General features: G+C 39.5%; 2 protein-coding genes across 5 annotated transcripts; both read left to right on the top strand.

Moving 5' to 3' along the window:
* The first annotated feature begins 3871 nt into the window (after nt 1-3871).
* Nucleotides 3872-32186, top strand: ube3c (ubiquitin protein ligase E3C). Its single transcript, XM_008280781.1, has 24 exons — nt 3872-3986; nt 4602-4712; nt 4906-4959; nt 5097-5171; nt 6262-6408; nt 6542-6657; nt 6782-6939; nt 7724-7877; nt 9389-9609; nt 9741-9892; nt 10975-11162; nt 14151-14237; nt 14390-14547; nt 14825-15051; nt 17606-17710; nt 18335-18422; nt 20105-20202; nt 20780-20912; nt 23785-24032; nt 26608-26820; nt 28659-28847; nt 28935-29001; nt 29195-29325; nt 30981-32186. Exons 2-24 carry the CDS (start codon nt 4647-4649, stop codon nt 31149-31151), a joined length of 3246 nt encoding a protein of 1081 aa, XP_008279003.1. The 5' UTR covers nt 3872-3986; nt 4602-4646; the 3' UTR covers nt 31152-32186.
* A 5217-nt stretch (nt 32187-37403) lies between these two features.
* dnajb6b (DnaJ heat shock protein family (Hsp40) member B6b) lies at nt 37404-63258 on the top strand. 4 transcript variants are annotated; one of them, XM_008280778.1, is made up of 10 exons: nt 37404-37523; nt 45365-45493; nt 47115-47224; nt 49041-49106; nt 49355-49456; nt 53301-53438; nt 53552-53711; nt 53819-53889; nt 59516-59668; nt 62207-63258. In XM_008280778.1, exons 2-10 carry the CDS (start codon nt 45429-45431, stop codon nt 62314-62316), a joined length of 975 nt encoding a protein of 324 aa, XP_008279000.1. In that variant the 5' UTR covers nt 37404-37523; nt 45365-45428; the 3' UTR covers nt 62317-63258. The 4 variants fall into 4 exon arrangements, with proteins under 4 accessions (XP_008279000.1, XP_008278999.1, XP_008279002.1 ...); XM_008280777.1 differs by having other exon boundaries at nt 49352-49456; XM_008280780.1 differs by lacking the exons at nt 59516-59668; nt 62207-63258 and having other exon boundaries at nt 53819-54753.
* Nucleotides 63259-72089: the final 8831 nt, after the last annotated feature.

Below are 72089 nucleotides of genomic sequence, written 5' to 3'. Positions count from 1 at the left end.
ATTTGTATTTATTTATTTATTTTTACAAAAAAAGAGAGAGACTAAGTATTGGAGTATGTTATGTGCTATATAGTCATGTAAACACAAATGTGATTTATTTAATAGTACAGATGTGAACTCCTTCATTTCTATCACTTTTCACATCATTGGAAGATGCACTCTTCTGAAAGTTAAACATTTCACATTTTTAAGTCCCTGCATGCAACCTTGCATTTGCATTTTCGTTCCACAGAAGCCAATGCCTCCCAGTAGAAACACCAGGCAGTGATTAACTTGGACACCTGATACATAGACTGGGGAGGTTTCTGCTCGTCGCTCTGTACAACAGGAATCAGGTCACTTATAATATAGTGTTACAATGATGATCATAAAAGCTGGAGTGTACTGAAGCTTATTGTTTTCACTTTCTGTCAATTAGAAAGTTATGAATTCATAATAGTCTAGTACAGGACTGGAGTGCCTTTTTTTTTTTCTTTTTTCAAAGACCCTTCATATAAGAAGGTTAATAATGTAATTATTATTAATGTTAGGCTTTCTCTAGGCTAAGGCTGTTGTATTTGATTACATTTTACCAGACTGTGCATGTCAATATAGTTTGAATACACTGTAAAACTAAAATAAATAAAAATAATGAAAGTCCTTTTAAAACTGTGGTCATCTGGCTGCAAGCGTATCAGAAAAAATAGGTTAAAAAACTGGGACATACTATAATATTTAAAAACCATAGAAACTGTGCAAAAAGAAGCAAAAATCTATAAAATAGAGATATTCTAAGCTGAATTAAACTGTGTAATTTTACAGTCACTAATTTAGAATAACAAATGACTATTTGTAGAAAATACTGATTTCTGGGTGTGGACATAATGTACAGTTCTGGACTGTTTGCTTTGTTTGTTTACAGTCAACATTAAATTCATACTTTTTTTTCCAGTGATATTACTAGTGACTATCTGTAATTCAAGAAAACAGACAAAATCTGTATGTTAACAGTAAACTGTTCAAAAAATTAGAGCAAAACCTTTTCAGAAACATTTTTTTCTTTTTGGGTAAGGATGTTTACAAAGGTAACAATAGAAGACGTGAGAGGTCAAGCAGGTACAATATGAACAGCAAGAGGAATAGAAATACATCTGTCATTTATTATCATCTTCATGTGTGAAATATTTGTGTCCGTTTTCCAAACAAAAAATACATGCTTCAAAATAAAGACAGATGAATGATTTTATGATAATATTGTTGTTATAATTTTCTGTTTGCACAAAACATAACAGAAACAAACCGGACAAGGTAAATCAATCCATCAAGCATAAAAATTGGAACTAACAGGGTTTTTAAAAAAGCATTTCACAACTCTCCTGGACTAAAACCCAAAACTGTACATGATCAGCGATGCACTAGCAGCAGATAGCTTGCTCTCTTTATATAAGAGGTAGAATATAATTGGTCCAGAGAATAAACCTTGAGGTACACCACATGTAGTGGGCATTTTTTACAGCCGACATTTTGACACGTGCAATCACAGAAAAATACAAATTAATAAGGATCCACTCAGTGAATCCAGCTCCAGGGACTTGGCTCATTGGGAACTGAGTCATTATTATGTAAATGTGCTTCTCCTGTGACAAGCTGAGGAGACGAACATATCCACATACATCATGGATTATCCTGTTCAATTTATAAATGTATGTTTCTGTTTAAATTAAATTAAAACCAATTTATTGCAATTCCCAGGATACAGATATCACACTAATATTCAGGAAAGCTAAAGCTAAAACCTGCATGAATTAATATTTGCGTGAGGTCACCAGAGGCCTTTTGGACTAATAATGAAATGTGGTATATCAAAACTTTTACCCTGTGATTGATATCCAGCTTTCTCCATCCAGCACTGCTAAGTATGCTGGATGTTTACTAATATAACAATACATTATCATACAGTATGGCTGTTCACAAAGTCAAGATTAAACGATGACTCTCAGCTTTGAATTGAATGTAAATGAGAAGTCATTAAAGTTCTCAGAAAAATGATCATTTGGATTTCTGCAGTTCTTTGACAACCACTAAATGATTTCAATAAAAGCTCATTTTTAAACGGTGTCACCTTCCAAAACGATCACTAATAAACTGACAAGTTATTGTATATTCCTTTGATTGTAACCCCACATACACTTGCTTCAAGCACACTTTGAGAAGAATAGAATGTTTTTGCACATATAGAATAGAATAGAACTTTATTGATCCCTGTGGTGGAAACCTCAGGGAAATTGCTGAATGTAGTATTTGATATGTAGTATATACATATGTAGTATTTGAAAAATTACTTCTACTACACCAGTAACCCAACAAGCATATATGAATACATATACATATACAGACTACTAATTAATATAAGCAGCAATGTTCCAGTGATGTCAAAGCAACATAACCACTCAAAAACAGTTTGATTCTTCTTGCCAAAAAGCTTTTTGTGTGTTTGCTTTGCATAACACACACACGCACACACACAAACAATTTGCAATTCAGTTTGCTTTACTGGCATGAATCAGAATAACAATATTGTGAAAGCATCAAGTAGGGCGAAATTCCAAAAAAGATATTAAAAAAGAATTTTAAAAAACCCACACAATTTACTAAGTGAAATATAGGAATTAATTAAGATGACAAAAAAGATCAAGAGAATGGCCAAAAGATGCCTAACAGTAAATATATGTTGTACGTGTGCCATGTGTATTGTAGGTTTTTGTTAAGATGATTGTCATATTCTGTCATTTTCAAATCTGCGTCTCTCAATTTCCGACATGGAGTCACATATTGTGCAGGTGAGTATGTTGCCTGTTCCTCTCCTAACAGAATCTGTTGCTTGTTGTTGTCATCTAGTTCTGTGAAGTGTGGGATTGATGAGTTAAAGTTTTTAAAGAAATCCTGTCATAACGTTGTATGCCACATTTCTGTCTCTACCTCACCTGTTAAACAGTGACATGAACATTCTTCTGTTAGTAGCCACAACTTTAAATAGACTTCTGTAATATTCAGTGGCCTAATTCTGCCTTGTATGCATTGGTTGGTGTTTTTCTTTGGATGTTTAATATGGATCTGCAGAATTCTATTGCATGCTTGTCTTATCAAGTGTAGTCCTCGTGACTGATGGGACTCTTCAACAAAAAAAAATGAATAATGCAACAGTTTGCATCAAGTTTTTGAAGTAACTTCTAATTAAACTATGTTTAACCAACATACTACAGTGAGTTTAGAAAATTAATTATTCCTCTACAATCAGATGTATTTTAAATTACCAGTATTGACCATTTTAAAATTGTCTAGGCATGCTCAGATAAGGGAGGGGGCTAGAAACCCTGAATTCACAGTGAAGAAATATTAAGTTATTAAGCCAATTTTACTCAAACTTGGATTTAGTTTGAAATTAACTAATGCAGGACTTTGATCTATATTGCACACAATAATGAGTTGATGCAATTACCAATATTACTTTGTACAAAATAATGCTTGCAACTTGAAATGTTGATCTAAATTAGATTTTTTTTATTTTTTATTAGTTTTTATTCTGCATCAATGCACTTAATTGGTGGAATTAGGTCCCTTGAACCCTACTTTTCAGAGTGTAGAAGACAATTGATTGGATTATACTGCCACATATTGTAGTTAGTTCAAATTCTTTCTGGTATGTCTGTTTTGTAAAGATGTTCTTCTAATTGCATAAAATGCTCTACATACTTTCCTACATACACACTGATCAGATACCCTTCTCAATGGATCTAATGGAGAGGCGGGCTCAAGCTGTGATTGACATGAATTCTGTCCAATCAGCTGCGCGGCTTTCCAGGACCCGGATGTAGTTCAGTTGCCTGTTCTCTGTGTTGTGTTGATTTCTAGAAAGAGGAGGAAAAGAAGACTTGACGTTTGGAATAACCTAAGCAGCCTTCTCAGTCATATTGTGTCTGTTTCAGCCCTTAATTCAAAAGTGAAAGGTAAACGGTTGTTGATATATGTTTCTCAGATGTGTGTCCTGTATAAAAACGATGTCAAAAAGGACATGCGGATAGGAAGACACCCCCCGTAAAGTTAGCCTGTCTGAGTGCTTAGCTGCACTGCTAGTTAGCTGCAGTGCTAACGTCAACATAACCATGCTATTTACACATATATGAATCTGTGCTGCGACATATCATCAATACATGATTTGTAGTTTAGTGTCTACATTGCTGCTTGGTGTCGGATTTCGAAAACAGCCTTGTTTAGCCCTTGACAGCTGCTGAGTCATTAGCTAGCTAAGTTAACCGGCTAGCTAACTATTGTTGCCACCCAACTGAAACTATCAGCCAGGTACAGAGCTGAAGTTAACCTCCTGACTAGTCGTTGAATAGTTGTCCACGCTGGTGTTCAAAACTGTTTTATCTGGCCACCTAGTTTAAAATTGCGCAACGTAGCAATGTGCTATAATGTCAGAGAAGCTGTTAGCTGAAGTTAGCTCTTCATAAGTTACAGCCAAGTCACGAATCGTCAGGAGGTTTTGGTTTCAGTTCGTCATTGCTGTTAGCTATTATTGTAGAACTCGGGGTTCATTTTCGTTTCATTTTCTCTTTTAGAAATCGGTGGCAACGTCTGAATCAGTCAATGGGAAAAATCTAACAATGTTTAGCTTTGAGGGAGATTTCAAGACAAGACCCAAGGTATCTCTTGGAGGAGCCAGCAAGAAGGTGAGTGTCATTTGACTGTCAGCAGGTAACATGGAAGGAACTGAATCAGTAACAAGGCAATGGAAACACGTCTGCTATTTTTAACAACGATAAATAGTTCATTTTTTTCCACATATGTAGGTACAGTAGGAATCCTAAAGCTTGCTGTTGTTCGATGTGTTTTCATGATATGTTTGTCTCTGTTGCGTTTCAGGAGGAGAAAGCATCTCTGCTGCACCGCACTCAAGAGGAAAGACGGAAAAGAGAGGTAATGTGTCTTTATATGTGTGTTTATATTTCTCTATAATCGTCTACAGTTAACTGTCAGTTATTAAGTGAAAAGACTGGTCACTGTTGTCATGAATTTACCAGTTGCTTAAATCTGTGCTTTCGTTTGTCACTTAGGATGAAAGAAAAAGACTGAAGAATGCCATCATCATTCAGTCCTACATACGTGGCTACCAGGACTTGAAACAACAAGTATGTTTGCAGTTGTTGTTCATTATTTTTTTTGGTTCATTGCCTTCAGAATTACCGGTATGACTGTATAGTGAGTGTCCTGTTGTTGAGTCAAACAGCAGCTTATAAAATGGGGACAAGAAATAATACAGTCTGAAAGGTTTGTGTTGGTAACTGCTTTAATTTAAGAGTGTTGGTTGTTGGACACTGAATGTTGTTTCATAACTTCACATAGCATATGTGAGATATGAGCCCATATGTAACTCCTGTGGCATTGTGTGTCAGCATACATGAATCCCTGTGACATGAACGTGGCTTTTGGATGGAGCAGGCTGTTTGATGGTCGAGCAAGTGTTGTGTTTTTGGTGTCTTTTCTTGCAGTTCCAGTCAATGGAATGGACGTATTTAGCTTCAGAAGTCTGAGCTTCAGCTTTTGTTTCAGCGCACATTTATGATTTTGGCACAGGGTGCATAGACATCATATTAGAAAGTCGGTTGATAGATATTTCTCTCTTGTGGGGCTGATTTTTGGTTTGTTTGTTTTGCTGTCTTCCAGCAATGTTACAACAATGATTTTCCAAATGCATGGGGCTACTTTATTAAACAGTCATGCTGTTTTTTACTTGTGATATTAGTCTTTTTGCTTCTCTGGAATTCTCGGGAGACTTAAACTTCTCTCTGTAGTACTTTTTTCACGTTGGTTCTACAGACACACATTCAGTGATACTAAGAAAATCCAAACCACAGCCTGTGTGTTGGCAAAGTAGATAAGTAACAACACATCTGAACACTGACTATTTTCTTGACCTGATGTATAAAAATTGATTAAGACTTTGTCATGTTTCATAATCTCATTTTAGAGCCTATTTTTTGTTATTTGGAAAACATATTGCTGTGTGGTAGTGTCACCTCTGAGGAGATGGTACTATTTTCATACTAGTTAAGCTAATAAAAATATAAACTTGGCCCAAGTAGCCCAGTGAGGAAACCCCCACATGCTGAGCCAGTTGTTTACGCACATGTGATTTTACTGTACATCTGTTTATAGTACTATTCAAACACGCCAAACAAAGTATCTGCAGTATGTGACCTTTAGTCCTTTCTTCCCCAGTATGCCATTCAGAGGGCTAAGTTTGACGAGTGTGTCAGTCAGACACAGGCAGGGGGAGCTCAACATGTCTTGGATGGTGCTGGTCTCTGCCTCTTATCAAGAAGACTCATATTTTTCTACAGACAGAGTGTGGATGCACATAGATTGGTAAGAAAGGAAACTGTCATTGATGCTTTTCAGTTACAAATCTATCTATTGTTTCACAAAATCTTTCATAACCAGTAACTGTTATGTGACAGAGCCTAGTGTATTTCCCAAAGCTGTGTTTGTGTGTTTTTAGATATGGCTGTGCCAGAACCTGGTGAAACACAACAGTCAGTTTGTAAAGCTGTTGGTGGGCCCACAGAAGCAGACATGTATGTTTCAGATCAAGAGGATCTTAGGCTTCTGCTGCAGGTACAGTACTTAGGAAAATATGAATATTAGCTGGTACATGCAATAAACACACAATAAGCTTGTCAGATTTTTGAAGAAGCTGAAGTTGCCATTGTCTCACTCGTTGCTGTCTGTTGTCTCGCAGGATCCTTCAGAACTGCATGGACGACAGTTTAAATGTTGCAGTTCCCATGCGCATGCTAGAAATCTTTTCTTCAGAGAGAACCTATCTTCCCGTTATTCCAGATGCTAACTATGTAGCTTCATTACTCGAGCAGATTTTGCACTATATGGTACAGAAAGGTAAGTACTGATTTATTACACATTGATTAACATTTTGTATTAAGAAGCATTGATATATATATACAGTATGTTGTTCTTTTGAGAAATTAACATTTAGCATCACTTATTTATTGTTTATTGTTGTATTTGCTGTGAGTTTTTTAGACTGAGACTAATTTCTGAATTGCAAATTGTAATCATCAGTTTACTGCAGCGCAGATGCAAATAAACCTTTTGAGGACAACTTGTCAAAGAGTTATGGTTGTTCAGAGATAATGAATAATGTGTGTCAATATCAACTTGTCTGAAGTGTTTGAGTATATTTTATCTGTACTCGGCTGTTCCTTCTGTGACTGGTACCTGAGTGTATACAGTGTTGTGCACAGGTCAAGTGCATCTCATAGCATTTACATTTTCCCACAAGTATGACTCATTTCAATGGCACTGTTGACATTTTTCCTGCTTGTCAACACAAAGCGTCTTGTTTCGTTTTAGGCATGTTGTGACGCCTAAATAATCAGGAAAAGTGGGCAGCGCTACATTCACAAGTGTTTAAGCTTAGGTAGAGTACTGGGTTTCATTTGATGTTGGGTATTATCATTGCTTGTCTTTCTATGCTGTTAGAACATTATTTAACAATCACTACTATTTTAAAGGGTATTTGCTGCAACATTGAGAAATATTCAAATGGGGACTGTTGACATCCTTCAGTTTTTACACCAGAGATGCTTTGTAAAATGAACTGGTGCCTTAAATGACTTTTTGAATCTTAATTTCTCTCTCTCTTTATGTCTCATCTCATCAGGATACTACAGGTCGCTGTATATTCTTGTAAATCACAGGCTCCCTTCCAGTCTGGAGTACAATGATGCTCCCTCTATCCCTCTGGCAAGCACACTGTTGGAGCACATCCTCAAACCTCTGCACTTTACCTACTCCTCCTGCACAACGGGCGCAAGGTACAGCAAGAGAGTAGATCACTGCAGATCGATGCTTTGACACAAACAGCCACAGGAAAATGCTGCTTACAAATCAGTAAAAATCAGCACTAAAAGTTTACCTGTAATATGAATTTTCCACCCAAAATATTACTCTGAATATATATTGTAGTATGAATTTGCAAGTCTGACAGACTGTGTTTGTGGAGACAATTGTACTTAATGTTTTAAAGACCAAACACTGTGCTTGTGGTATTCTTGCATGGGTCCCCTTATAGAGTTCTCAACCAAAAATAAATATTGTTTATATTATAGTCCTGGGCTTTTTGGAAAAAAATTCTGCGTGGGAAAGCACCCAGAATCAAGCACTAGTGGTAATAACTTTAAAGGCCAAAATGAAATCCCCTAGGCTCTCTGTGTCAGAGGTGCCTGGTAGAAGTTACCAACACTTTTACTTTTGCTTTATCAAAACTGTAAATTGAAATAGTTTAAAGCAGCAAGTCAGTTGCTTTGATACTATTTAACCTAAAAATTCTCAACTGCAACTCCAGCAAATAAGAAATGAAGCAACAAATGCTCCACCCATTTTAATCATATTTCTACTAGAAGCACCTTACTGTGTTTTGTTTAATATGCTACACTCAGCAACCTTCTCCAAATGGCAACAAGTCTTACTTTAATAACAGACATGGCACGGTGCTGGTACAGGAATCTCCAGAGTGGAGAAAGGTTAGAAGATGCATTAAAAAAAATACATTAAATACTAGCATTGTTACATGTCGTTGTGCAGTAGAACGTTGTTTAGTGATGTGCAGCTGATCTTGTGTAACATTTATCTGTCGAAGCAGCTTCTGAATCTCCACTAATGACAAAAATACTAATACTATACGGCAGTTTAAATATATATGATAAAAATTCACAGCGGACTTGTCTAAGAAGTTATGCATGTCAGCAGACCTCCTGGTAATAGAGCAAACAGATAACGGCATAATAGCAGCAACGGAAGGGCTTTGTCTCCCATGAGTTCTTTTAAAATCATCCATTAAACTGATCAGACTAAATACAGCAGTTTTTTGTCCTCTCCAGTCAGTGGTGAAGCTGTAATTGCTTCACAGACCAATTTACAACAAGCCATAAAAGTCCCCCAGACTCGCTCACTTGCTGGAGTGCAGAATATCAGGGTGTTTGCCCTCGCTTTGAGACATTCTTAATAACAAACGACAAGAGGACTTCTTTTCTTCTTTGAAGAAAAGCAAGGCGGGAGTGAGAGAAACTTGTGTACACACTGACTCTAACAGCTAATTATCTGACTTGGCCCACCAGATGTGTGTGACTGGGCCACACAAAGCAGCTCTGTTTGGAGAGACAATATTGGAGAACTCACGCAGCAGAAAGAGCAGGGTGATGTTAAAACAACCCACCCTCTTAGCTAATTTCTCTATGAACAAACAGTTTGTGATTCAGTTTTGAAAAATATCATCCTACCCTTTTCGTGCAGCGCATTAATGTCTGATTTGTCCGTTGTCTTACAGGCAGTTTGTATTTGCGGCTTTTACCGAGGAGTTCATTTCTGCGCCGTTTACCGAGCAGATCTTTCACTTCTTCATCCCGGCACTGTCGGACTTCCGTCACTCATTCCCATTCGAGGCCTTTCTGAGCTCCCTCCAGGCCACGATTGACTCTTCTTCAGCAGCACAGAGCCAGGCACCGTGGCTGTTTTATTTTGTCCTCTCTGCAGGAGAGAACTGCTTAGGTGAGTGCCAAAGTTTCAAGCGTTGCACACAGGCCGGTTTGTCTGTCCAGCACGTGCCCTGTTTCTACTGTGTGGTAATGAGAGTGATTTATAGATTAATGTGAATCGTACTGATGAGTGTGTGTTGACAGGCTCACTATCAGAGGAGGGTCTCCTGCTGTACCTCCGGGCTCTGCAGACGCTGCTGCCACTGCTGCCAGTGTCAGAAAGCAGCAGCAGGCCAGAAGTGAGCAGCGACTCAGAGGATGATGATGATGCTGGCATCCATCCCCTACCCATGCAGGTACAATCACCATATACATGGACACATCCTCTATTAAAACATAACCTGGTCATGGGATTATACCAGGTTTAGAGCAAAGCTTGTATCAGTGATTTATCAGGTTCATATCAGAGGTTTATTCAACATCTGATGTTGATACATAAGAGATGTCAGTGCCGATGAGGCTAAGGAGGCGTCTTTCTCCTTAAACTCAAATGTAGCAAGAACTGCTTCTTACATCATAAATATGACAACAGGAGCACAAATTAGGCAAATTTTCACTTTTATTTCTATGCTTAAATCCAAGCAAAATTACTTTTGCTGTGACTGCAGATTATCTAGACATAAAAACCTGCAGCATTACAAGCATTGGCAAAGCTTAGATCCTATTCATCTTAGTTTTTATTAAAGCTATGACACAGTTGTGTGATGTTTGTCCATTTTCTTTGAAATAGCACAACCCATATGGGTAACTATAGCAAATGAATAGTCACTCATAGTCGAGACAGTTTACATAAAAGCTCAACTTAGATGCCCCACAGAAGATGCTGTCTGTGTGTAATAACAAATGACAGGCATTATAATGAGAAATGCTGATCTGAAGCCATAATGTCGATGAACTGAAATAAAAATGTGCTCTTTGGGCCTGCAGCATAGTACTATATTGATATTATGCCTTTTCATATTGACTTACAAGTACAATATTGCAACTCTGCTAGTGCCAAATACACAAGTACATGTAATGTCACTGATCTGCACCTGGTTGGGCATCCTTGGTTTAAAAGACTGACCTTGTAATCAAAACCTTTACTGGCTGCCATTCCTCGTCTCACTTGCTCTGTCTCCTGTCTGTGGCCAGAAATACATTTAAAAGAGATTTCGACTGAGTGGACAAGTTGTCATGTTTTTAGTAACAGAGTGAGACATAGTGTGGAATGTCAATAAGCCCAAATTAAACTGGTTCTTCATAATATAATTGCTAACAAAGGCTAAAATAATCACTAATCATGCCTTTATGATAAACTAAAATAAATAGATTTTTTGTCTTATGCACATTTGTTCATTCCAGGCTTTAAATCAACATCTGTTTCCTTCTCTGTTAGGATGACACTCGGATTTCTGTGCAGCTGATAACAGAGGAGTGTGTCCACAAGCTGGACACCAAGCAGCAGACTAACGCCCTGCTGAACCTGGTGTGGCGGGATTCAGCCAGTGAGGAGGTTTTCACCATGATGGCATCCATCTGTCACACACTCATGGTGCAGCATCGCCTCATGGTGCCAAAAGTCAGGTACGAAGAGACGAACCAGATGAGACCAGCTTCTTTAGGAAGAACCCAAAACACATTACAGAACAACACGCCATTATAGCTTATAATTTAGTAGCACTACATAATTCCAACCATTTGTTTTTGGTAGTAAAATCCGCTAACTGTAACCAAGATGAACCTCACAGTGAAGCAAGCGTCTCTGAATCAACACATAACATTAAAATAAATTTAAAGCCTTTTCATTTTTTTATTTGATGTCATAACATTTTACACGTCTCGTCGAAGTCAGCCTTGCATTCAAAGAGCTTGTTTACACACCTACCTGATTGAGAGGAAAACTGTGTCTTTATGTGTTTCCGCGCTGTAAGCAGTAATGTAAATAACGGTGAAGTGAGGCAGGCAGGCAGTTATCAGTGGTCCGCACCCACTGGCATTTACAACCGGCAGAGGAAGCAGGGATGTCAGGGAAGCTGTCAGTTCTGGATGAGGGCAATTACCCCTTCTCAGGTTGATTACATTAGGGCCAGGATGTCAGAGGTAGTGTGGGGGGCTGGATGGTGCATTGACTGGCAGGAGGTGATCTAGACTGAGCTTCATGGATGGTCAACCTGCTCTAGTTAATTATCATGGGAAGCCAGTAGCTGTCATGTGATTTGTATGTGAGGGTGGGGATGTGGATTTCTAACGATTCATATCACATTAGCAACTGTACTCTATTACATATCATTTTTGTTATTACTACTTCTAAAGCCCTAGCTTACCACAAGTGATGCATATCAGGAAAATCGTTAAGTAGTTTCCCTCGTTGTAAATACTGTGCAGTTTCAGTCCACTTCTCAACTAGCAATTTTACGCCATTGCTCTCAAATGAGAATTTAGAAGAATTTCGGTTTATATCTCCACATTCCTCTTATTTTTTTACGGCTTCCTCCTTCTCTCCGCTTTTACCATAAATCCTGTCCTTCGTCTTCCATCATTATTGGATATCTGTACAAAATAATTAGCTCACTGAGAAAGATTAATCACTGCAGGAGTGGACGGGATAGCTTTACAAGAGGCTAAGGGGAGCAAATTGCATCCCGGCCTTGATTTACTGCTCTTACAGCAAAAAAAAAAAAAAAAAAAGAGAGGCCGGCCAGTCGTCCAGCCAGCCCAGCACGCTGTCTTTTTAATAAATATGTAAAATGTCTCATGAAGCTGCACTCTGCTTGCTCTTTTTTTCATTAGAAAAAAAGCCGAACGGTTAACTGAGACCAAAATGGAAGTTGGATTGATTTGCTAATTACACTTATCCCAGGTTTGTTCTGGAGAGTATGCTGTAATTTCACTTTAATTGTGAGGGTTGGATATTTGGTGTAATTCCGCTTTGATCGTTTGGTCGCACCCAGTGTAGCACCCCGTCGCTAACGGGGTCACTCTGATGAAAGTGACCTTCATTTGCTTTTGAAAGGTTGCTGTGATTTTTGTGTTGTCATGATATAATGATGTTAATACAGAAGTCTGCAAAACCAATTTGTATTTAGGTGGAAGCTCGTTCAGGCTTCGTGGTATCACATCTGACCCGAGCTCGGCTGTTATTTTTTTCTGCTGAATAGAGATTCTTTCATTACCACAAAATGAAATGATCCGGGCATTATTCATCAAGCAGCTTTTCACGCACACACACATGTGCTCTCAACCTCTTTTGATGTCTTGACTTTGTTTATTAGTGGTTCATTCCATGATTGAAATGGGGGTTTGGGTTCTCTCAGGCTGTAAATCAGCATGTCAGCTGGCATTTAGTGCTTTGTTTCCCATTTCAATCAAACACCCGCATCACTTGTTATGAGCCCACAGCACCGCTCCTCGCTTCTCTCCTGAGCCTTGTTGTACTGACAGATGGTCTGTGCTCGGCACAAACCATCTTTCAGGCCATATTGAGGTTTGTCTGACACTCTGCTCCCAATGTTCATTTCCATTTTAGGATTTTTGAATGGGTTTTGGTAGATTGGATGATGGAACTAGAATTTGAACCTTGACACTGAGATGAGAATATTTGGCAAATATAGGATTTTCCCTTTTCCCGCTCGTTCTTTGCTCTTTTTCTCTGTTGACCTCTAGTCCTCTCCGTGGCTGTGAATACATGACGCAGCCCTATTAAAGGCAGGCATCCTTATAGGTGTCAGGGCTGTCACTCTTAGACAAGGGCCTATTATATGCAGGGGCACTTTATTTTGCTTTTTAGCTTACTTACCACATTATTGTCACCTGTACTTACCCTCTGTGTGAAAAGCCATGCAATTTAGGAGTACACACACACACACACAGACACACACACACACACACACACACACACACACACACNACACACACACACACACACACACACACACACACACTTGAACAAAGAGCACCTTCACACCTTGGTGCCATCGCCCGTTGAGTGCAGACCGACTATAGCAAGGTATGTGGGCCCTCCTCAGTGTTATCATGTAATTCACTGTGAGTGTGGAAGCATGCTGGTGCTGCGGGGTCACAGCGAGGACCAGGTTTCCCCTCCTCCTACGTCCTCCATTGTCTAGCTCCCTTGGCCATTAAGTTAAATGGGGCTCCAGCAGGAAGCCAGAGGGCTGTTTATGACCCAAGCTGGGCACCCTCGCCAGCAACTAGTTTACTAATGGAAGGTGCCTCGCCTAAATAAAGCTTAATGGCTCATTTAATCTCCTTTTGGCCCTCACAAGGTATAAAAGGAGAGAAAGGCCAAGAAAATTCTATGAGGGAGATGTTGGTTAACAGTGTCATTTATTTTTTCCCTCCATTTTCTTCGTGTCCTCTGGTTAACAGGGCAAAGTTAACAGTCTCCGCATCACAGACAGATCGGCGGAGAGTAATTTTATTGTTCTTCACACTGATTGTGTCATTTGATTGAAACACCTCTCAAACTCATGTCATGTCCGTTCTTCTTCTTGAGAGCTGTAATCATAATAAATGTTTGAGTTTTATGTGTCCCTCTGCTTTTGTTCTCTGCAGACTTTTGTACAGTTTAGCTTTCAATGCACGTTTCCTGAGGCATCTCTGGCACCTGATAACTTCCATGACAACTAAAATGATCACTGGGTGAGCTACTTTAGTATTGATTATCAGCATATGTGTTTCTGTCTTTATGTGCACACTTATATACACATATTCATCCTTGTATACAGCATTTTCCTGCTACATACACAATGTTCCTTACGGTTGGTTTCTACTGTCTGTATCTGCCTTCTTAGCTCTATGGTGCCGCTGCTACAGCTGATCTCACGAGGGTCTCCCATGTCATTCGAGGACTCCAACCGCATCATCCCCCTCTTCTATCTCTTCAGCTCTCTCTTCAGTCACTCTCTTATCTCCGTGCATGACAGCGAGTTTTTTGGGCATGAAATGGAAGGTATTCAACAAATCCAGCTACTTAAAAAATATATGATTTAGCTGTCATTAGTTTGACTACCTAATGCATTTGTTTGAGAGTAGAATAAATTCTACAGAGGTTGCTGGAGATTATATATTCCTGATTGCTACTTTCATCTGTAGTCTTCCATGTCCCATATTTGGTGCTTGTAGCCAAATAATATATTTACATGTTTTATGGTTTTTATTGTTGCTGCCATGTAAATATGGAGATCAATATCTGTTAAAGACAGTGAATATGTTCTCCCTCTCAACAGGTCAGACACAGTCCTCCATGATGCCCTTCACACTGTCAGAGCTGGTGACTTTGTCTCGCTGTCTGAGAGATGCATGCCTGGGTATCATCAAGTTGGCCTACCCGGAGACCAAAACAGAGCACAGAGAGGAGTACATGGCTGCCTTCCGCAGCGTGGGCGTCAAGACCAACACCGCGGTTCAGCAGCGTATCCAGGCTGAGCAGAAGCGCTGGGTACAGCTCTTCAAGGTAAGATCTATAGCGGTGTCTAAACATTGCAGATGAGTGTGTGTCATTTTTTCCTTTATATTTGTCTATTTTGTAAGTGCACCTATCTTCTTATTTTCACCTTATAAAAACTTACTTCATCATGTGGAAATATGAGAAACTTGTGTCAGCATTCAGTTAGTAAATAGCACGTTTCTTCAAGAAGTCTTTGGGAAAATTGTTGCAAATTTGGTGCTTATGGCAACTTTATACACTGACGCTACAATTAACTAAATAATGATGGATGCTTGTATAGATGTGTGTAGTGTTAATCAAGCTGGCACTATTTAAAAAAATAAAAAATACTATCCAAATAAAAGTATTATCCGTCACTATATAAAACTTTCAAACTTTTTCATTTCTACTGTTTGTCTCTCAAAATGAAAGTTGGAAGTTCTGAGTAGTAAGATGGCAGAAAAAGTCCTTCTCATTCATTGGCTTTATTCTTTTTGCCTGCGCTCTGCTTACAAATGTGTTTACCACTCGATCACAAGGCAGCACTTCTCAAGCACAGGAACTAAGTTTACGCTCTTGAGAGATATTTAAAGCATTTGAACATTAAGTAGCACGACAAAATGGGAAGAAAAGAATATTAAAATAGAAAATAAAGTCTGAAAATGTGATTGTATGTCGTGGAGCGTAGTCATTTCTGCATCACATTCTGTCAAAAAAATTTGAAAAATATTTGCACTGACATCCTTGTATCAGACCCACTTAGAATAATGCTGAATGTTTTTTATTCTTTTCCATTGATATCTAATGTTGTAAACCATGATACGCAACACAGGAGCTTGTTGTATAGTCTCCCTGTGCGCTGAGGCAGAGTGGTCTAATGCTTGTCTGTGTTAGGGGAAGTGAAGCATGTATGCATGAACAGGCAAAGACAAGACGGAGCGCCACGGAGGTCATCCATTGGTTATTTACCCAGAGCTAATGAGGCAGAAAACAGCATTAACTTAATTCTCCTCTCATTCCGTGTCTCCCCTTTCATTTCTCCTCTTTCCTCTCCTCCTTTCACTATCAGGGAAACGGTACTTAAGCGACTTTGCTCTTGGCTGTGATTTGAAAGTGAACACTGGTGTTCTGTGAAAGGTGGCAAATACGCGAAGAGCACGTCTAGAATTTTCATAAAAGATCTGCTCAAAGGCCTCTTGTCAGCTAAAACGACCCATTAAAGAAGTGGGGAGCAGGGGAAATGCATTTTCCAAATTGAACGGTGGGATTTACAGTCGGTTTAACGTCGCTGACCCCTAACACGCTAATGTTTGGTTCGTGTCATCAGCCGTCCCTCCCCATCTTTTATCACCTCCATTGTCGAGCTATCTATTTAATTGAAAGAAGTTAATTGAATGAAAATGATCAACTAAGCTTGTATTAATATTGCTAATGGAACTTTCTTCTTGGCCATGTTTGGAGAACGATGTCACGCTGGAGTTTGGGAAAGGCCCATTAAGGTTTGCACTTAACCCGATGGGCTAATTAAGGAATGCTTATTCATTCCCAGAGTCAGGGGGTAGGTCTGCTCCAAACCCATCGCCACGGGCCTTTTACAGCATTTTGCACTTGCCATTATTGCGGACTCTGGTTGCCTCCCGGTGATTGGCCGAGATTGATTGTCGCTCTATGAAAATGACGTGCTTTAGAAAAGAACATTTCGATTGAAATAATCTAGCCGGGGTATTATATGGAAATTGACTGGCTGTAGCCATTATGGTGGACATGTCACATGTTCATGCAATGACATGCGTGAGATTATTCAGTAGCTGTCTGGAACCTGCCATAGCAACAGGGGAGCCTCTTATGAACAGTTGAAAGCTGCTGAAATGTTTCCCGAGGAAGCCTGTTACTCTCAGGACATTAGTCCCAATGTGTCACTTTGATTGATATTCTGATAAAGACGCAGTTTATGAATACAAAAGCTATTCCCTTTTTTTTTTTTTTTAATGCAGCATTTTAATTGATACTTTCTCACATCAGGTTTTTTGTTTTGCCTTTTAGAGTGTCATGCAAGCGTACAAAGGTTCAGAAAAACCACAGCTAACCACTTCAGAGCCAAGATGTGTCTCTGTTCAGGTTACAAAGTGACAACATTACATCAGAGTTAAATATAATTGTAACCATTAGCCTTCTGCAGGCCAGCGAAAGCCACGCTCGTACTTGCAGCACGGTGAACCGACGCTGCTCTGCCTTTTGCATTCTCTGCCCGATGGCTGATGTCAGCAGACCTCGCTAGTAATTAACAGGGCTGGACATTGAGGGACGGCGCAGGTCGTTTTTCTTTTATACTCCCCATAAATGGCGCACTAATGGCTAAATTCTCAAATTGCTTTTTTTTCCCCTCTCAGAGAAGGCACCTCATCCTGTTGAACAGCCTAATCACGAAAAAACTCTCTTAATCAGTCTTTTGTTCTCCGCTATGAGACGTACTTGAAATGTGCTTTTTGTGAATTTTGCGAGGATACAGTTGCCAGAGTTAAAGATGTTAATGTGATGGCTGCATGCGTGTTTCTGTCCGTGTATTTGATCTACAACCCAGGTCATCACTAACTTGGTGAAGATGGTGAAAGCTCGCGACATCAGACGACCCTTCTGTCCAGCAGGTCACTGGCTCTCTGAGGAGGTCAACATCAGAGCTGATAAGGTATTCAACTGTCAACACAGCTGCTTAGTTTTTACCTTACTGTTAATTGTTGCATGCGATATTATGTCAAATTTAAGCATTACGGGGAAACAAAATGTCCATGAATAAAATGCCTAATAATACAGAGCTGTATACTCAAAGCTGTGGCTAAAGTCTGTGAAAAAACAGAACTAAAAATAAATGAAAAAGCTATTTATAGTGTTTTTCAGATATGGGAGGTGAGCATGTGCTTTGAGATAGGGAGAGGTCTTTGATGTAAAAGTGGAAGCAGGAGGGACACACATCCTATTAGCTCTGTTATTTCATAAAGCAGTGATCAAATTATAGCCGTTTATACAGAAAGTTACAAAGTGCTTTGCAGAAATTAAACCCTGAACAGTTAATGTAATTTATTATACATTGCAGAACTGCCACTACAAGAAAAAAATACCACATCAATACAAGGAGGCACAGTTACTAAAGCAACACTAACCCACTGGAAAAACCATGACAGGATATTTTTTTTATGCTAGGAGGATGCTCAGAGCTTTGGGATTCTAAAGTACTCCTCATTTTAAGTCTAGACCCAAAGACACTGGCAGAAGGAGCTTCATATTTTTCATTACCTGCCTCTTTTCCCTCCAGGTCACCCAGCTGTACGTCCCATCTGCGAGACATGTGTGGAGAGCACGAAGGATGGGCCGCATCGGGCCACTTCAGTCAACACTTGACGGTAACAGAATCTGTGTTTCCCTTCCTTCAATTGAAAAACAAAAAAAACAAAAACAAAACATCAGAGCCAGATGTAGTGCTTTGCAAAGATGTAATATCCAAAGTTGATTGTTAAATATTTTTATGCTAACTGTGTTTAAATTAACAAACCGTCTTAAGCTCATGTTACTCCCTGCTCACTCTTTTAGTGTCAAAATGAAGTCCTTGTAGTTTTTATTTTATTCTAAAATGCCTGCAAAACATTTCAATCCATTAGACTAATTGACCTTCGCATTTAAAAAACTAGAGCCTAGTTATCTCCTAGTTATGGTTTAGAACTGCCCATTGTGCATTTGTAATCAGCTAAAGCTACTGAGCTTTATACCCACTGTACTGTATTTAATGTACACCACAGTGCTACTCCATTGGCATTTGGCAGTGGATGAAAATTTAGAATCATATAATGCTTGTGTCAGCTTGATACATAGCCCACAAAATCACAGTAATTGCTGTCCAAAGTCACCTTCGCTGTGTTTGTTTTTCATGTTCTATAGAGCTACACATTGATATTATATCCCATAGGAAAGGCCAGGAGTCATCTCACTAGTTTCTGTCTGTAGTTGATGAAGGGAAAAAGTTTGAGCTGTGAACGGTGATAGAAAATAGATTCTTCCCAAATAAGTGACTGTTAATTCGTTAAGATTGAATCAAATTCTTCATAACAGCACTTCACAGGGAGTAGCTCAGAAAAGTCATTAACCTTCGCCATTCCACCAAGATAAATTAACCACATTTTCTCTTCATTGACTCAATTAGGCACTCAGAGGAAAATAGACTGACGCAGGCAGGGCTTCATCAGGTTCACTTTGAGCCACCCCAGGTTTCTGTGAAGTATGGTGTGAAAACAAGCTGATAACAATGTGTGTATGATCTACCTAATGCCACTCAGAGGCTGTATGGGATAAATTCAATTAGTGTGAAAGTACCTGATGAACTCAGCCACATCTGGTCCATGTGTTTGTCTGGCCTTTTCTCATTTCCTTAAATGGACAGGCCCGTGGCTGATGAACGAGCAACGTATTGACCACTCCGAGGCCATATTTCTCCTCAAAGATGGAAACCTGATGGGAAAATGCAGATCAGATTGACTAATTGAGCAGAATAATTGAGCTGCAGTGGACACAACTGAGGAGGGTGAAGAGCGGTTTAGCTATTGTGGCAGTTTTTTTTGTGGGCTAAACAGTCCAAACCCTGAGTTTAATACAAAGCAAACATCAGCCTAATGGATAAAGCCCTGCAGGTGGACAGGCAGCTCACAGTTGGGTTAATTAAAAGGGTGTAATTAAAAGGTTGTAGGATGGAAATGTCTTTAATGGCTGGCCTGTAAACAGTGGACAGAGTCTTAATCACAGTGCTTAGCAGTGAGGAGTGACAATGTTAGATGAGTGTTACTCACAGAAGACACATGATGTCGCAAAGTATTTAACCAGCTAAAAATTCACCAGGCGAGGTTGTGAAACAGATTTAGCTCTGTTTGCCTGTAGTTGACTCAGGCCTTTGACACTCGGTGAAAGAGAAAACAGACGGCTTAATTAAAACATCGTATAAACACGATGAATATGAAGTGTTTCTTGACCCAAGTTAAAAGCATGACAATCTGTCAATCAAGTGACTGAATGTCATACACTGTGTCTGTGTCTGCAGTTGGTTCAGAGCCTCCACAGCTGTCCGTGTCCGAAGAGAGACATCTGGCTATCCTCACAGAGCTCCCTTTTGTAGTTCCCTTCGAGGAGCGGGTGAAGGTACTGTATCACTGTCTCACACACACACACCTGCAACATAACTGTATTTTGCAAGAGTCTCCCTGGTATAAAAATTCAATCAGTGACAGATGTAAAATGTTTTTTATACACAGTATGATAAAGGTGCATGCTAGTATGCATTTAGCACTATTTTGGAAGTGGAATCGTGCTGTAGTTGAGTGAAAAGGCTGCTGGGCTGTTGTTCTATTATGTATTCTATTACACTAACACTGCTGGTGACAACGTGATATACAGCAATGTGTTGCTTTGCACAGTCTTCATTTTAAATCCAATGTGTGACTGAATTTTGAGTTGTATTATTGATAGAAAGTATGCAGTCACACGTCATAAATTATTACTATTTTTATTATTTATTGCTTGTGGCCGAGAACAGTAATAATCAATTCATTTTGAATTAATCACAGGATTTTTTGGCTTGGAACCCAGTGCCCCTGTTGCTACCTTCACTCTCAGCGTACAACATACATACTGCAAAACCTATGGTCAGAATAAAACATTTTTATAACTTAAAGGATTTGCCGCTGACCCTGCCACCGGGTTTACATCTGCCTTGTAGATCTTCCAGAGGTTAATCTATGCTGACAAACGGGACGTGCAAGGGGACGGGCCATTCCCTGATGGCATCAATGTCACCATCAGACGCAACTACATCTATGAAGACGCCTACGATAAACTCTCTCCAGAAAACGGTACGGCTTGCACTGCAATTCCAATAAAAGGCCCGTTAGATGTGTGCATTATTTGTTGGCTTGAACACGTGAAGCCGAAAACACTTTATATCATGTTGTCAGGAGAATGTGCTGTACCAGCTGTGTTGTTTCCTGCTTTTATTTCAAGATGACGAACGCAAGAGGAAAGGAAGCATGTTGACGCTGTCACTGAATCTCTTGTTATGCTCTATAAAATCTTAATATTGAGAATCAAGGCTCCGGTTAGCATTAAAGATGAAGGTTAGCCCTCTCCTTGTGCAGAGTATTGAATTTCAGTAAACCATAATTGTGGTTCCGATTATTATAATGGATCACATAAAAAGCAGAATCAATTATTTTAAGTCACCTCTTTTGTGTTTGAATTTGAAAGGGTACTTCAGTGGGGGCAATCTGATTAAAAAGAGTAGTAGGAGACCTGGGCTGAAGACATGATCTATATCATTTATGTGTCTATAAGTTATAGCTGCCTTGATTTATCACTGTACATTAATTATTCTGAAAGATGACCTCTTATAGAATTTGATTTGAATATTCTGCAGGTCAAGCTTTCTTGCAAAATATGTCTGTTGGGTAAAAACAACACAACACGCTACACCTACAATTCATTTCTTTATATTTTTAAGCACTTTTTTCTGTTGGCATGGGTTCCCAAAACTTTTCACGCCAAAGAAAAAGTTCCAAACTCTGATAAAGAACACAACCATGAATTAAAAATGTATAGTAAATGTATTCTGTCTAAAGGTACATCAAAGCTATAATTACCTTTGCTTAGAGTGATGTTAAGTCTCACACCACCCAATAATGAACTTGTACGTTGAACTTGCACTGAGAAACGGTAGAGGAGGCAAACACGCTCACAGAATTAGCCCACCGTGGAAACTGACACACAGACACACCTAACTACTGCCAAAATAACACGCATTATTGACTCTTCCACTGCAGAACAATATTGAAATGTAGTTTTCTTAAACAGAGGGCACTTTGTACACAATATCAAAGCTGAACAGACCAGTGAAGAAAAAAAAGATTTTCTGTTTTAATTGGGAAAATTATTGAAAGCATCATAACCTTGTTTTGCATTTACTTGTAACAAAGAACCTCCGGAATTTAAAAATGAAAAATAGTCAAGCTAAAAGTCAACATTCACATGTGGCTTCACACAGGATTCACACCCGGCTGTTCTGAGTAAAAGTTTGTCCCAATGCAGCTCGTTCCACCCACTTTGCTGCCGACTTTGTTGCTAGGCGCTAGATTTTTTAAAGCCTGAAAGCAGAGTCAAGAGAGGTACAGAAATCTACTTTACTGTGTGACCACTTGAATTACAATATGTTGAAAAGGCTAGTATGGCATTTGTTCCTGAAAAAAATACTGACAACCCCAGCTTTGATATAGTGGTGAAACTAATAATAGGTTACACCAATGCTATTTAAGTTATTAATTAGTTGATTAATCAATAAAGTCATTCAACTTGATAACATTGTGGCAGTGTTGGTGAAAAGAAAACTGACATATTAGATAATATATAAAATTACTCAGAAAGGCAGATACCCAGTGACTCATTTGGAAAACAGTGAGTTTTGTTTATTGTCCTTTCAGCTGAACTTCTCTTTGAGGCTTTTTTAACTGTCAGATGAATTCAACCACAGAAAAAAGACATTACAATCACAGACAGACATTTAACAATAAAGTGTTGAATTCATCACCAACAGCCGAGACAACATAATGCAAGTGACATGTCTCATATCACCAAGATATGTTTAACAGTTGTACTGGAGGGTATGAAAGGGTAAGAAGTCCACAGCTGCGCTACCTTCTATATAAATGCCAACCTCTACTAGTGTCAGTTTGTCAAAGTGGGCTAAAAAGTTTGAAAATGTAGGTTTTTGTTAAAGATCCAGCATTGCTTTATTGTATTTTTTAAGTGTGTGTTTTACATTTTATTGTTGTATTATGCACAGTGGTTTATAAGTCTCACTTTCAACATAGCTTCTTAAAAGCGAGTGGATATCCTGCTATGATAGAAATAATTCAAAATAAAAGACAAAAAATGAGATGTATAAAATCATGAGCATTTGCGGCTACGCAGGCAAAGCATGTTCGTGAAATGTTGTCGGTGTGCATTCATTACCAAAGTAAAACACATGCAAAGTGACCAGCTAAGTATGTTTGAAAGGAAAAAACTGGCAATTGATCATTTTTACCTCAAATACTCCAGTAGTAATTTTATACGATTAGAAACTTGGAATCCCTGCCTTGCACTTAGAAGGTAAAAGTAGCACGTTGTAAATAACTGATCCAGAGGATTTAGAGATTCAGCGTCCTGATTTGGAAGAGGAAACAAGGTCAAACGGCAGTTTTACATAATCTGAAAAATGTGCGATTCTATAACTGATGTCATTCTATTAATATAATATCTAAATAATTTATTCCCTGCTGTCTTTTTATAAAAACCATTAGCCAAATGTATTTTTTTTACTCATTATAAATAGAAAATACTTTAATGAGACAAAAACAGCTGCTTTGTTGTTAAAAGTAATACTTGCCTCAGTTTATGTGCAATTCTTTCCAATTCATAGAAGAAAATAGGTTTATAACCATAATAAACTGGGAACATAACCATCAGTCGTTACACAGAAGATACTATCAGTCTGTCTCAATTAATTTCTCTGCTGGAAATTACTATAAAATAAATGCGAAGTAAATAATGAAGAACACAGAGATCTTGAGGAGGCTGTGGGTGACATTTATGGAGTGAAAATAAATTCAGTTTTAATGTGACCATGAACATTATGAGACAAAGTCTTTCTGTACCTTCATGAATTCTTCCTCATGTCCTGTGTCCTCATATTAGAACCCGACCTAAAGAAAAGGATCAGAGTCCATCTGCTGAACGCTCATGGTCTAGATGAGGCGGGCATTGACGGTGGCGGCATCTTTCGGGAGTTCCTCAACGAACTCCTGAAGTCGGGCTTTAACCCCAACCAGGGCTTCTTCAAGACAACCAACGAGGGCCTGTTGTATCCCAGTCCTGCTGCCGAGATGCTGGTGGGAGACTCCTTCACGAGACACTACTATTTTCTGGGCAGGATCCTCGGAAAGGTGAGCCTCAAAAATGTCACTTAATAAAATCATGACGCGAGATGCCCTCATATGAACCTGAAGTGTGTCTGAAGATAAGGAAGTTATTAACTAAAAAGTACCCTCACATTATATGCAAATATCTGGCTTGTTTGCTTTGTAAGCTGACAGTGTTTAGAGAAACTGCCGTCATATATCTTAAAAAAGTTTTTAGGGTTGAGGGTTAGAACTTGAACCTGGCACTCATGCAAAAGCTTGAGCTTTGTTAATTAGCCCTGTGCGTAATCTGTTGACGGCATTGTTTTTCTGCCCCTTGCTTCCTCTGATGGCACTATTTATTAGAGCCTAATGTTTCTAAATCATCCCTAATGCATGTGGTAGTGATTGTTTATCAAGATGCCTTCCTCGTGGGGGGCTATCATCTCGACCAGGAGAAGAATTACCTCATGACAAGCGGTCGCCTCTCAATTAGGGCTTCCATTAGCCGATGATTCCTACCTCTTGTTTGTGTAGTGATTGCATTTGGCTGCTACTAAATCAGCAGGCCCACAGAGACAGGACATAAATAAGCGTTCAAAGCATGTGGTAATAGCATTTTGATCTGTTTTACAGTCAGGAACATCCAGGTCTCTTCTCTGCTGCTCGGCCCTAGTTGGTCCGGTCCACTTATCAGAGCATCGTAACTCCTCCTCCTCCTCCTCCTGTTATTCTTCTTCTTCTTCTTCTCCTCTGTATTCTGCACAAGTGAGAAATGATCAATCAGCAGGCACAAGCTCCCCACCCCTACGTCTACGATATTGTGCACTCCGTAGCTAATGGTTCAGGCAATTAGGCAGGAGGAAATTAATTTGAATTTGACTTTCAATTAACCCTACCTTAAGTTCCTCTTTCTCCATAAAAATGGACGTTTGAGTGGCCATTTGAGAGGTGTATTGATATTTGTTTAGTGCCGTTATTGCCTGGATAAAAGGCAACCGTTTATATAGATTGGGATTGCATCACCACTGCTGCAGTGTGCACAGTGCACATTGCGGCTCAAAGGACACAGGAGATTAATATTGTTAATTAATGTCCGAGGCGTGCCATTGTTGTGGAGGTGATGTATTACAGGCAGGAGTGGCTTGTCTAGGGTACTCACTGAAATGGGATTGAACATCAGAATAGAGGCCGGTCATCATCCTTCTTCCTCACTTGTCCACCCAGCTGACAGGCTGAAAGATTTAAGCCACAAATGGGGAAACATGAAAACAGGTTACTTTGCTTTTGTGGTTCCATCGCTTCAGCTTAAAAATTCAAAAGTTAATTTAAGCTTGATGGGACTGCGACGTAACCTCTCTCATTATGTGTTACGACCGGCGAGAATTCTCTTTGTGCTTCATTCGTCTCTCATTAGTACAAAACCTCCAGCCTCATCAGCAGTGGCCTTTTCACTTTGTAAAATGCGAGGGTGAGGAAGCGTTGATCCTCCTTCCTTCTTCCTGAACAGTCTCCTCTCACTGATCTCTAGCGACTGATAGCTCCCTGTGAGATGTGTGAGGTGGGCACCCCTGATTGATAGAGATGCGTTTGAAAGGCATTATAATTTTATTGATTCTTAATGTTGTAAATTAAGGAATTTATTTGGCAGCTAACAGAATGCACCTGCAATGTTGTTGGCATTTATTCCACCTGATGGTGCCGCGATCTGCTTTAATTGCGTTGCCACCGCACTCACTTATATTAAAAGGCCTGGGCAATAATAATTAATTCTTTCCAGCCCAAGTCATTTTGGCACAATTTCTGGCAATAAACACTCATAAATAAAGTAAGTGGCATTGAAAAAATAAGGCTACAGGTTTTTTCCATATACTTATTGCTGCCTCTTCCCGGCACAAGTGTTATTGATAGGTTTCAAGGGGCCACGCGGCGCATATGGTCTGAAACGAGCACCGGCCACGAGAGAAATACTAAGTGGATTATTTTGCATAAAAAATAGACAATGTTTGAAGTTGTGCAATTAACCTGTGTTTAGAAAATAGCTGTGATTTATGTGTGCGTGTGTGTTTAAGATGCATGCATTATGGAAATCCTCTAGATTTATAATCCATTTAGCTGATGCGGTCAGGGTTTTTAGCGCTATCATTTATAAAGACCTGTATATTTTAATGTCTCCAATGGGCTCTTTTTCGGACTATTCCAGTACATTAGCTTTGGGTTTTATGAGTCACCTGCCCGGCTGTGGTTCTTAATGGCATTTAAGGTCAAGGTGAGAATTGGCATTTATAAAGTTTGAGTCCAGTGAACAAGAAGCCTATGTGTTTTAGATAGATTGTGCACTGTGTTTTGCTTTCAGTCAGTCTGATTTGATCAGATCTTATCACTTGATTCTTTGATACAAAAGATTAGTTGCCGTGTAATGTATCTTGTACTCAGATTTTTTTTAAATATGTCCTCAGTAACATTATGTTTGATGCTGACCATTTAGTTTCCTTGGTTACCTAATTTCGATGTTTTGTTCAGTGACACCCAAGCGATAAACAACCCTTGTATATTGATTAACATTTTAGTGAAGACAATACTAGCATGTGCTGCAGTTAACTTCCACACTTTTCCACAGGCGCTGTATGAGAACATGCTGGTAGAGTTGCCCTTTGCCAGTTTCTTCCTCTCCAAACTTCTGGGAACCAGCGCAGATGTGGACATCCACCACCTGGCCTCACTGGACCCAGAGATGTACCGGAACCTTCTCTTCCTCAAGAGCTACGAGGGCGACGTGGAGGAGCTGGGCCTCAACTTCACTGTGGTCAACAACGATCTGGGAGAAGCTCAGGTGAACCAGGGCTAAAGACTGGGTGGGATTGAGTTGGATAAATGATTCACATGTGCTCATTTTTCCATCTCTGTTTCTGTCCTGGTCAATACCTCGCGATCAGACGTCTTTCCTTCCTCCTGTTTGGTTTCTCTTTGTGGCGTTAATAATTCATTTCCCTCATGATGTACCACTTTTCAGCCCTGAGAGAGATAAAGCACGTTGCCACTGTCGCCCTATGCCCTGCTGCAGTGCAGGGAACACAGCAGCTCTGTTGACCGTTCCACCTGCCTTTTCCTCAGAAATTATCTCAGAACACGCCTGACAGAAGCAGCTAGCTGCTCTTAAGCATGCCCCCTCCAAAGCTCAAGGCTGCGGAGACGAGCCGCCACCACCTCCACTCTGAGTCACCAGAGCCCAGACCTGCACTCTACACGGAGACCCTGTTTGCTCAGGGCCTTAACGCGTCTTATTAGCTCTTCTCAAACAACACCTGAAACGGTTGAGTTACAATGTAGCCCTCCTGGTCGCAAATAGGGCATCGCAAACACGATAGGGAAAACAATTTGTGAAAGATTAGGCACACACCCGGGAGCAGTCTGCCCTGCATTTGCCCTCGCGAGATAGCCAAAGCAAGCAAGATAACAACAGTAATTCTCTTACATTAGCACATAATCAGAATCTACTGTGAGGAAGAAAAAGGCTGAAAATGATTACCTGTCAATGAAGCCACATGCTTTACCCAGAAATCGGGGGGCTGGCAAAATACAAGAAATGCCTCATAGTACAATGTAATTCAGTATCGCACCACTCAATACCTTTCTGAAACTTATCGGTTTCTGTTAGGAATGCGTCAGAGAGGTGCTGATTCATGTCTACAGCAGTTTTTCACTATAAATTGTTAAACAAATATTCTGTTAAGTTTTTGTCAGTTTGGTTTTATGACAGTACTGTTACTCATTGTTGGAGTATTCCTGTTTGTGTTGATGTAGATTATTGAAAACCCTTTTACGTCACAGAATGGCACGGTGAGGTTGTTATGTCTATATTTAGAGCAGTTGCAGATAACACATGCTCACTAGTAAAAATAGAGAATAATGGAATCTCCTGAAACTCAGTGTGACTGTGTTTGCATTTGGCCTGGAGTTTTAGCACCAGTGAGACTTTTCACCTTGTCACATTGTGCAAGGTTGCAATATTTGCAGCAATTCAGGCAGCGACTGTTTAGCCTTTTTAACCCCTGAAAGCTGCTCATTGCTGCTATGTCAGATTTTTTACTTTTTTTTTTGGTATTAGAATTAGTAAAAAGTTGTTAAATAAAAGAAGAAATTAAATTAAAAGTGAGATCCTAAAGTCACAGTTGTGCAACTAATTTATTATTTTGTGAAAACACAGGTTCACATGTGCAAAATATCGGAAAACTGCGATGGGAAAAGAAGAACCTTACATTCAGTCCTCCTGTCGATGCTATGATGTCACCACACGCCCGGCTTTATGAACCGAGATGAGCACATCTTATCAAGTGCTAACTGCTCTAAAGCTAATGAAAAAAAGAACCTTGGGCCAAATTGTATTGGACCAGATGTTCAGTGGTCACGCTATATTTAGAAACACTGAAATGCACTTAACCACACACTCGCAGAGAGCCTCACCTTTAATCAGAGTGCTGCTGGAAAACATTTTAATTACCTTTCTGTGATTGAATTAAACCCATCTGGCACAATTAAACCACTTGCATTGTTGGTTGGTCATCTGGCTACCCGACAGTGCTAAATAACAGAATACATCAAATTTAAACTGAGATTTAATTATATATAAAAGCTCTAACAGTGTAGATGCCTTGTGCCTTTCTGATTTAGGTGGTCGAACTGAAGCCGGGAGGCAAAGACATTCCTGTGACCACAGCAAACCGGATAGCCTACATCCATTTGGTGGCTGACTACAGACTGAACAAGCAGATCAGGCCTCACTGTCTGGCCTTCAGACAGGGTCTGGCCAATGTGGTCAACCTCGAGTGGCTGCGTATGTTTGACCAGCAGGAGATCCAGGTATTCTGCACATGACAAGCAAAACCAAAGGCTGAAGTGTCTTTGTAACTCCCAGAAACTAAAAATGTGCTTTTTACATATTGATAGGTGCTGATATCTGGGGCTCATGTGCCAATTTGTCTTGATGACTTAAAAAACTTCACAAACTACTCAGGTAGGTGTTGTTAAAACTATTTTGCTCCACAATTGTCAAACTTTTCTTGCATTTATCTCTTTTCCAATTTTAATTTTTATTCAGTGTTTTCTTACTGTCTTGTTTTTTTCTGTATAAAATTGGTGGAATATCCCTTCATACAAGAGAGAAATTCAATTACAATATTATTTTTTTCCATTATCATTTTCTTCAGGTGGGTACTCAGCCACTCACCCTGTCATCCAGATCTTCTGGGAGGTGGTTGAAGGATTTACAGATGAAGAAAAGCGCAAGCTGCTGAAATTTGTCACCAGCTGCTCCAGGCCACCTCTGCTGGGCTTCAAGGTGAGGATTTGCCAGACTTGAACTTTCCCCTCACTCCATCTTTTTGTCTCCACTCTCTCTGGTCTTACTTTGCAGACTTTGCGTACTACCGGTATCCGCCATTATCAGCAGGTTTCCAAGCTCAACAGAAGGGAGTGTTCCCTCCTAATGGGCTTGTAATGAAAATACCCAGACTGATAACAGTCCTCAAAATAATCATTTTCAAATTAGGCGGCGATAACAGCAGGGCAGTGCGGGGAAGTCTTATCTCCATGCCCACTGTTGTTTTATAGTTCATGACCTTCCTCTGTCTGCAGCTCTGTATGTGTGGGCTCAGCCAGAGACCTTGGCTGGACAAATATTTCCATACAGATCTTGGTAGCAGGTTGAACTTTTCAACTTTTTCCTTTTGTGTGACACGGCAGAAAGCAGTAATTTCCTGTAAAATGAACAGACAAGGAGGCTATATCAATCACCTTCTGAACATCGTTTTAACAGTGCTGAATCATTATTGCTAACCACCTATTTCTGAAATGATTTCCTAATTGGAAGCCATTTCACTTTCTCACTGACTTGATTTGTGGGACACTTAAGTAGTTTGAGATAGGAGAAAAAGCACAAAGTGTTGCTCAGGGCCATTAAAGACTTTTTATGTCATACTCCATCCAAGCAGAAGCTGTAATCATGAAATGATTGGTTTTAGTACTGCTTGTTATTGTCATTAGTTAAGAAAAGTTTATTGCTGCTCTGCAGTAGAATGAAGGACCAAAATTCTCCCTAAATTCTTTTGCAGTATCTCCTCTCAGGTTTTGAGAGTTCCCCTCCCTCCCTCATTTAATAAATTAGACTTTGGCCAGTGTGTGATACTCCTCCCCTCCCACCTTGCCTCTTCTCCGGGCTGGAAAGGGCGGTAATTCGTGGGGGAGCGGCCCCTGACCCGGCCCTCAGCTCGCGCCAGCTAAGTCTTAATTAGCTGTCGTGAAACGGCCCAGGATTCATTAGAGGAGAAATAGCTCTGTCAGGAGAAGCCATTTAAAAAAGATGATGGAAACTCTCTTTTTTTCCAAAATGATAGCCGTGGTAATGACACTTTCTCAATAAGCAACGATAGTTTAATACGGTAATTGTCAGAAAAATGGGGTCATTATGGCGAAGCCCCCGAAGAGCCATTTAATCGGGCAAGTATGGCCGCTGAACCATATATGCTAACTTTAAATAGCAGGATGAAATCAGGGCGGAGTAGCTTGTTCGTCGGCCTGGCTTGTGATGGAAACGTTCGGTGTCACAGTCTGCAGATGAGGTGGCCTCATCACTGGGAGGCTTGATTTAAAAAATGCCAGATAGACAACATGAAATGACCATTCCTCCAGCGTCTCATCCAAGGGTCAAACTGTGGGCCGGTTTTCCACTCAGTACCTTTCAAGCACTAAGCTGATTTCCTAAATTTATACTCCCACTGTATTAGCTTAACGCTTAATGTCTCTCTTTTAACATTTATCCCCCTGTGGAATTTGACATTTATTGCTTAATCGGGATTGGTTTGGAAATTGTGATCATTTACTGACACGTGTTGATTCACGCCTCATTTTTCGTCTGTCTTTAAACACGTCAAGACTTCTCTCTGTGATTGCCGGCGATTTGTCAGTTGCTAATGAACAGCTTACATATGCAAACAGGAGCTTTACCCGGCCTTCTGCATTCACAACGGCGGCTCTGACCTGGAACGCCTGCCCACCGCCAGCACCTGCATGAACCTGCTCAAGCTCCCCGAGTTCTGCGACCAGCACCTGATGAGGAACAAGCTGCTGTACGCCATCGAGTCCTCTGCCGGGTTCGAGCTGAGCTGAGCAGGGCGAAGGCTTCTCTGTCTCTGCATCCACGGACACGACGCCACAGAATTGGCTTCGGAGTGAAAGACTTTTTAAAAAAAAAAATGAAAATAGACGAGGGAAAACAAAATGATGCACTGACCTGCCTGATTTACTGTGTGTGTTTCTGTGTGTGTGTGTGTGTGTGTGTGCGTGTGCCAAGTTGAAGGTGAGTAAATGCTCACCCACAGACTAAAGAAAAGGGGTGCAAGGATGAAGTGGGGTAGGAAGCCTTTTTTATGTTGCTTTTAAGTAATTTAAATATTTAGTCACTTGTCAGAACACTTCAACAGATACAAGTGAATTTTGCAGGAAGTATAATGCGCTGAAACAAAAACAAGAGTAGCGTGTGCTCTCTTGTGTAGTCTAACATGAACCGACAGTTATTTTTCACCAAAGATTAAGTGGCATCGTGTTTAAAAAAAAAAAGAAGAAAAAAAGAAAAAGGCAATATAACAACAGGGGGACAGACTGTAGGACTCTAAAGCCACCTTGTGGTGTGCCAAGGGCTGCGGAGGCGGAGGAGCTTTTGTGTACAGCTAACATGTATTTTCATGTAGAGGTCATTGAAACTCCAGTTTTTGTGATATCTCAAATTATTATTATTACTAGTATTAACTGTCATGTCTGATAACCATACTGTATGTGTGCACACAGGCCATCTGAAGTGTAGAAAATGACTTCTATTGCTGGACTAAACTGGGGCAAAAGATTATAAGATTATGGTTTTGTGAATATGTATATGTTTACAACCGCTCTTGTATTCTCTGTATTTGTACAGGTTTGTTTTTCTTTCCTTTGTGTGACGAATGGAGGCTTTATGTTTTCACACATGCCTTCTAAGGTGAACAATCTCTTCCCTGGTCAGCACCTGAAAGTTTGCTCTTAGGAAGCAACAATCGTGTCACGTGGATAAGGCTTACAGATGATCAGTGTTCCAACAGGGTGAAAAAAAAACCAAGAGTGTATGGAAATGAATAAAGCCACTTTTCTTTTTGCAGTTTCCTTCCATAAGTCTGCTAGTTTTCTTGTTGCTTGTAATTTACAGTAATGACCAAGACATAAAACGGTGCTTTGTGGGAAAATCTCCTCCTCAGTTTTATGGCCTCTGACATATAATTAAAGAAACATCCAGTTAAGAAACACTGAGCAGAACTATTCTGGCCTTGAGATGCATTATCGGGTTGAGCACAAATTAAGATTGTGTGCGTTTGTCATAAATCTCCCTGCCCTCTGATGCACTGCAGCCCAGGAAGAGATCCATCCGTCTTTGGACCGAGTCCATCTCTCCATCCTCTCTTCCCTGCTAAAACGGCCAACGCGCTGCCCCCTCATCTCATCTCGGAGGCCGAACCCCGCACATCCGCTGGGCCAGAGAACTCAAAGTGGTAATTGGGTCTTAAAAACCAGACTTGTCATTGAAATGAGGGATTCATCTCAATTACTCTGAGATTTATTTAAGACTATTACCTTGTGATGGATTATAACTGACAAAGTTAATGCAGGATGTTATGAATCATCTTCACTGCGTAATATACTTTAGCTTGCTCGTAGGATTTTTAAGGGCTAATTGAAGCTTTTAGGCTTGTTTATCTTACTGCAGAGCAGGGAAACATCAAAATCCACTCGAGGGTGATTGGGGATTGTAGCCGAGTTTCCAAAAGATCATACCGAAGCGTGTGCGTCTGCAAAACTAACCAGATGATTGACATGGATTCTGATCATAATGGAGGCAAATATGAGCAGCGGGCTGAACCAACCTCTAATGAACAAGAAGTGCAATGAACCAAAAGAAAGCTGCGGGTATTACCTCAACCTCTCAAACAGAAGATCTTGAGCAACACTCAGTTCCCCTTTTGTTTTCACAGAGTGCCATCTGCTGGCTAAGAGTAGAAGTTGCATAAAGAAGATTTCCAAACCTCAATATTCTGTTAATCGTGCAACAATTCATGTACAGCACTTTGCTTTCTTCTGCCACTGCATGCTTCTAATGAAAAAAAAACTGAGTAAAGTGTAGCTCACTGTGCTGGAGACTCACTGAAAGACTTTCAAGGACACTAACAGAAAACAGAAAGAAACTTATTCACCTGTTTTTTTATTTTTTACTTTTATGAAAAGAGCCCTCCTGGCTCAAAGAGGATTGAGTGAAATACAGGTTTATTCATTTGGCATAGCAGCACATGAGGACTGTGTGTGCCTGAGCTGCCTCGTGAGCACGTTCTGCCTGTCCAGACATGAACAGGGAGTAGGCTGCCGTTTATGTCTTGGGGTTGAAAACCTGCTTGTTAGCTGCAGTTTAGACTACATTTGATCTATGTTAAAGTTTACAGGCAAGAGCTGCCTCAGTCTTGTGGTGCTTTGTCAGATGATCCAATAAAATGCAGTCTGCAGGCACAACAGTCAGAGAAAAGTCTGCGTGCATACGTTCAAAGACAGCTATTGACTGCATGATATATATTGACCTGTGTGAGATATCTATTGCTGTGATTCCTCCTGCTCAATGAGTCTAATTAGATCCTGACCGCCCATAATGTCCAGTATAATTAATAGCTATCTGTCATTTTCATTGGGTCTTCCTTAGCTGGCAAGAGCTTCGGCCAGCTTTAACTGCAAAAACGACCTTCATTTTCCATTTAAAATCAATGCGAGTCTGTAATTTCAGGCTCAGTTCGGTTCAAAACTGCAATAACCTGCACTGCTTCATTCGGCTTCTTTGGGTTATGATGAGTTCAGCCCGTTGCTTTTCATTTTCTCTGCCACATCTCCCGTGTATAGCTTCAATTTCTTGAGTTTGTGACCTGAAAACAGGGGAAAAAAAACATTTTTAATATGAAAAATCTGCATCATGTCAGGATAGAAAGACAGGAGGTCGTTGTCCAAACTTTTTGTAATTCATTTGGAGGCATAACAACTGAAATTTAATCTTAAAATATCAATTTACTAAGACTTTCTCTCATGTTTTGACATGGATATTCAAAGTTTTGATTAAAAAAAAAGACCTGATTGTTTGTGACCTGAAAAAAACGGTGGAAAATTTTTAAAATAAAAAAAAATTGCATCATGTCGGAATAGGAAGACACATGCACGGACACTTACAGAAGAGCTAATGGTTGTATTTGTGCAGCAGTGTAATGTCATTTTTTTTAGTCTTAAATTTGACTCCATCTCTGACACACTGAGGATTTTACACTTATCTTTCCGGACTACAATTCTTATTGGGACTGTGTGAGCATGCACATAAAATGCTGGATCATCATCTCGCTGACCTTCCTCACCTTTACTACCTCCATCAGTGGACAGATTCAGGTGACCGCCAAAATCCCCCAGTGCAGCAAATCACACCAATGCAGAGGCCTCATCGGTTAAAACACCAGCACAGATATGCAGCACATGATAAAGACTATACAGACAGAATTGGTGTTATGATCGTATCTCAAAAGACCAGCAGTTATTTATTATCTCAAAGTAAAATCAGGTGAGGCAGCATAGCTATAACAAGAGGAACCTTAGATAGACCTGCTCTAAGCCTTATTAATCTGTTCATCTTCTGTTAAAATGTCAAAAGGTTTTTTAAGGCCTTAGTGCTACCTACACAACATTCAGATGCATTGTCTTGAAGCCAGGCCTATAATTACAGCAGATAGGTCATATGCTTCCCACAATACACGACAGATGGCGCAGAGAGCCGTTTGTCTGCTCCTGGTACCTGCACGGTGCGTGACAACAGTCCCTAGAATTAACCGAATTTCTTGACTTGTTAAGAAAAACCGAGATGCAGGACAGACCAGCGTGCATCACTTCATCCATAATGCACATATGACCAGCAAAGACCCGTCCTCTGTCCTCCGCCTGCAGGACCTGGCGTGTTTCATCGTGGATGTGTGAGCAGGTCAGTGAAGCGGCGCCGCTGTCGACGCTCAATGACGTGCTGCTTTCACGTGTCCCTCGTAAAAAACACCATCTCTTCGGTGTCCTAAAATGTGACCTGACAAACGTTGTCTTCTTGTAGTACAAACAACACAGACATCAGGACAGGTGTTATTTCTTTTTCTAAAGCTGTTAATCTATTGTTTTATTTAATACAGTGTTAAAACTGTTCAGACACATCCTTAAAATGCTATATGCTACAATTTATTTATTCTGAGTGAAAAAAGCATCGTAAGTAAGCTTCCAAAAGATCCCAGGTGGGGAGCTGTTGAGTGTAGAAAGGTAAAAGATATAATATCATAATATAATTTAATATGTGTAATATTTCTTGTTTTAAAGCTTATTTGCTTTTATTTTATTGTTTATTTGTAAATGGAGCAGGATGATCTTTGAAATCTGGTTGTTTTTTTGTTGATCTGTAATGATATCAATTTAGTTTCATATTGTTTGTACTCATGGCTGTAGAATAAAACAAAAGACAAAAATAACAAGCAAACAAAAAGAAACATGAAAAACTGCAATAAAGTTAGTTTAGTCATGTTGCCTGAATTTTGTGTTTTCCTTTACATATATAAATGAAGATAATCCCTCTATAAAGCAACACAGAAAAGGCACAAACCGGTGGATAGCAGTTCACAAGAAATCAGGAAATTAAGTGTTTAATGCAAAGTTCCTGGGGAAGGATGTCCAGACCTCTGCTTAATGTAGCAGTTCAAACAAAATCTACAACCATGTGAGAAGATGCCAGTTGGGGCAACTGTGGTGCTAAATCAAAGTTTAAACACATTCTGGATGCTATGTCTTCACTTTTCAAGCTCATTTGCTTTTATTCTAATGCTTCTTTTTAAATGGAACAGAGTGATTTCCCAAATTAGATAAGCATTCCTTGAAATGTTTGTTGATCTGTAATCTTTGCAGTTCAGTTCCTAATTGTTCATACTGATTATTCAGTTTCAGCGTTGAGCATTTCACATTAATCAGAGCAAAAAAAGTCACAAGGGACTTTGGGGCAATAAGGACCTGTGAGCCCTTAGTGGATTTATATAGACATATTGTCAGTTTTGTTGTTTTGTAACACTATTAATGCACTTTTTTACTGTACTAAAGCTCAAAATATCATTATTAATATGGTTTCTACATCATTAGAAGTTTACTTCCTAATTCCTATACCGATAATTGTGATGTGTTTAAAAACAAACACACAAACAAACAAAAAAATATTTCAAATAATGCAAAACTTTTCTGAAACTTGGTCTTGGCATTTTTAAGTAGCTCAAGCTATCCTGTAAATAATAGCATGCTTTACAAAAACATAGAGCAAAATAAAGGGGAGAAAAACAACCTGGTTAAGAATAAGAACAATGTAAACATAATCGTAATTGTCTATCACAATTACAAGACCTTAACCCTCCTATTACTGTCAAATTTACTGACATCTTTTATCCTTGGGTTCATTTTGACCCCAGCAATTTAAACCTCCAGAAAATATCATGATTGAAATTATTACCCTAGTTTATGTGTAAATAGCCCTTTAAATAAAACTGAAAAAAACTATGTCAATGACTTACTTAGAGATGTTAAACACTGAAAGGGGTCAAACTGACCCCAAAGATAATAGGAGGGTTAAGATTGTGGTTCAGATAAGATAAGATAAGATTAAACTTTATCTCAATTCTTGTGACAGATATTGCTCAGAGAAAACAAAAAGGCAAAACCTAAGCATGAATGCAGTACCTCGCAGAAAAACAATACTATATATATATATATATATATAAGTATGATACATTCATAAAATAAAATGAATAAGCTAAAATAAGACAAGAATAGACATTTAAAAAGTAGTGCTGGCAGTGATCATGAGGTAAAAAGTAAAATCACACATAATGATGAAATATTGCACATGGGAAATTAAATATTGCACATTACATTGACAATGTGGCACATGAAAATCAAATGTTACACGTGAAACTGAAGAAAAACGAGTTTTTTGTGCTTCAGTGCCTTTTACTGAACAACTGAGCTCAAACTGCCACACAGACAACTTGGGGCTTTCAGGGCCCATGAGGCCGTGGGTTCACGGATCAGTTCCCACTTTTTTTTTGTTTTTTCAGACGTTAAACATTAGTAATTCTGTATCGAACAGCTAGTCAACCCTGCCCATGTTTGTGAAAACACCAAACAGGGCCACCATTGCTGTTGGTTTGAAGTGTACCCGCAGCACATCCAGGTGTGTTTTGGTCGCACGGCGGATTTCCGACAGCATTTGAAGGCAGCAGCAGCACAGTGGGCTAGGCGGTATCAGTAGCCACACCACCAGCAACCAGCCACCACCAGCGGCTGCAGTTACTGTTTCCGTACTCAGGCGAAGACCGGAGGTAAAGCAGCAGCAGCGAGGCCGTCGGAGCGGACATTTCCCTCACACAGGTAAGCTGTCTTTAAATTATAGGAAATGAAACCGCCGTATATGTGGCTTTGGGTCGCTGAAGGAGCCGTGAAAGCGTCTCCTGCCGCATAGATTCAAATACATGTGGGGATGCTGTTGTGCCGCAACCTCACGTCTTCTGCTAACGTTAAAGAATATATTGACATTATTTTACAACATATGCAGTTTTCTCTTGTGTCTTCTTGGTGATGTTAAGAACAGGCTGTAGCTTCTGCTTTCGTGAGGCTAGTAAGTGAAGCTCATTGTTTCTGCCAAACCGAAGCTGCAACCAAAATAATGATAACTAAGCTAAAGCTAGCTAAAATGTCAGCTAGCTGAACCTACACCTTCATATGTTTTTGAGTTTAAGTCAGTTCTTAGAACATTAAGTTTGTGTTTGGTAAACTACAAACCGCTGGTGTATCGCTAATGTTAGCTGGAGACGCTACACAGCCATAAATTAAAGTTAGGACGCCACTATTTTTAGAGATGTTTTGACTTGTTATGTAACGTTTTTGGCTATTTTATGCTCATTATAATGCAGTCAGTCAATACAGCTCAAAACTCGTTGTTCCGCCTCAAGACTTTCTAGAAGTTTCCTCTAATCTGATTCAGTTTTACAAGTTGCCAAACCGCTTCAGATGTCTGATTGGCCTGTTGATGTTAGCTTCCAGAAAGTTCAGAAAAATAGCCCACAGTGGAAAAATACACTTTTTCATTCCACATAATGCACCTTTGTTTGTTTGTTTTACACAACAGTTTGTTTTCACTCGTGGTTGCTACTAGTTACAGAGAAAGAAGAAGTAGTTTAAGGATTAGTTTCACTACATAGAATATTATATTTAGAAGTTTAATAAAATGGGCATATATAACATCTCCTACAGCTAATGTGATTTCAAACATTCGTTTATTTGCTGATTAACAGCAATAAACTAATTCCATGACATCAAAGATGAAAGATCAATTTGAAACAATAAATCAACAGTTTGATCGTTTATTGATCTTTGATCTTTGCAGACAACACAAGACATCTCTAAACCATTGCATCTGTGATGTTTTTCACCATTTTGTGAAATTTTGTCTCACGAAATGATTAACTGATAATCAAAAAAAATTATACAATAATCAGTAATGAAAATAATTGTTGTTTGCTGCCCTAGGAGGCTGTGAGTAGCACCCCCTCTTAGTCTTTCTTTCTTGATGATTGACTGGAAAGGTTGGCAGAATTATTACCCTAATTAATTGCTAATTTGTTAAACAAATGAATCAGATCATTGCAGCGCAAGTTAATGCAAATAAGGAACCGACTGTAGGTATGTAGTATTACAAGGTAGGTCTTTATGGCACTACCTTCAAAGGTTGACGGGAAAGATAGTGTTTGCTGTGTAATTACCACTATACAAGGATTGGCAGTCATTCAAAAGTTTAATGGGGGTTCACTGTGTCATTTGAAGAATCTTTATGTAATTAGAAAAGTTTGTGTCGTGCTTGTGTAGGCTGACTAGATGGACGACATTTTTTGTTATAGGTTAGTTCATCGGGTGGCAGCCTCACTTTCCTAAGTTAGGGTAAATCAGACTAATACAACGCTATCATGCTCTTCTGAGAAAACTGTCATTTATGATGCTATTTCAATTTGATATTTTCAAATTAAAACCCAAAGACGTATGTGTTTTCAATGCCTTTTGACTGCTCTTAATGGTCCTAATATTTAAATTTTTTTTTTTTTTTCAAAATTAATCTTACAAGTTGCAATCCTTTTTTGCCTATTTTATTATTTTATGCTATTTTATTTGGTTTTACTAATTGATTTTACATGTTTAATATTTTTTGCAGCGTATCTGATAACATGTACGGCACTTTGTTCTCCCCAGGTTGTTTTTAAACACACGATATAAATACATGTGATTTGTAATGGATTTTAATTTATTTCATGACAGGTAGTTTGTTGGAATGGAGGTTTAATTTTCTGAACCAGGGTTTAATAGCTTAATGGATGATGCTTGGGTTTATAGATTCATGCTATCTTATCAGACATTAAAAGCTTTTACTGTTTACTGGTATAGGTCTATATACCACTTCCTTATGGCTCCAACATGGAATCTGGAGCGTTTTCGTTTTGTAACCAACGAATTCCAGCAAATGTAGTGTCTTATTACCTATTTTATTTTATATCACTATCAGAGACACTGATACTTCTTGTAGCACAGCGAGGTCACTAAATGATGCTAAGTACAATCATTGAATCTCTGTCAAGCACAAGTTGAACATGCACTGGGCTGTAGCCTTCTAAAGCACTTACTGTTTATAATGTACCCAGATTTGTCAATTGGAGCAGATCAAATTATAAAAAGAACCCATAACCCATATGTTGCAATTTGTGAATGGCTTCACTGTCCTACCATACAATGCCTCCTGCTGTTTACAGTAAATAAGATCTTCTTTACACGATGACCTCTAACAACATGTTTCCACGAATAGAAAGTAAATAGATTAATCCAAAGTACTCTGAAATGAGCCTCTGATCATGTGCAAACTCTGTAATATTTATCATTGCTCATTGTTATGAATCAATCCAGGTAAGGAACAGGGTTGTTATTGTGTTGTGTTTGGCTGTCATCTGTTTCTCTGTTCTGTCAGCTGTGGTTTTTGTCAGGTCCTGGAATCCGGCTGCTCAGAGCCTGTTTTATCCGGTGCTCTTGTCTTGTTAGTGTCACAATTGCAGTGTTGTTTGAGTGTTCTTGGACACTGACAAAGTACTGTAGCTGCCTTTTTTGATTGCAATCACATAGTTGCATATAAAACAAAAGGAATTTAATTTCTACTTTTGCCCAGTCACCGATTGTTTCGCAAGAACACGTCACTTCCCAAGACTGAAACCGAAATACTGAAGTCTAATCAGAGATTTCAATCAGCAGATAGAACCCTGAGCTCCTCCGCAGATAATTAACTTAGTAGCTTGGTGCTGACAGGAATTATGTACAGATTCGCAACATTTATGAACTCATAAACGTTTATGATTAATCCATAGCCCAATCAACTTGTATGATTTTGCTTAGTGTAAGTATGCTTGTTTAAGCACTGATGGTTTGTGATGGCTGCTACTGTTAGGGGAATTCCACTGTTATTCCATTCTTATCCATTAAATCTTTAATCATTGTAGTATCTTTCTATTTAAAAAAAAAAAGGACAAAGATTCAAATAGCCTTTTTTTCATTTCTAGAATGACTAAATCTTTAAACTTAAATACAGGTCCCCATGTTAACAGGGTAGAGTTATTTACCCAATATTCGCTTAGAACAAATACATCAGTATTGTTTTATAAATACCGTGTTGACAGATGTGCAACTAGAAACTACAAAATAATGCAAAACTCTTGCGGTTTGCAATCTTATTTTTCCTTCTGATGTTGAAAATCTTTGTGTTGTACTGATAGAAGGTTATTATTTATAATGGGTTGATTACCGTAAAGTTTTGGGCTCAAGTTTTACTGTCCAGTTTTAAAATGTGTGTACACTGAGTACTCCTGCCTATATAATGTGTTATCATAATGTGCTAAATTCTTTTGTGTAATGTGGTTTGAACGTGGGTGTAAACCTGTTCTAACCTGTTCTAAAAGCTGGAAGTTGGGACTAGCGTCGGTACTTACACAATCACATGAAAATTACCCAAATGATTGGTCAAATTTATTACCACATGTAAAGTGTAAATCACAAATGCCACCGAAAAAAGGTATCATCTTTGTATTTCTGGCTTTACTTTTGTTTGTTGTGATGCACTATTGCAAGAATTTGACTTTTAGGCTCATTTATATACTGTTATGTAATATTGCCCCTTTAAGGGAAATCTAAATTGCCACACCAGCACAGCACAGCACAGCACAGCTGAAAAACACTTGAACAGATGTTATCTCTTGCTGCTCAACTTGCTTGGAAGTGTTTACTCCAAAATCTTGCGCGGATTCCCATTGAGTCAAAGCTACATGAAAGAGATGAGCACTGAGATCGGACCATATCTGTTGACTTTTCTTCATCACCTTCTGTCCCGCAGTGCAGACCCCCTGAACCCGTGATGTTGCCCTCAATACATCTGTCAAAGCAAACAGTCCCTCATCTGGCTCCTGTAAACACAAGAGAAGCAACTCATCACTGAGGTCTTCACCTCATCACTTAGTGCAGAATAAGGCCTCCTTCTTTGTGGAGAGGTTTCGTTTTGACCACTTTTCTGTGCAGTTGCATTCATTAGATGTGAGCTTGTGTCTATACATCGGGGTCAGTTTAAAGGTCAACAAGTAATCTAGGGAATTGCACTGTGAATCACCTTATCTTTACCACCACACTGCCAATATACTGTCATTTTTTTTCTTACTATACCTCATGAAAGGATCTAAAGATGCTAGTACTAGAGCCAGCTAGTTATTTTACTAATTTATAGTTAGTAAAGGAAATGTATAACAAAGGTGAGTAGATCTTGATTACATCGAGAATGAATCATGGAAAACTAGTATTGAGAAACTGAAACTGGCTGATATGTTTTTATTATTATATTATTTAAATGATTAATCGCTAAATAAATTAGTTACAGTTTAATTTCGTTGCGCAACGTAATCAGATAATCGACCAGATCAAAGTTCTTAAACGTACGCTGAACTCTTGCTTTCATTTCCACCAGCTCGCCAACTCAACAAACCATGACATTAACTAATCAATTACTGGACTTTCCTTTAAAAATAGACTAGAAAAGTATAAGTGGGGGAAAAATTGCTAAATGCTCAAGTGTTCCTACAGCCATTTTGCTGAAAGATGTATGAAGTCGTTTTGTAAGACTGGTTGCACAGAATGTCACAACGATGGTAAAATAGGCCAAACACTGCTTTTCCATCTGTCTTGTTTCAGCCATGTTTTGACTGCTTTTGTAGTTTAGTCTTCCACAAGAAATGCTTTTCACTTTACTAATATGACTTGACACATTTCAGAAAAACATCAGATGTAATAATGTTCTTGTGCTTCTAACATTTATAAACAACACCAGGTTCACAGATGCATTGTGGGATTAAGTGACCCACATCTGTTCTGCTCACTCTGAGGCATAGTTCACACTGAGCACAGCAGGACTCCATCCGATGTGGGTTAGCTTTGTAATACTGCCACGAGGCATAAATCTGCACATACATGCATGAATACGCACGCGTTGCATAGAACCACATCTCCAGCAGCCACTTGTGTCCATTAAATCCCAACTGCTGCAGGAAGCTGGTGGGTGGGTGAGCGGGTCAGTAATGGCTGAAGTGGGGGGAATAAAACAAGATGCATTTTATATGATGAGTCAGGACACTGGGTTGGTTTTTAAGAAAAATGGAGGAAAACAAAGACTTTCTGGGTCAGATCTCTTCATATCTATATTTGGATTGTGGACTATATAAGGATGTGAAGTAGAAATAAGGACATGTTAGGTTAGCCAGACTTTAAATCAGTAAGTGGGGAATTCATTAGCAAAAGAGGGAGTGGATAATAAAGTGTGAGAGGGAAATTTTGGAATTACCGCCTTACTCAGGCATCTGAAGGAGTTTAGTGCCTGTGCCATGTCCCAACCAGGAATCCCTCACTGGCACTGCCATGTGCCAGACACCCCCAACCCCCCACATAACACACACATCAACACAATCTAACTGCAAAGGCCACAGGTTATAAATAGCAAACAAACAGGACATAGTGGACTCCAGTAATGCCTACTGGTTTGTTTATCATTTTTTTAGTATGACAACTAAGAGATCCCTCGATCATTAATGGTTGGTTTTGGGTTTATTTGGCATTAGATATGATTTCTTTTCAGTACTTGTTGAGTTTTGCTATTATATTTTAAGGTCAGTGTGCTGGAAGGAATCTAGAAAGTATTCAAGTGTGGCAACTGTGGTGATTTATCAGGTGTCAGTCAATGTTTGTTGAAACAGATTCTTGTCTAAGGTCTCTGATGAGGCCACAGTAATGGGAGAATTGGTTTGGTTTAACTCCCAGCATATCTTTATTTGATTTCCTTTCATGCTAGTGGTAGTTTGGTTCAAACAAAGGTTGTTTATGTAGGAAATTGGTGTATCTGCTATTAAGATTAGATTTGACAGGAAAAGATTATCGTTTTTCTGCTTTCACAGAAATAAGATTTTCAGAGCCAACATTGTTGCTTTTAGAGATGAAGCTGTTACTCCTCTGAACTCATATTTATACACACCATAAAACAGAACTAGAAAGCCACAGCCTGTACTGGGGTTAAACTTGTGACATACTACGTTTAATACCCACCCACAATAAAAACATGGCAATGGGGAAGTTTTATCGTCACCAGTGAAGCCATACAAAGCTTGCCCAAACCAGGGATTATTCACAAAATGACTGAGTAAATAAACAACAGACAGTAGAACTGGGAAGGTAAAATGTTATAAAAGCTGACATGGATAGCAACTTTAATTGGAAAAATGAGGTTGCGGACAGCTATGTATGTCTGATGTTCAAAAGATTCCAATGTGGCTTGATCTCTATTTGATTTACATTTTGAATGACCCCAGGTTGCCTCAGATTTTTTAGTTTATCTCGAGGTGTTCGTCTAGACACAGGTAGGTTTAGAAATACTGCTCTTTAAGAAATGGGTTTGATTAAATGGGACAACTTACTGTTCACGTCTTGATTGAAGATGAAGCTTCTTATTTTTAGCTGTCAAATTTGTCATCGTAAATGGCAGATTTTTTCAGCTGTAGCTAGCTAATGTTAGCTCCCTATTATGGCTAAAACAACTGTCTCTGGCTGACTTTTTAGTGGTTCAGCTGACTAGTTTTAAAATGCGAACCCTAGACGGCAGGACTTAATTATACACTTGATTACTATATATCACTTAGTTACTGCGGTGTAAACAAGACAGAGTTACTAACTAAAGTTAGAATACTCTGATATCATCCTTTTGGAGAAGTATGAGTGAACATGCTAGTTCTGAATGGGAACGTAGCCTTTAATGCTATAAACTAATACAGTTTGATAATAATGTGCTTCTTGGCCTTAAAATAATGCTAGATTAGCTGAGATGGTAAACCAAGTAGCTGGAAATGCAAATTACCTTGAGGGGGAGGATTTAGTGAACTATAAATTGAAGGATGGAAAGCTACTGACATTTTGTGTACTTTATCAGTCATGTGATACTTCTCACTTATTGTATCTTATTTCCCCCTATTGCCTCGCTTTACATCAGAGAGTGAGTTCTACTGACATACTCCAAACGCCAGACTCTGCTGTCTTTGAAGTTTGATATATCTTTGTATTTAGCAGGAGATCAAAGCCACAGATATAATCTATCTTTCCACTTTGGTGCAGGTTGTCCTCCACATAAAATTGTAAATGTGATTCTACAACTTGAATGTCTCCTGATTTTTTTTTAATCTGACCTGTTGTGTCTTGCTTTTTAGAGCCTAAGTTTCATAACTCTAACATTAGGTCATGTTTTATAAAAACACTCCATGCTCTTTATAGCTAGTTCCAAAATTCAAAAGGAAAACATGTTTCACATTTTCTCTCTTTCAGCCTCAGGGTGAGGGATGATCACCCAGTTATTATGTAATATTGCTGGGCTTGTATTAGCTTAGCTGTCCTCTTCCCACCGTCGCTATTTCAGTGCAGTGCAACATTGTTGGGTATTTCCACCCTTTTTAATGCCATTGCCCCTTCCCTTCCCTTATCCCGTGTACCCCGCTGGTCTGGAGAGGAGGTATCATACCCGTCACACATGGCTGTGCTCAGTTTCACTTTGTTGGGCTTTATCTTGTCAAGCTGACATGACTTAACGGAACTTTGTCTTTCCACAGAGGCCACGCAGCAGACCCTCGCATTTGACAGCACCCACAAACGCACACACATACAGACAGAACCATGATGGAATACTACCAGACACTAGGAGTCCAGAAAAATGCTACGCCAGAGGACATCAAAAAAGCGTAAGTGCCCTTGAGTGTTTTCTGCTCTTTTTTTGTCCCGGTGTTGTTGTTAAATGTCCGCCACTCAGAGGGTGTCATAGGTTAATTATATCCCCCTCTGGCTGTATAAACTGACACAAGGAGAGAGAGAGCAGAGAGACTGCAATGCAGAAAGTTTCCACTCTTCTTCCTGTAACCTTGCTGCTGTTAAATACCTTCCCCCTTCACTCACCTACTATTAGTCGCAGTCGCCCACTGAAGAGGCCAGCTCCAGTTAATTACGCTTGTCACTAACACGTTATGTTATGACAAGTGAAGAGGTTCACACGAAGTGAAGCGTCTGTGCAAAAAACAGAAATAAGCTTGTTAGAAGGTAGGCATGTGATCCAGGAGGCACTAAATGTTATTTGGGACAATGCAGTAAATCACTAAACAAAGTAAAATCATGTGAGACAGAAGTAAACTGTTGAACACTATTTATCACTGCTGATTAAATCAACCACCTTTAGAATGTCCAATTTGCAAATAGAACAGGAAGATCACTATCTGCTGCTATGTCTGACATTAGACTGACCTCAGTTCGTTAGTCTAATAAATCCATGACTCCAGCTCGATCTTCTTTGTTTCTGACTGGTTTGTCGTGAAATGTTGTACAAACATACGTGTCCTTCTCAGGATGAATTGTAAATTGATAAATTGACACCATCATGCGGGTAATATACCAACATTCTGGTTTATGACTGAATACTCTTCCCATCATTTTTGTTAGTAAACGCTAACCTAGCTAGACTGAGATAGTTGACTGACATAACACGACCTGTCAAGCAGCATTATCATCGTGAGCATGTCTGCTCGTTAATGTTAGCATTTAGCATAAAATACAGCCTCACAAAGCTGCTGGCATGGCTAAAGATTTGTCTTTTTTTGTTGATTAAATTTTACAGCTATTAAATTACAACCGGGTGACCAAATTTTATTACTCACATTAGAGAGTTTGGACTGAACAACGACTATTTAGAAACAAATAATGTCCGGTGCTGCTTTTGCTCGTAAACTTAGAGGCTTCTGACAACAAAGACTGGTGTTACACAATTATCAACAAAACTGCATTGTTGAACTTAGCCTGGCCAGCTGACCAGTGACCAGGCTTTAGACAGGAAGATAATGTCACAGATTACAACAAAGATGTCGACTACAAAGACTGTTCACTATAGATCTGTATTGAAGTGAATCCCTGGATTGTGTGAAGCCTTTTTTTTTGTTGGCTGACTTTCAGTCCCTTGTCTTGTCTACAACATCTATGTCTGCTGCCGGTGCTGCTGCTGGGCTTAGGAACAAATAGCTGATGCAGCGTAAGCCGCTGTACGAGGCCTACGCTGCTTGTCAATGCAGTTCAGGCTGTCTTTGTTATTTCTGCTTGGGTGGGGGAGAAGGATGGTGTTTGTGTTTGTTTCATTACTGACGGGTCTTTGTGTGTAGTCAGGGTTGTGACCCTAAAAAATGACTTGTATTTGGAAATGTGTTTCTAACAGGGGATGTCTGTTTTGCACACATTTTCCACCTCTGTATTGAGACTTGACAAGTTGTTCTTTTCACATGTTGGATGTTTGGTTTTTCTAACTATGTGGCATTTGTGTCTCAGTTACAGAAAATTGGCATTGAAGTGGCATCCAGACAAGAACCCAGACAACAAGGAGGAAGCAGAGAAAAGATTCAAAGAGCTGTCAGAGGCGTATGAAGTGCTCTCAGATGGTAAGATTTTACTGTAGAGAGAGAAATTGATGTTTCTCTCAAGTGCACTATTTGAAATAAGTTTTTTTAATTTTATTTTTTAAGTCATTAGCACCTCAAATATGGAAATCGTTTCCTTTGTTGTCCCTCTTGTTGATGAAAGATGAGATTGCACTTCTGTTGTCTGAATACAAGAGTATTGTTTAAAAAGTGTTGCTATTACCTGGACAATACAGTCGTGTTTGTGGAACAAACAGCATTTGTTCCACAACTCAAATTAAGGGCTGAAAGTAACAAAAACTATTGTCATTATTGATTAATTTAATAATTTTCTTGATGACTCTTTTGATATAACTGACAGGAAATAGTGAAATATTTTTGGGTTTGCAGAACCCAATGTTACATCTTGATTGTTTGTCCAACCAGCAGTCTAACTCTCATTTAAGATAAAGAAAAGCAGACAAATTTCCCATTGGAAAAGGCTGGACAACAAAATGTATCCTTTATTTTCCAAATGTGGAGGAAAGTTTCATAATGGATGTCAGATGTTCATGTAAAAGTGCTCCCAAAAGTCTTCTTTTTCTTCTAATTATTGCAGTAGCTTTGTTTTGTATGTGCTGTAATGTTTCACTCTTTATCATTTCATATTGTTTTGTAGGGAAAAACATTAACCTTCTGTCTTAACATTACGAATTAAGGAAAATTCATTATAGTAAATGACCACGATACTGCTTGATGTCTTAGATTTTTGCTTGAAGGACATGAAATAAACCAGATTGACTTAGTGGGCTGTATAAAATGGATTGATTCTCCGACTGCCTACGTTATTTGAGCTGCTTTATTGAATCATCTCTTAGGCAGTTGAAGCCAAATTTCAGAACTTGACAGTTTTCATCCGAGGTGAAGCACAGATTTTGAATGGTGCCAGAACTGTGTGGAGGTTTGGTACTTTGATCCTGCTGAATACTGCTGATTTTTTGTTTTTTATTTTTTTCATGCATCAGGTTTATAAACCAACATTTTTGAAGTCATGTTTGTGTTTCTTGAGTGGATGAAGATATCGGTGTAACGACAATAGAGTGTCTCGAATTCAGATGTAGGTTTGAGAGCACAGCAGAAGCCTCCATCGCTGTATCACACACCCAGTCACAAGATGCAGCATTTGTAAGAATTAAAATTGCACAGTGTTAGGATTGTTTAGCTGAAATGTGAGTCTCTTTTGTTATCACACAATCATCCTGTATAGTGGGGTGTAGCCTGACTTTCTGTTGTGTCGTTTGGGGTAAGATGGGTGTGTGTTTGGTCTGTAAATGTGTTCAGACACTGATTAGATGTGTCCTTTTTTTCAGAAATGCAGCTGTGTTCAGGTTGAAGTTCTCACACTTTGATACTGATAAATTAGATAAACGTCTTAGAAATCTTGACCTGTTTTGAAACTGTCAAATTATACTTTTTGTGCTTTACTTCTGGGGTATTGCATTTTTATCCACCAACATTTTCTTGTTTTTTTGAGAGATGGTCATTTTGTTTAATAAAACTTCATGCTCTAAGTTTTAGGTCAATGTGTGAGTCAGAATAAAATTTCCATTTTCTCTCAGACATAACAGTAAGAAACAAGCTGTTCAGTAGCGCACTGCAGGCTCCTGATGTTGTTTACTGCTAATTACTTAATGTAGTTTGCCACTGAAAATTAAGAGGCTGCCAGCATAAGGCCAACATATATTTATCATATGATCCTAATTGAGATTTGAGTTACAAAGAGGAGGGAATTTCCTTTTCTGTTGGTCTGCTTTGTTCGTCATTATCTTATCTAAAGTCTTAACTCTTTCTGTCCCAGAGAACAAGAGGAATATTTATGACCGATACGGCAAAGAAGGCCTCTCAGGAGGAGGTGGAGGAGGAGGTAAGGAAACGGCTTGAAAGTAATGAAATATTCATGTTTGTATCATGAAAATCACTGGTCAGACTTAAGCATTGATAACAGTTTAAAAAGGCAAAGTATGACGAGGAATAAAAATTAAGACTTGATTGGCTGAGTACGAAAGCTCAGTACTTATTGGTGTTTTATGACTTGACTGTATTTGCAGTGTTATCTTTAATAGCCTTGGATAAAGTTTATAAGCTTACTTTTTCTTTAATGTTTTACAGGAGGCCATTACGATCACTTCGGCGGCAGCAGCTTCACATTCCGTAATCCCGAGGACGTTTTCAGGGAATTCTTTGGCGGCAGAGATCCATTTGCAGATTTTTTTGGTGAGTCAATCTCATTTTTTGTCAGTGCACTTAAAGGCACTGATGGGATTTGTTGTTTTTTTCAGAGATGAAAGAGGGACTGAGGAGAGATATAAGAGAGGAGGGTAATGCAATGGCTATTATTAACTTCACAATGTTATCTGGTCAAAAATATACACGGATGGCCTGGAAATGCTCAACTGACACACAGAGAAAACGAGAACACCCTGCAGTCCCCAATTTTGTGTGTGTGAAGCATATATTTTTCCTAATTAGTTTGCCCATTAGCAGACAGTTCCTGCTGGTGAGCAATATGGAAGATGGCACATTAAACCCAGGAAACCTTCTGCAAAGCCTGGTGCTAATCCCCCCACAGCACTGTAATATGCATCGTCAATACACTAAGCGCTGTTCACCTCAGGAGGTCATCTACCACTAAATGTCACCACGGAGTGTCTCTGCTGGATGTAAACTTCATTACGTAGCCTCAGTCTGTTAACAAGGATTTAGACCTTTCATTTTGTGAACCTGTGTTCGCCTAACACTTATTATCAGTTCTAAAGTATTAAGTAGTAAGTAAGTAGTACAGTGAACGGTGCTCCCCCCAACATGTAGTTCTATAACATGGAAGGATAAAGTAAAAACAATAAATCTAAATAATCAGGTGAAAATAAGACAAAGATAAAATGTGTAAAACACTCTACATACATAGATATAAGTAAACAGAGCAACTTATTTTACCACACATACTGGGAGATTAAATGTTGATTCATCACCTTCATCTATTGTTTTTTGCTCAACGAAATACAGCATTCCCTCTGCCATACCTGGACATTTTAACAGTTGGGGTTGTAGTCGACCAAAGACACATCCTCCACAAATCCCAAGGAAAAAAAAAATCTGCACATTATCAGTACTAAACCGGCTCCAGAGCATTGAGTGCACTCTACCTGCTAGCCTTGTTTTAGCCCAATTGAATTATAGGAGACATAAAAAGCTAGTATTTGCTGCATAAAAGTCATAGTACCCAGATTATTTTGTACTGAAATGATAACAGGCTTGGTGCTGCCCAACGTGCACCTGCCCATATTCATGTGATTTCTGAAAATAAAACTCTATCAGCTCATTATCCCTGAACAGATATGAGGAATATAATGTCGACACGTCAGCCTGCCATTCCTACATGATCTGCCGTGTTGGTCGTTAAGCTGGAACATGCAAGCTGCTTTTTTAAACCAATGGTTTTAACAAAATGCTGAAAGTCGACTCCGAGTAAATGTTTAGTAAATGTTAAATAAGTTCAACCTCTCCGTTCGGTTAGGCGAGTACCCCTATGTTATAAAAGCAACACGACGATTGTCCAGTCAGTGAGACTATAGTGGAACAAGAAGATCATATCGCCCAACCAATCGACCTGAGCAGTACAGCCCTAGTGACGGTTGTGGAAAATCACTTCTGAGTGTTTAATCTCAAGGATTACTATAAATATTCTTATCAGATTGTCATCTAGTTTGTCAACAATTCCTCGCTGCACTTTCCACAGACGTACCAAATGAACGTAAAGGGTAAAAACAGTGGTGTCGGCAAGTCCCTGTTCATCTGTTGAAAGCACAGTGTCCTGCGCTGCCTGACAGTTTGTCTTCTCTGAAGTATCAATAGTTGTATTAAGTCGAATAAAGTAATACACGTTTAGTGTCTGTCCAGGGTTGTCTGGGTTCAGCAAAAGGCTGATTGGAAGGCATGTGTAGTTCACCCCGTGTAGCTCTAAATATGGAGTTCAGACGCAGGCAGAGGATGGATTTGAGCGTCTACATCACTGTACTGGAATGCTTTCAAAAATAGCTTCCGTATTAAAACAAAAGCAGATGTAATAACGCCAAGTGTGTGTGTGCGCGCCGTGTGTCAGAGCACATGTAAAACGTGGTATAAGTCAAGCTCGAACGTGGGTGTCTAATATAGACTTAATGGAAAAACCGTAATCTAATAGGAGTTAAGTATGATGCTTAGAAATGGGCCACTGAATTAGAATTGTAGAGAAAGTCATGAAGGTGGCATCATCATTGTTTTTATAGCTTCTCTCGTTCAATTGTTTTTCACAAAGTGCCGTCACGATACTAACATGTATGAGTGTTATATTTATTAGCATGATAAGGTAAAGCGGTGGAGCCCAGCTGTTGCTGTTTACTCTTTTTAGTAAACAGTGACAGCACACAAAAAAAGCCAAACCATAAAGCTGTCTGCACCATCGCATCAAAGAGTAAAGTTCAGCATCTATTTTGATTGGAATGCAACCGGATATGTCAAGTCATGCATCTTGTCAAATTTATTTCAAATCTATATTAAATCTGTTCCGGTTCCAGAGCCGCGTTGTTTTTCTTGATTTTCTTTGAGGCGGCAGCCAGAGAAATGATATGTTATAAAATGCCATCCAGCGAGCAGCAGCTGGTCCTGTGCATCTGTCACTCAGCCACCTCCGAGCGTCCGGCCCACTGTGGGGGGTTGGGGTTCTGGTGAGACAAATACAGAATCGCACAGTGACGATGTCCTCGACGTCTGCCAAGAACAGCAGACACTTGTTCTCAAATGAACATGAGAAGAAGTAAACTGGGAGGAGACGTCAGCTGACTGCTTTACCCAATGTTTGTTTGAAATGCTGCAGAACTTTTGACACAGCACCACAGCTACAATAATTTGACTCGTTTTAAACTCATGTATTTGTTTTTAGGTTCTGTTCTTTTTTCTGATTGTGCGTTTATGAGTTTATTTTGTTTTTCTGTGCTTTTGTACCTTGTGGTGTACGTGCGCGTTTTGAAAGGTCGTTGACACTATCAGTCTGATTTATTTATGCTGTAATGTCCTGTACAGTGTCATGCAGGTGTGGCACATTCGTCACCGTTTGAGCCCCAGCGTTTGTGCTCGACAGGTCTTTTAGAGTTTTGTCAAAGCACATAGCAGTAAAGCTTTGCCTCCAGCTTTCTTCCAGCTACACTGATCATGTATGAAGAATATAAGCACGTTTCAAGTGTTTAAACATCCTTCCTCAGCGCTTCCAATCCTCAGTTTCTTCCACTGAGGCCTTCTGTTTTACTGACAGCTTTGTGAGAGCTCAGCTGTCTCCTCTAAGGTCTTCTTCAAGGTAAATGGACAGTAATACAGTTCCAACTGTGGTCAGGGGATGCTTTTATTTTAAGCTTTCTGTCAGAGGGAACAAGCAAAGCTTTCTTACCGCTGCCTCGGTACATTCAAGGTTGAAGGCGGAGTCTTCTTTCAGCAAATGGTGCCAGTGATCCATCCTTATCCTGCTGGGGTGACCCAGATTGGCAGAGCGCAATTAGTCGCATGTCTACAGGGCTTTAGGATGAGAATTAGTGGTCGACAATGTGACAGTTTAGGGTTAAGGTTGTTCCAGAAATTATAAACCGATGCTCCGACATCCACCGCAGCTTTGTGATTATCAGCTACTTAAATCTTTTAGAAGCTGGCAGCTGTGTTCAGCATGAAAACCTACCATATACTACGTGTCCAGAACCAAACCAGGTGACAGACATAGTTGGAAAGTAGCTGGTGAAGAAATCCCTGGAAGCTGAAGAACCAGATATTTCCCTCAGGAGTTAGTGAAGACCAAAAACAGCTACAAGGATAGCGAATAGTACTTACATTTTTTAGACAGGAGACAACTCTAGATGAACTCTTCCATTGCTCAGTATCCGCTGGTTTGTCATAACAACGTGAAAGTGATAAAATGTCAGGGCGTGTTTTTGTCTGCTTCTAAAAAAAAAGGGAAGAAAATTAATGGAACACCGGTCATGCTTTTGCAGAACTGAGTTTCTCATTCACAAATCATATTGTCTGATTCCCTTCACAGCTGATGATCCCTTTGACGATTTCTTCGGAGGCAGTCGCAGCCACCACAGAGGTGCAAGCCGGAACAGGATGGGCGGGTCGCTTTTTGGCTTTGGTAGCTTTCCAGCATTTGGGCATAGCTTCTCAGGGTTTGATTCAGGTGTGTACATCCCAACTGACAACCCCACATTCAGTCAGTAGCGCATTTGAGGAGAATGTGTCACACTTTTACCCTTTAATGGGTTGTTTTTTTCTTGAATGGCTCTTTTCTAGGTTTTAACTCATTTGGAGACATGGGCGGCGGCGGCGGATTCACTTCCTTCTCTTCTTCATCTTTTGGTGGCGGGGGAGGAGGAGGAGGAGGAATGGGTAACTTCAAATCTGTGTCGACCTCCACCAAGATCGTCAACGGCAGAAAAATTACCACTAAACGGTATTTAAACGTTGAACACAACAGCTTTCTTTAGACCTCTCCAATCATCCTGATTTCTAAAGAGGCTTCTCTCTTGTTCTTGTATTTTTTTTTTTTGTGTCTGACAGAATCGTGGAGAACGGCCAGGAGCGGGTTGAAGTGGTAGAGGACGGTCAGTTAAAATCCCTTACAGTTAATGGTAAGGAGCAGCAGCTAAGACTGGATAACAAGTAAATATCTCGCCACAACATTTGATCTGCGTAGTTTTCTCATGTGGAAAAACTCCGGCGGTCGGCCTACTCTCTGTCCTCCTGCATCTCATTCCCAAAGAACAACTTTCTCATTTTAGTTTAGCTATAAGGGAGGCGAGAGACATTTTCACAGTATTTGTATATTTGTATTTATTCCATAATTTTTTTCGGGGGGGGACCAGCTTGCTGGGATTTTTGTTTTTGTTTTCTACAACAATTGTACTTTAATTCTTCCATATGCACAAAGCTGGGTACGTGCTATATATATATATAGACACATATATATATATTTTCCTTTGGGGGTGTATATTGTCTTAGTTGTTGTAGCAGGAAAACAAGATGCTGTACATTTGACTTCCGCATGTCATTTTTGCTCTTTTCATTTGACCAATTTAACAAGTGAATGAGAAAAGCTTAACCACTTCACCTTATTGTCTTTAACTTGAACTTCACCTTCCTAACCTGTTAGCTGTTCCCATGTTCATGCGTGTGTAATAAGAATGACATAGATTATTAATAAATTAATTATAACAGTGTGCATTTTTCTACATTTGTTTGTGTATTTGGAAATACCACAGTGTGTTTGATTTGTTTGGTTTGTTTTGCATGATTGCTGATTTTTAAGGAGGCTGCTTTTATGGTTTCCACTGTAACTGTCAGCAAGACCACAACACCAACACCTTACACTGTTAACGGACATACAGGGGATTTTTTTTTTCAGTCTTTGTGCAAAAGAAAACCAAAATAAAAAGTTTCCGATTTGGTCAATAAACTTGAGTTTGTGGAATGTCATGGAAATGCTGCTGCAGTCACCGGGTGTCTTGTGTGTTGTTTCTCTTGGCTTGAGTGGCTTTTTTACATCACCTCACTCTACCTGGAGGTGCCTGCTTGTGCCTGATCACCATCTAAACCCGCTTTACACAACGGCAATAAAAAGGAAACCACAGTGGCTGCTTCTTTTGTACACTCACTATCCATCATTAGAGCTCACCGTGTGCATTGTTTTAACCTACTAATGCCTCCGTTTCAGCGTAGCTGACTCACATCAGGGTTCGGTCACTGATTCATGCTACAGTACGAGGTAATGTGCAATGTGTGCGCTTTCACTAAATTAATCCTTCTCATTATTTATCCAAGAGATTATGGGGAAAATTCACTTGGTAGCAAAGATACACATCTCTCTTCAAACCCTGAGGCCTTTTTTTTTTCTTTTTTTTCTCTCTCTGCGTGGTAGGTATGCTTTAGCTTTACGAGCCAGGTGAAAATGAAGTGACGCCCACATCCAGGATTACCATGCCCGTCCTCGTTTTTTTTCATTTCTCTCTTTGCCCTTCCTATCTACGCATTGTTAAAAGGTTGTAAAAAAAAAAAATGCTGATTGTACACTGAATACGCCCTCCAACAGTCTCAGAATGCTGCAGGACACAAAATTAAACTAATTACATTGTTCAGTCTGTCTGTCAAACGTCTAAGAAAACCCAAGATTACGCAAAAAAAAAAAACAACAAAACTTGTTGGGACACATTTATTAAAAACTCAAACATTAGGAATGATAGACTCAGATTGGAAGTTAACATGTGTGATTTGGCTCAGAGGTCACCGTGTGCCGAGAGAAGAGTGTGTCTGTGTTGAGGAATGTGCTCAGGGCTAGTTTATTTACACAAGCCCCACTGCATATTTTTGCCAGAGACAAGTCATGAGTGGGGAAACTGAAGAGAAAGAAAAGGGCAGGGTGAGGCCTTCAGTGAGTCAAGCTGAAATGTTGAGCCTTAACAGCCCCTGACACTGATATCTGACATTCCCTACAACATCTATGACTGCCGAGTGTGTTTGCGTTTGGACGCTGTGGAGGCCACCTCTTCTCCTATTTGGCTTGTGTTTGTTTTGTTCAATTTCTTCTTCACCGGTGCTGATTGAAGCGACGGTTGCGCTTGCGCAGTCCTGTTGCTAGGTGACACTGCAGCCCTGCGCCAATCTCTATTTCTACAGTATATGCTTCCCCTCTCTCTCTCTCCCACTGTGTTTGTGTGTAAATGTGAGGACATTAGAGATAGATGTTGATGTAGATAGAGATTATTACACCAAGTAGCAATAAAAATTAGCCACTAATATCTTATCATAATGATGTCATCTGTAGCTTTTGATTTCCCAAAATATATCTTTAAAAAAAAGTGTGTTTTCACCTTTAGAAAAAAAAAATCAGTTATTAGTAAGAGGCAGTTATGGGGAGCAGAAGCAACCGATTAAATGCTGCAGGAGCAGGAAGTATATTTATGATGCAATAGCTCCCTCTCCTGGACACAGAGGTTGTTTTTATTAATATTTATTTTCACAGTAAGGAAGTATTTTTGAACTACAGTTCCCATAATATCTGTTTTTTGAACAGGTAGTATGACATACAACTAGTACAGCAAGTGCCCTTTTCTTTTTAAACTGGCACCATTTAAAGTGTTAAAATATCCTGAATTATCTCTTTGCAGAGCACCACTGGAAGTAAAAACAGCTACCACTAGATTACTTTATAAATGTGTTAGGAAAATGTAAAAACATGATGACTCTCAAGCAAGCTCTGGAGCAATAAGGAGGTTTTTAACATGATTTTAGGTGGAAACTTTATTGGCAATAGATGTTTTAGCTGATAATCTCCTCAGAAAGTGTGAGCCACATTGAATCTAAAATTGATGCCTTTGTGTTCAGATTTAAGTTAAGTTATGACTCCGAGAAAGAACAGGGTATCTGACCCAGAAATGTTCTTCAATAGATGCTTTTTTGTTGTCAATTTAAGAAAAAATTAACACTCAACAAATTATTATTTTTGACTAATTTTTCGAACTGAGTATTTTCTCATCCATCCTCCAATACACTGTGTTTATCTCCTAAACCCATGTAGTAACGTCATTAAAGCCTGATTCGTTCTGAGATGTCCCTGTCAAAGACCAGAAGAAGAATTGGTGCTTCTTTTTTTTTCAGAAATTTAAATTTGATGGTGGATGCTCATGTGGCCACTAGATGACACTGTTTGTATACAAACGACAGACGGACATAATTTGGCTGAATGATCATTTCAAGACAGTGAGAGAAATTACAAAATCTGGAGCCTCATCGGAATAAATCAAGCAACAAGTGACATATGTTGCCCATAAATATATATATATTTTTTTTTTTAAATAAAAAAAAAGAAAAATTAAACAATGAAGAATTCAATGTCCATATCTAACTGTCAGTTTTGTTTATTATAATTGGATAAAATGGACTCTCTATTTCTTCAACTGGCAATGGAAGAGTTTGCTCCTTAAAAAAAAAAAATAAAAAATCAACTCCTGCAGCTTTCGCCTGTTCCCCTCCATCCATCTCTTCCAATATGACACAGTGCTGTGATTTCCTGTCCCAGAGTTTCCTCATGTTATGAAGGATGGCTTCCTGTTGGCATCCGGTTTTAATCCCCCCTCCACCTCGTCTGCTTGACAGCTTAGCACGAAACCTCGGCTCGGCCCGGAGCCACTGGCCACTTTATGAACGATGGCAAAGATAAGCTGCCAGTTTCTCTTTGGCCGTGCTGAACAAGGGCACAGACTGTATCTCTCTGTGCTCAGCAGTGGAGTCACATCAGCACGACACCAGACGTCTTGAACCCGGGGAAGGTGGACTGTTGAAAATAATCTGGTCCACAGTTGTAGTTGTCATGTAGGGTTAGCCTCCTTCTGAACAGTGATTTATTTTAGCCTTCCTCAGTGGACAACTAAAGCTCCAGCCTGCTGCAAGGAAGGCTGCTTTTGTCCGTCACACATAGATTTTGTGTCTGTGTGCATTTAGGTGTTAACCCAGGTGTTTGTGAGGTGTAACACGCTCGTGTGTTTCAGTCTAGACAGTGTGCTTCCCAACAGCCTTTACACATACACGCAGCATTGTTTAGCCTGGAGACAAATGACAGGCACTCTCAAGACAATAGCTGCAAATGAAAGCATCCAGGAGCTCGACTGTGTTCACTCTGCTTTTCAAATTAAGTCCTTGATCCAGAAAATAAAAGGCCGCCTCTATGAACATTAAAAAAAATCTCATTATCATCCCTGCTCTTTGATATTGTTTTTGTTGAAATTAATTAACTGCTGATGGATTATGGAACTTGATAGCGGAAGAAACCTTATCACTCAGGTAACTGGACCCGTAATAGATGCAAATATTGATCCTCAGGAGGAAAGGAGGCTGGAACAAAGCACACAACCTTGAAGTCACAAGCATTTTGGCTTAATCCAGCAGTCTACCTTCACCTGATAGGATCACGAGACAAATGCAGGTTGGGATTAGTTTTTTTTTTTTTTTTTTTTTTCCTCCCCCCCAGCTGCAGCCTTGAGAGTAAAGCCACCAATTGTCCTGTTGTCTGGTGGTCCACTGGGAGCCGGTGTCTCCTTGTGGGGGTCAACCCTGTCTTTTTTAAAAGTGTGCGGAATCTAAAATAAAGAAATTCAAGTCTGAGGGTTAAAACAGCACAAATCACCTTTAAAGTTTAGGCGTTTTCAGCAAGAAAATAACAATTCTGCGGAAAATACTCAACCTTAACGCAACTGAATAGCGTTTGTGACAATGAAATTGGACTTGGGTCAAAATGGGAGGACCTGCAGTAATAAGAAGGGAATTGAAATCTTCGTCTCTGTTAAGGCCTGTGCTCAAGCAGTCGTCTCTTATTGCCTCAGAACCCTCTAGGTCCACCTTCAGGATTCTAAACGTGTCCCTCTAAAATGCATAAAACAAAGAGAAAACATGCAGAATACATGGATTGTTAAAAATAATTCTATGCTGGTGCTCACACAGGTACAGTACACGGGGAGGCCAAACAAAGCTGCCAAATCTCTGATGACTTCAGAGGCCGGACTTTTTGCAGGGGATTTTTGAAATGCTGGTGCACATCCTCCTCTAAATGGAACCAGGTTCAGCACGGCGAGCATCTGGCCTCCTTTCTTCTCCTCTCCACTGCCTTAATTACACAACACAATGGCGATGAGATCTGCCTGTAATCTCCCGGCATAATAAGTCGCCCCTCTACCCCCCCCAACCCTCCATACCCTGCCTGCCACTAATTCAATATAAATGTAAATTACCTAGAGAAAAGAATAACCAAATCTCATTTTATTTACATGACTAATCACAATAAAGTCAGGCAGATGAAATATGAATGAAATATATGGTTGGCGTTTGAAAGGAGGAGGGGTCTGCAGAGCCTCGGGGACTCTTTGAACCTCTTGTTTTATATCATCTTTGTTGTTTCTTGTTGGTTACATCAATATACCTTTTGGACTCGTGCTCAACTTGGTGTAATAGATGTGTGTATCTATTTTTTTTCCCCCCCTCCGTCTGATTGTATTCACACTGCCAAGGGCATCAGAATGTAATATGTTTTCCTTTCAGCTTTTTTTTTTTTTTTGCAACACACCTCTCATGTCAGAAGGCTGAAATTCACAGAGGCTACATGGGGGGAAAAAGAGATTTAATGTTGATTTGAACACCTCGGGCGATCCATCCAGACAGCGAGAAGCTTAGGTGTGATTCATTCCCACTCTGCTCTGCTCACACCCACAGACATCGCAGCCGAAGACCCCTTGGAGGAGGAGTTTCGTCGCCGCAGACAGAACGCACTTCCCGGCCTGCACCAGCGCTACCTGAGGAGCTCCGCCCAGAGCCCCTCGGAGGAAGAGGAGGAGCACGGCCTGCAGAGCCTGGGACTAATGAGAGGTCCGCCCACCCGCCACTGCAGGGCTGATTAATTACCAGCACACAGAGCTCCCCTTTAAAGAGTAGAGTCTTAATAAGCGCAGCTAATTGTCTGCTTTTGTGTCTGATGGCCACATAAAGGACAATGACGAAGAGTGGCGTGTTTGATTGGCAGATGTAAACAGCCAGGACAGAGATGTTCATTAGGCGACTCTGTTCTACGTCGCGGTAACGACCAGGGGTCAGAGTCTGCCCTCTGTTTTCTTTCGCGGGGTCAGGAAGTCATGCACAAAGGCTGAGCAATTATCTGCAACACGCAGCCGCTGAACGTTTTGTAATAGCTGCTTCGTTAGTCGAGGAGGGAACCTTTAATTTCACTGTGCATAGTTCCTGCTGGGATGCAAACAAAGGCCCTGGTTCTCTGTCTGAGACAATGACACCAACTGCTCAAATATGGGTCCCGAGAGAGGAGACTTTCTAACTACTGTTAAAACTCTTTACAGTGTTTAAGCAGCGTCTTATAGATAATCAATCCCTTGTAAACACTTATAGCCACATTATAAATTATTAACAAGGACGATTTCTGGTTGCCACGTTGCTGGTGTTTATCCTTCTCTGGCATCACACTGACCCCTGGGAAAGGCCTGCAGGGCATCTACTTAATCCATAAGTAACTTTATTTTTCTGAATATTTAAAATGTGCATTTATTTTTGACTGACAAGAGACACGACATTGACGTTGAACTCAGAGACATTTGTAGTGAAATAACACAAACTACGCTGTAGAAAGACAAAAAAAAAACTCTTCTAGTTTGATTTCTGACAGTGCTGCATACTTTTTTAAAGTTCGCTACCCAACAGCAGTCCAACTTATCAGTGAAATTTGTGGCAATTCTGTTTTAATAGACCGCAGCATTGAGCTTACAACAGCCTTGTAGCCCCTTATTAACACAGGCAAAAAAGGATTTTGTGCAACAACTAAAATTTGCATGATACAACTCCAGTCCAACCATCTCACTAACCTTTCTGTCCCCTCCTGCTGCATTTCATTCTCCTGCTCTCTTTCTCCACATCTCTGGACGGTCTCTGCTGAATCAAAAAAAGGCAAAATACACCTTAAAAATCTAACAAAGCATCAAGCAAACAATAAATAACTAAATAAGGGTACTATTTGATGAACTCTCGCCCCATTAAAGCAATGATAGACAAGTTTTGTACTTTTACTTAAGACTATAAAGTAACTGTTGATTGCACAGTGTAATGGCTGTAGAATAATGACCCCGTCAGTGTTAAGATTGGTTCCAAATAAGCCTTGCTTTTACTCTTCAATTCCAGCAGGAAAATAAAGGCTTGATTAACCGCATCATATACCCAGGTAGCGAAATATTGGATGATGGAACAACTGGACTAACTGTTGAAACTCTACCGACATAAAAACCCAAATGTCTGAGGAGGCAAAGCTAGAAACTGTGGTAAAACAAGAATGAACCTCAGATGGAAAGTCAATCCATGGAGAGAGCTCTGAGAAAGCTCCAAATAGACTTTCAAAACCTGCGAACTTATTAATACAACCTGGTCCTTTAGTCTGCCTCTAAGCACCTCAGAGCGCTGAGATAGTGATTTTTGAAATTGGTGTTCTTACGGTTGTTTCTCACACTTTGTCTCATAACGTTTCCTTCACCCTGATGTCAACCCCCACTGTAGCTACGCTGCTGTGTTTTGTAGTCTGACTCGCTGGTTGTAGACAGCGTTATTTTTGCTGCACATTTTTACGTAGCTTTCTTCTTCCCTTCTGCCATCACTGTGCAAGTCTTCCAAAATGTCTGCCTCCCTGCATGCAAATGTCAGTATTTTGCAGGGCCACCATCTCTGCATCCTGGGCTTAGCACTGCCCAAGATGACTGTGATTGGTTTAACTAAATACAAGCAAGCCAGAGCTCTTTGATAAGAGGTGCAGTCAGACCATTCTCCAGCACAGACACAGTGGCTACGTTAGACTTGATTTTCTCTTTAAGGAAAATGGAAAGCTGTGTAGGTCTTTGAAAAAGTGACGCGAACTGTAATACTGCTTGGAACCACTACGAAGAGAAAACTTGAAAAGCTGTCTGTTTCCACTTTAAGGAGATGATCACAGTTAAACTTTGATGTGCACATGTTGCTGGAATCACCATAGCAACGCACCAGAATGACACATTTTGTAATTATTAATAACTAATGATAGCTTCTTAGAAAGTTTTGACTTTGCTTGACTTTAGTAAAAAACACACTTATATACTTTCCTTCCAGGCACATACCCGTCCATATCAAAGCAAAGTGTTGCTTTAGTTGCTCCTACATACAGTGTGTTAATTATTGAGCTTTGGAGGTGCTATTTGGTGGATTTTGTTATTTTTGAATGGACCAATTCTTTTAAGTGACCTATAAATCATTAATAAGTGGTTATTTTTTAACATTACTAAACCACCAGTTACAGTTTATAAACCTTAAACAAATGGTGTCTTATTTAAAGTGGCACTGATTAGTATTCAACAGTAATGATATTTTTCTCTTATTTTGCAGGACACACAGACAACAAGAGGAAGAAAATGTGGATAAAGGAGGCAGACTCCAAAAAGAAAAGAGCTCCTCGGCTCTTCCCTCGGTTCGGTGGACTTGGTGCCTTCTTTTAAACACTTACACACATAAATATTTGTTGGCAGAAATGCCATCAATCATATGCGGCATTAGTTCATCGTGGCTATGTATCAGAGGCCCAACAGCCCCACTGCTGCACCATATCTCCTCTTGTCTATCAGCTGCAGCACAGAGCATAGCGCCTGCCTGCCTGCCTGCCTGCCTGCCTCATCAGCCAAACAGTAGCCTGCAGAGACCTCACTTCGATGTTTTGTGTTGTCTGAGATACATTTTGGTAGCTTAGCTGTTGCTGTATTTATTGCGGGTGGGCCCCGTGGATGTACAGTGCGCATTCAGAACTTAAATTAATCTCTTATGATTGGACTTTTCCAGTTTTTACAGCATGATCTGAGAGCGTGTTCTTGTGTTTGAAGGGGTTCAGGTGGAAGGGGAATTACCATAGCAACCTTGTTTGTGATAAGCATGAAAATTACCGCACTAATACTGTATAGCATGTGAGAATAAGTGAAGGTCAAGCTATTCAGTGGAGCCTTCTTTCAAAACAGACAAAGAGGAAGAGGGATAACTGGGGAATGTGAGAGTAAAACCGAATGAAAGCACTGAAGAGTGAGTTTTACTGCCGAGAGATTAACATGTTCCGCTCACTCCTACATGAGCGCTGCTCAATAACGTTATCCGCTCATTTACCTCCACTTCCACAGAGTGAAAACTCACAATTAATCCCTCTCAAAGTCTTTTTTTTATAGGGTTCTTTGTATCAAACAGATTCAGCAACACATTAACCTTCTATGGGTGTTTTTGTAAAAATTTCTTACACAGAAAGAAAAAAAAAACCCAAAGCAGTTTCCCTCATCTGATTTGTCCTTGACAGATTGTTCTCATGATAACTGTGAGTGAAAATGTGGAAATGTCTGAGAAATGTTCATTTTTTATGGACTCTTACCATTAAATGCTTAAAGAAAAACCTTTTCACCAAAGTAGTGAACTTCGTATTGTATTGCATCGTATGTTATGTTCCAATGTATGTCATACAAACATTGCTTTATCTCAGGAACACCTATAGCTGCTAGAAGTTTGAAAGCTTTAAATACTTCTGTAGATCCTCTGGGTTTATTATTGGACACTTTTCTTACTACTAACACTACAAAACAGACGTTTAAAATGAAGGGTGGCAGAACCTCTCAGCTCTAATGAACCCGGGCTTTGTTAATCCTGATCCATCAGTGACAGTAATGTTGTTAGCTCGTCACTACGGCAGAGCAAAAAACGAGGTACTGGGCACAAAAGTCTGATTAAAAACCTTTAAAAGTCTCCAGAAAAACATAATATATATTTGTAAGTTATCATAAATGATGAAATAGCAAACCAGACTGCGGACATTGATGCATTGCCACCTTATGAGGCTGATGTTAGAATTCCTATTTGCACATTCAGATCATTCATTAAGTTGAATCAGTTTGTGTCCTAAAGGTAACTTGTCAAATGTAAGTTCATTGGCTTTGTAGCTCTGTTTTGGTCTCCACCTACTCCACAAGGAAATGTTGATTGTTTAGCAGCCATGTGCTTTTATTTGTCTCCTGTTGTGTGCTGGTCAGGTAGCTTTCAGTGGCTTGAGATGGTTTATGGGAATTCAACTATCGCAGTTATGGAAAGCTAAAAACTGCTGCTTTTTATGGTCCTTGAATTAAAACGTTGCTTTTTATGCTGCCAAAAGGCCACTTTATATGGCTTGTGTTTATAAAGAGGGAAATCCCTTTATAGTACAATAGGTGTGAAGTAAAGATAAAATAATAATAAGGATGGATTCTGTGGTCGGCACTTCCTCTTTACTGTTCGCACAGTTGAAACTGTAACAGTAAAGATCTCCTTTGCTGTGTAAAATAACCTTCACATTTTTTGGCTGAGAAAACCAAAAACCCAGGAGCATTGTTTTATTTTTTTGCTATTTGTAATGGGTGCTTTTTCGAATGAACAGTAAAAACGGCCTGACCGGACAATTTGCACAATTTGTCTTTGAAAAGTGATGATTTTTTTTCCAGTGGTAGAAGAAATTAAAGTCTATTAAAGTCTTTACCGAAGTTAGAGAGCGATGAAGAAATGCAAAAATATATTCCATTACAAGTGAAGGTCCTGCATGACAAATCTGACTTAAGTGAGAGTACATCAGTATCAACAACTACATTTAGTTAAAGCATTAAAGTAAGAGTACTGTTTGGTTCGTCTGACGGATGTGTTATTATTTATTACATTAGATTATTAAACCTGAAGCATCAGTGTGTCAGCAGCATGTTACAGTTGTAGCTGAAGGTTGTCCTGAATCAAAAAGGGTCCTCTTGTTAGACGTTGCCCCTACGTGCCAGCACACAGCTACAACAGGTGGATAAATGTCTGCGAAGCTTTTGTATATCACCAACGCAGTAGCATAGTTTTTCAGTTGTTTACCAGTTTGAGTGAAGAACCAAAATCCACAACTAAACACGAGCTGAAAGACAGAGCTGAGTGATAATTCTCTCAGGGCTAAGAGCAACCCTTTCATAATCATTTTAACCATTGTAAATATAAAGATGCTGATTACAGCAGCTTTAACCAAATGAACCGTGGCTACTGCGTATACTATAAGCATCAAATGCTTACAGTATATGCGCCTAATGAACATATATATTTCTTCTTTGTTGCCAAATGTCTAATTCCTGAATCTTTACCGACTGCTCTCCAAGCACAGTGGCTGAATAGAAGCAAGAACAAAACACACTTGGATTTTCCTGTCACATGTGCAGATCCCTGGAAGGAGCACTATTCTCCGATTATTTTGAATGAGCCCGCAGTGTTTTGTATTATTCATGTGGCAGGACGCATGCACATGACCCAGCAACTCATTTGGCCCCTGTTCCCATGCAGGGGAAGTCTCTAAGGGTTTAATTAAACTGTGCCGAGGCAGTGGCCCATCTCCCTCCATTGCCTTAAATTTTACAGCCCTCCTCCTCCAAAAGTCATCACAAAAACTGTGAAATCCTTCTATTGACTTCCACTCTGAAGACATCTACCTCCTGAGGAGCGAAGGCAGAGTGACAGCGCACTGTCGAGCTCCCTGTCAGCCACTATCTGCCTCCTTTTAAAAGAAAACGCTCCCGATTGAAGTGGAGTACCTATCGACATCCATCAGCACATGGAGAGACATGATGTTAAAGGAGACCTGCTCTGCTCATTTCCAGTTCTATTTTTTTGAATGAGTAGCTTTGCATGATTCACAGTTTAAAAAAAATAAATAAATAAATAAACAAAAAAAAAATCCTTTTGCAACACATAGTTCCAGCTATGTGTCTTTCCATTTTGCCTGAAATAGGCAATATTAGCTCTGGGTTTAGATTTGTATCTCTAAAAGCTCACTTCTGATTGGCCAACTTCAGGAAGCCTGCAGCATCCAGCGCTTGTGAGCAACGCCTCATCCTCTTGCTGCTGTGTAAGTTCCAACAAACATTTTAAATTACTGTAAACCCGCTAAACAACATATTGTAGCATTCTAGACAGGAAATGGCTAAAATGCATTCATACATGTTAGAGTCTAGTTCCAGTTCAATCCAATGCATGGTAAATATGACCAATACCAGCTTCTTGTACGACAGAACAGAGGAATTGGTCTTTAAATCACAAATTTTAATTGGTATACATGTAGGGAAATAATTGAATGTTTATAATAATAGACAAACATTCAGCTATAGGTTTCCTGATGTATCACTGGTAATAGAGACACCAACATCTAGTTAGGTTTGAGAGCAGTTTGCTCTGTGTGAGTCACAAAATAAATTGAGGCAAACAGTTGACAATTTTATCGCCTTCAGCCATGTACAATTTACACAGCACAGCAACTTTTATATGTAACAGACACTGAAATAAGAAAAACAAAAGCAGAGCTTCTTGAAGTACCAACTCAAATAATATTTTTTAAAAAAGCAAAAAAACAAAGAGTGCGTCTTTTTAAAGTTGGAACTTTCAACTTCAATGCCCCTTTTTGAGATTTGAGAATCTACAAGGGCAGTCTTAGGATGTGTTTATGTGTCCAAAGTGTCAAAGTTACTAATCAGGCTAAATAAACTGTGTGTGTGGGTGCTTATCTGGCATCCAGATGGATAAAATTCAACTTGTCAGACATCTTCAGTGGACAGGTCCCATAACTGGCCACACTGCTCTTATGACCTTCCACAGTCTTGATGGGCCAAGCGCTCCATCGTTAAATCTTTCTGTATCCTCACTGAACTTTCTAAATTTGGTATCTCATTCAAAAAAGGCAAAAACAACTGGAGTACCCCTTCCATGCTCCACAGCTGAAATCCTAATAAAAGAGCAGCTTTTTACAAAGGCACCACTGAACTCTGTGGCATTTTCACAGAGAATCGCTCGGTTATTTCATAACGCAATTGGAGAAAGTTATCAGGAAGAGGTTGCAAGTGGAAGCGACGTGTCTGCAGAACATGGTGCTCCCTTCCTTTTTTGCACAGTACACATAGCTCCCATCAAAAAAAGAACATACAACTGCACCTCTAAATGACTACAAGGGTTTATTAGCCCTAAGTTTTATTTGGGATTGCACTGAACAGTGGTTTTGAGTCTCGGTGTGGTGGTTGACAATGCTTGAATCTGCCTAACTCCCAGCTAAACCAAAAAAATAGCAAGTGGGAATAGAGCTGAGGCGGCCATAGACCGTCCTTTGATGGCACCCACCTGTTACTCTTAATTATGCATAACTTTCAGCCTGAATACAATTTAAATCAGTCAGTTAGATGAAAATTCTTCTCCTGTACAGTTGTCTTAAAAAACTAGATTAGTTATAGAGACCAAAATTATTTTGTGACCAGGTTGTAGACATTTTTTATTTCTGCTGTTAAGTTTGCCATTTCAGCATGGTGGGTCTGTAGGGATTGGCTCGCTTCTGGAGTCTGCCTCAAGTGGCCATTTGAGGAACTGCATGTCCTCGTTGGCTGTATTTTTCAGCCCTGAAGGTTGCCGTTTGGGGGAACTGAACTGGAAAACCTATGCTGTAAGGAAGTACTACAGGTTACAGAGCTAGTAAAATATTCTGATGTCACCAAATGACAGTATAATATCCCCCTGTCCAACATGTGTATGATAGAGTACATTAAACACCTACAATAGTACTCGAGGAGACTGTTTTAAGAGCCCATGTACAGACATTTACCACGAAGGCCGTAGTTTGCCTTTGTGGGTGTGCTGTGCCTGGAGCAGATATTCATATGAAGAGATTCAGGATGTGCTGACGTCAGCTCATTTAAATGTAAGTATCTACAGTCATTACGGGAGAATGAGGGTAAAGAGAGAGATGTAGCTGTTTCTGATGGGGAAAAAGTGAAAGTATAGCTAGATAGTAAATATTAATAGCACATAACACAAATAAGGTGTTGAATTTGTAACACAACACAGGACATAAATGCTTAAACTTAGGGACTGTGTGAAAATTATTAGGGTGGAGGGAGATTCAGAAAAGGGGGAGTGTTATTCATTGTTCTTTTCGCTGCAGGGACAGAAGTCTAAATTACTGGGTAGAGAGGGGGAGGGTCTTCAGTAATTGGATGTTATCTCTCCAGAGAACATGTCGCCTACATCTTAGTACAGCAAAAATGTGCTAAAAAAGGTAAAAATGACAGATGAAGGAACAGTGATAGCTCTTGGTTAAAAAAAGAAAAACATGTTTTACATCCTTTTGGCAAGTCTTACTCACACTAGCCACACTGTTAGTCTCTAAAAGCCCATTTGCGATCTGTTAAAATCCTGCTGTTAATGGGTTAATACACAATATATAAATGCAGGTTATGTTTCAAACAGTTACATTTCAAAAAGCAGCAATCAAACCAGCAACCAAGAACACATTATTATTATTAAAAAACAAAGAACTGTGAACTGTGGTGAAAAAAAATGTCAAAGGCCGAACTTTGTCGTCTGTGTGTCACAAACTGCTTCATCCATGTTTTATTCATGTTATGCAGAAAAAGCATATGGGGCTGTGTTGCTCAGCCAGATCAGCACGGATGGCCTCTTTATTGTTCCTGTAATAAAAACAACAAAACAACAACGCTGCAGTCATTCAAACAGGAGGTCATGTCTGCAACAAATGTACAGCGCTGTTAAAATTAATAATTGCAATTTGGTTTATAACTGCCCCTGATTGGATTAAATCAACATGAAACAGAATAAGCCCTGCAACACAGATGTTTTTTTCCCCTCCTACCAGTAGCATCTAATTGGTTTGTTGAAGAAATTGCTCGTAAATCCCTTGTATATCAAACAAGCTCTGAGCAGTTGTCACTGCAGAGAGAATTTGTCGTGTGCTTGTCAGAGGGCTCTTGTCGCCCCTCAGTGACTTAGGACTTTCAGTGAATAATAATAATAAAAAACCAAGGGTCAAAGAAGATTTGTCGAGCAATTTCTCTGAATGTTTTGGCCTCCTAATGGCCCTGAAAGGAGGACAAAACGGAGCATACAAAGTGAGGCAAAAAGCCACCTGTATGTGGTTTATTTTATTTGGAGCAGCTGTAAGACAGGGTTTTTCGATGGAGCTAAATTGGAGCGAGATATTTTTCTAGGGGGTGCTCTCAGCAGATTAGGAGAGAGGAAGCATCATAACAAGCGTCCTCTTTGTAAATTGGCAAAGGGAGCGGAGAGATTCACACCTCCACCTACAATAATGGCTTTCCACACAATGCTATAGCATGAAACACTTTCTCGAAATGTCAAATGAATAACTGTGAAACATAATTTAACATAAATCTGTAGACGTTCGGATGATTTGGCAAGTAGTTTGTTCTTGACACTCATCCAATTGAAACATAATAAATCTCTGCAGCGATTGATTCCCTGTGTGTTGTTTGTGTATTTCCCCGTGCTGCTTATTATTGCATTAGTGGTATTAATGCTGCTTGTCTTGGGAATGGAGGACGGATTTATGTGAATCTGAACAAAAGCCTCAAGTTTTGTGTTTGTGTACAAGTTGGATCACAAGTACAATAATCCACAGATCCAGAAGGGGTAAAGGCCGTTTTTATAACTGCAGTTCACCAAACGTCAGCCTGAAGGAACTCTAACTGTGACAACAGACTAAGTAAGGTTTTTGTCTGACTCAGGTGGCTGTTTACTGACAGGGACAGAAATCTGTCTGGACAGTCTGAGTGTCACTTAATCCCAGGATGGAGGAGCTCAGTGTTGGACAGGAGGTACAGTATATACTGCTGGTGGGTCAAAGCTTGGAGAGAGACAGAAAGAAAGAGAGTTTAGATGCACTTGTACACAATATCTGTGTTTGAACAAGCTGGTGTTCACAGTGCAACTATTTCATCTTTGCCAGCTTAAGAGTAGCGATACTCCATTTATGTTGTATAGTAACTTAACAATGTGCACTTGTACTGATCGTAGGGCTGCTCTGATCCAATCTCAAATATCGGGATCAGGGGTCAAGACTTTGTTTTTTAACTGGTCGTATCGGCACTAACCTAAGCCCTAAGGTTTGTTTCTGCTTGCTGTCACACATGAGTGTCGTAAAAGGAGACCATAAGTTATAGCAGGATATTAGAAATGGAGTTATCATCATTAGGCATCATCAACCAATAAGCAATGAACCTATGACACAAACTGAGCACAGTGTCAGTAAGTCACAAAAGTAGCTCTGTTACATACAACACTGGAAAAATGAATTGCTGTCGCAGGTGTTCCTAGTTTGTATTTGACACACAAGGCCGTTTAGTATCACAGAAGTCTCTGTCATGGTGCCTGTTTCTAGCTAAACACCGACAATGATCTCTGCTTGCCAACACATCCCAGCCTGTAGTCTGAGTGACCACCTTCTCTATTCACTACAGTATTTAACAGTAAAATGCTCCATCCGATGGTGCAACTGGCTACAGCAGCTAATCCGCCATTAATTTTCCGACACGCATGTAGAGAATACAGGTTGTTGTCGTCTTTTGTAGCTTGTAAGGCCATGGTAGACCCTTCAATCTCCACACTACATTTCAGACAGTTCATGTGTCTCGTTTCCTGCACCTGTAATAATAAAGAAATATGAAACACAACTGGTATATATAAACCATGTCAGGAGCAGGACTGACAAACAGGTGTACACAATATATTTCATGCAATCACAATAGCCTATAAGCCTCACTTTATTTGTGTAGTACTCTTTTGTCTGTTACGCCTCTTTTACACTTCACAGCACATTTAGGTATACATCCATACTGTAAATTGTCGTGAAGGCTGTTCTGCTCATCTGACAGACCTTAAAATAAAACAGCATGCTGTAACAAAACAATGGAGAGATAATGCAGCTGTGCCACACGTCATATTTAATTGTTGTCGCTTTGAGACAAAAGCTCTAAAGCAAGGATGTCTAATTTTGTTAAATGCCTGTTGCCTCGAATGCTCTCTCCTCATGTCTCTTCTTCGCCTCCTTCGCTCACATCTCTGGTGGGAGAGACTAAGAAGAATAAGAATGCACAAACTGATAAATAAGAAGAGCAGGCAGCTGTACCCCGGTGCTCCCACTACAATCCTCCTTCCTTTAAAACAGTTTGCTCCACCTGTCAGTATGATAGTAAGTACATCTGATCATGTCAGTCCATTGTTTTTCATCTTGCATTGGTCCCAAATTGTAACTAAACCTTGACTGACAGATTAAATAACAATAAATGGACTGAAAATCTGGCAGCAAGGCTGCGAGGAAAAAATAGGTTTAAAAAATGGTGGAATACCGTAATGTCAAAAGAAAAGAAAAATCTGTGAAAATAACGTTAAAGATCTGTAAAATAGTGATATATTTTTAGCTGATTTAAATGCAGTAAAACAGTGTAATTTCATATTGTGCAAGAACAAAGTATCATTTGTAAAAACACAGATTTTTGATGCTGACATAATGTACAGTTGTCCTCAAATGTATTCATACCCTTCCATCGAAGAAAAGGCAAAATTCATAATAGTCACTCAAATTACAAGAAACTGAAAAAAGTAATAAGAAATAAAAATTTGCTAAAATATAATTTAGTGAAATAAGACATTGCTTTTGAATTGTGGTTGAAAAGAATAATTTCAAAAAACCAATAATAGACAAAAATTAGAGCACTTTGCTGATGAGCAGTGAAATCAAAACACCTGTCAACAGGTGCAGAAGTCTGACTGAGAGTTACAGAAAACACTTGATTGCAGTGATTGGCTCAAAGGGTTGTTCAACAAAATATTAGTTTACGGGTCCCATCATGCTTGTTTGCTTGTTTTTTTTTGTTTTTTTTAATATCTCTGTTGAACCACAAGTCAAAAGCAATGTCATGATTTCCATTATTTAAAAAAAAAAAAAAAAAAAAAAGATTACTTCTGTTAATTAGGGTCCGAGCACCCAAAAGGGTGCGAAGACCCTATTGGAACTGCTCGGATTATTATTATTATTATTAGGGTCCGAGCACCCAAAAGGGTGCGAAGACCCTATTGGAACTGCTCGGATTATTATTATTATTCGTGCCAAAGACATGCGTTTTTGAGGCCCTAAACATACTCGAAAACTCACCAAAATTGCCATGCACATCAGACCTGGTGAAAAATGTTATAATTTGGAAGAACAACACACACCTCAATGGAAAAATTGCTCCACAGTGCCACCTTCTAAATTGTCAAAAGCACATTTGGCCTAGAGCTACGCAATTTTGTAGGCATATAGAGCAGGTCAGGATGAATAAAAAAGTCAGGCTGGGCCAAGATGTAAAATGCAACACAGCTCAACGGCGCCCCCTACAATATTTCCCATTGGGGCTATGGT

Source organism: Stegastes partitus, unplaced genomic scaffold (assembly GCF_000690725.1).
Source record: "Stegastes partitus isolate 25-593 unplaced genomic scaffold, Stegastes_partitus-1.0.2 Scaffold210, whole genome shotgun sequence".
Taxonomy (NCBI): Eukaryota; Metazoa; Chordata; class Actinopteri; family Pomacentridae; genus Stegastes; species Stegastes partitus.
Note: the sequence above shows the minus strand (reverse complement) of the source record. Positions and strands in the feature narration are given on the sequence as shown.

Coding starts and splice junctions, on each gene's coding strand:
- dnajb6b (XM_008280777.1), top strand. CDS start 45,429: ATGATGGAATACTACCAGACACTAGGAGTCCAGAAAAATGCTACGCCA. Junction 47,225..49,040: donor GTATGAAGTGCTCTCAGATG/GTAAGATTTTAC, acceptor TTTCTGTCCCAG/AGAACAAGAGGAATATTTAT. Junction 59,669..62,206: donor GAGCCTGGGACTAATGAGAG/GTCCGCCCACCC, acceptor CTTATTTTGCAG/GACACACAGACAACAAGAGG.
- ube3c (XM_008280781.1), top strand. CDS start 4,647: ATGTTTAGCTTTGAGGGAGATTTCAAGACAAGACCCAAGGTATCTCTT. Junction 14,238..14,389: donor ACAACTAAAATGATCACTGG/GTGAGCTACTTT, acceptor CTGCCTTCTTAG/CTCTATGGTGCCGCTGCTAC. Junction 26,821..28,658: donor ACGATCTGGGAGAAGCTCAG/GTGAACCAGGGC, acceptor TTTCTGATTTAG/GTGGTCGAACTGAAGCCGGG.